At 37.7% G+C, this 72,089-nt stretch overlaps 1 long non-coding RNA gene across 1 annotated transcript; it reads right to left on the bottom strand.

The window, feature by feature from the left end:
* Positions 1-26,633: 26,633 nt before the first annotated feature.
* LOC132480674 (uncharacterized) lies at positions 26,634-64,053 on the bottom strand. Its single transcript, XR_009530670.1, has 3 exons — positions 63,890-64,053; positions 35,528-35,652; positions 26,634-26,906 (listed from the first exon to the last, which is right to left on the bottom strand). It is a non-coding gene; the product is annotated as an uncharacterized LOC132480674 (long non-coding RNA).
* Positions 64,054-72,089: the final 8,036 nt, after the last annotated feature.

Raw genomic sequence — 72,089 nt, 5'->3', positions numbered from 1 at the left:
TTCATTCTTTCTTTATTAAGCATTATTCTGTTTTGCTCCATCATCTTGTAATTATAATATAGTAACTATGTAATTTTCTACTAAGTGGATATAATTTCCTAAACTGTTTTCCTACTGTTAACAATTAAAGGTGTTTCTAATTTTTTGTTATTGCAAATGACATGACAATGAGCATCTTTATATAATAATTTTCTGGATTATAAATTATTTATTGGCATAAGCTTCCAGAATTAGAATTAATGTATAAAAAGCTATTAACATTTTTATCTTGCTAGACATTGCCAAATTACTGTCAAAAGATGGAACCAAATTATATTGCAAAAATCTTTGCCAACAGAAGACATTATATATAATTTTTGATTTTGCTAAATTAATAAGTTGGAAACCTATGGTCCATTTCTTTGAATTCTTTGATAACAGAGTGCTGCTGGAGGCTGGGAGGGCAGCCATGTCCGTGAAGGCTCCCCAGAGTTGGAGCGGGGAAGTGGAAAAAGGTAAAAAAAAATACTAATTGTATTTTCCCTCCATTGTTATCTCTCACTCTTTTCTGCCTCTGTGTAACTTATATCCAGGTAGCTGGAGAAAAATCATGTGGTAGGGCAAATTGGTATTCCAATAAATTAATAATCACCAGCTTCAAATGGATTTTCAAGACTGGAAATATTGCTCTGACTTACAGTAAGTTCTTTCTAATTCTCCTTAAGGACTATTTTCTGAGAAGCTTTACCTGCCTTCCTCAAACTTTCCTCCATCCTCTCTACTTCCTTCACTCTGAGCTGGTGAGGTGCTTCATAACTCATTAAGAACACAGAAGTCAGTAAATAGTCCACTGCCAAATCCATTAATTCATTAGCATTTGCATTGATCTTTGTATTCCCTTTTACTACAGGAGTTAAAGTTAAAAGGCCATGTGCACTACAGATAGCATTTCATTTTCTCTCATCTTCTCAAGTACTTCACAGCACTGCATTTTCTACAACCCATCTACTCCTTATGAATGATTCTTGCCAAAATTCAACCTCATTCTAGACTAGTAACTCCAACTTAAAATGTTAAAAACTATACATGTAACATGAAAGCCTTCCTCCTCCCCTAATCCCTGCATATCTTCTTTAGCCAATTCATGTCTGAACTTTTCAAAGTTGTTATCTTCATATATTGTTTCCATTTCCTCACGTCCCATTTACTCTATAATTTACATCCATCTGACTTCTCTCACAGTAATCTCTTTGCCCATTGTCCTGAAATTTTACTTATGAAGGTCACCAGTGATCCCCATGTCAGTATAGCCAATGAATAGTTTTTGTCCTATTTCTAGGCTCTTTCCTTCTTTAAAAAAGAAAAAGAATAAGAAAAACAAAAACCGTTTTTTTTTTCTTCTATGCTTTTATACTCTCATCATCTTCTGTCTTGGTATATTTTACTGGCTTTCTGTGTTTAATCTGATTTCTAATATTATATTAGTTTCCTTTATCTTCAGTGGAATAAACCAGTATATGAAGGATTATTCTCAACAGTTATTTCTCATAATAACAGTACTAGTAGCAGCAGTCAATACTCTATAATGCTTATCATGTGCCAGACCCTATTCTAAGACACTGTTTAAATACATATATATATACACACACACATATATATATATGAGGTTTTCCTCCTCATAGGCCTATGAAATAAGCCTATTATTATACCCATGTTACAAATGAGAAAACTGAGGCAATGAGAGGCCAAGGTCACATGATCAGTACTTGGTGAAGCCCCGCCTGAGTTAATGCTGGACAAGTTAAATAATGTCTCACAGATTGGCCTTAAAAGTGAGCAACATTTAATTAACGACTTGTGAAGTATCAGAAAAAAATGGAACATTTTAAATTGAATGGGAACTACTAAGTCATGTATCAGTAACTAAGAATAACTCTTATTGAATGAAATTATTTTTCATTATTCTTTTGAAAGAAAAATATTCTTGTGTTAGTGTTTCACAGTTTTTTTTTTCATTCACATATTTATTCATTTATTAGACACAGATTTCCTACACACCTTCTATGTGCCAGTGTCTGCTGCAAGCCTTGGAAGATTCAGTGGTGAGCAAAAAATTACAAAGTCCTTGCTCTTAAGCAAATGTCCAGTGGTGGAGGAAGACAGAGTAAACATGTAAATAAAATTTTGTACAGTGACAGAAATATGACTGGACAATGGGATGGAGAGGCAGTGAGGAGGCAGGTCTCTTTGGTCAAGATAGTAGTGGTGGCGTTTGAACCGAGACCTTAGTGATCAGAGGGAAATTGGTCTGGGTAGAAGGATTAGCCAATCTAAAGCTGGGAGAGCAAGAAGTAGAGCTTGTTGCATCTGAGGGACTGAAAAAGACAACTGTGCCTCAAACCCCATGAAGGTCAGGGAAAGATGTAGTAAGTGACTAGAGCACATGGTCCCTGTGAGCCTGGCTAAGTAGTTGAAAATTTAATCTCTTTACAATAGATAGCCTTTAGAAGTTAGAAGCAGTGCAATAATAGCATCTGATTTGTGCTTTTTAAAAGCCTACTTTGACTGTGGAGTGTCCTACAAAAGCAAAATACCTGTGTCTCTATGAAGTGCAGATAATAAACTTTAAAAAGCCCAATGAGCTCATAAGCAGTTGGTTTACTAACTGTAATCATTTATCTTAACTAGACTTCATTAATATAAGCTTGATGACCTTGGGGTCATGGGACATATTAGATTAGGGAAACCCAACTATTTTCAAATAGTGTGATTTGAAACATTCTCGAAATTGTTGGGGTTCAGGAAGATTATTTTATTGCTGGGGCTGGATGGGAAGTTTAGAATAAGAAAAGAAAGTATGATGGCTGGCTTCCATCTATTCTCCCTTTCTGTGGGAGAAATGATGGTGGGGTGACTACTTTGCTGTTGACCCAATGCTTAAATTTCAGAGCTAGTTCAATCCAGTAAATATTTGCTGAACAACTATTATATGTTAGGCACCTAGCTGAAACTGGGAATATAAAGAGAATAATTAATAATAAAAGCAGATATTACTAACAAGAGACAGGCACTGTGCTAATGCTTAACATGCACCATCTTAAGTTACATTAATTTACACACTAACCATATGGGGTAGATGCATTTATTATACCATTTTCTGGGTGAGAAATCTAATCCCTTTAAGGGGATTAAGTTACTTCTCCAAGGTTACACAGCTAGTTAGGGGCATAGACAGTATTTGAACTCAGGTCTGGTATCAGCACCAATTCTTTTAGCCATTATGCTCTAAAGGACCTTACTTGAGAAGTTCAGGATTATACATATATGGGTACAACCAACCCTAAGACCATCTGGCAAAACTGGCTGCTTGAGAAGTCCTGGATTTACGTAAGATGCTCTTGGAATGGAGAAGATCGTGAAGGAGGGTCCCCAAAACACACTCTCTATACTAAGGGGCAACAGAAGAGAAAAAGAATTAGCCTACAGCAGTATGATATTGAGGACCAAGAAACGGTGTTTCTCTCTTTTGTGAATAGTTATTAAATTATTTCTACTTCAAAATATCAGAAAGAAATCACAGTACTATGGACAGTTTGCAGAGCCACCCTATCTTAGCGTGAATCCTGGCAGGTGTAGAGTTCATAGTATGACCCTGGCACCTAAGTGTAGTTAAGTAAGCTTTCATTTTTCTTTAGCCTTAAAGCAAAGTAGCTTTCTGATAGGTATAATTTAGGAAAGTCTTCAAAGAAAATATTTAAAGTCCACTATCTCAGAGAAAAGCAATTTTGCAAAAGATCTATCAGCAAAAGCAAGGCCAAATACACCAATTATTTAGTGAGACTTGTATTGTTATATCATTGCTCATGTTGTTTCTTTATGCATTTACCTGGAAGAAGGCTTTTTGTGTGTGTGTGTGTGGTACGCGTGCCTCTCACTGTTGTGGCCTCTCCCGTTGCGGAGCACAGGCTCCGGACGCGCAGGCTCAGCGGCCATGGCTCACGGGCCTAGCCGCTCCGCGGCATGTGGGATCTTCCCGGACCGGGGCACGAACCCGTATCCCCTTCATCGGCAGGTGGACTCCCAACCACTGCGCCACCAGGGAAGCCCTGGAAGAAGGCTTTTAATGTTCAACAATTCTCAAACAGATAAAGACCCACACTGATGTGTCAGAAAGAGCTTTGCCCTGGAATTAGATCGGTTTAGGTTTGGCTACTTACTAGAATTAGGTAACATTCTTAATCTTTCTGAGCCTGCTTCCTATCTGCAAATAGGGATAACACTATCTATTACAGAAGGATGTGGTTAAATTAAATGACACATGTAAATGAAATATATCCTTCCAGACTGAGAACATACCTAGTAAAAGTTAAGTGATCTGCAAATATTCTGCTTTCTTGAAATGGATGAAACCTGTTATCATGTTCTTAACCAATGGTCTAAATATCAAGACAATATTTAGTTAAAAGTTATATTTGCTCTTTCACCGTCCATCTGCATTTTAACATATTCTAACATATTCTCCTTGATCAATTGTGTCAATATTAGTAACATTTGTCATTTAAGCTATTATTGTTCATATGTTTAAAATATTTCAGTGTGATAAAAGTCATTACTCAAAGGGATGCCTAGCTGGCTTTGTCAAAGATTTATTTTAAGTAAAAATAAAAGACACATTTTTCATTTTCACCAAGTTTTATTGAACAGTGTATTCATTAACTGTATGAACTTTCTGGCCAACCCAATACAGTAGCCAAGACATGGAAACAACCTCAGTGATTTTTGTGGATGAATGGATGAAGAAAATGGGGTGCATACAACCTACTATTATTCAGCCATGATAAAGAAGAAAATCTGGCTATTTGTGACCACATGGGTGGATTTGGGGGGCATTATGCTAAATGAAATGTCAGGCAGAGAAAGATAAATACTTTAGGATCTCATATGTGAAATCTAAAATACTGAACTCATGATAGAAAGAATGGAATGATGGTTGCCAGAGCTGGGGGTTGGAGGTGAGGAAAATGAGAGAAGATGATCAAAAGATAAAAACTTCTAGTTATAAGTGAGTAATGGTGATGTCATGTACAGCTTGGTCACTACAGTTAACAATACCATATTTTATGTTTGAAAGTTGCTAAGAGAGTAGATCTTGAAAGTTCTCATCACAGAAATAAAATTTGTAATTATGTGAATTAAGGTTAACTAAACTTATTGTGGTAATCATTTCACACTATATATATATGTATATATATATATATATATATATATATATATATATATCAATCATCACATTGTACACCTTGGACAGATACAATATTATATATCAATTAAATCTCAATAAAACTGGAAAAATTTCATTTATATTTTAGCATAAATATATCAAATTGGGTTTCTTGACAAGATTAATAATAACTATAGATAAAAGGAAATAAGATATTGTTGTTGCTGTTGTTTGCTTTTCCAGAGTGCAAAACACTAAAAAGGGGGGAGGTGAGTATGGGCTTGCAAATGCTGCTCCATGGGCCCTAATGCTGTGATACAGACATTTAGTCCAGATCTGAAAGAGAACTTGAGTCATTTCAACAAATCTGCAAAACAGTCGTGTTCAAACGTGAAGAGATGAATAGATATCAGTAAATTCTTTTTCACACTGCAAGAAATCTGCCTTCAGCTTTCAGCAAAACCTCAGTTTTGGGGTTATGAGGGTAACAGTTCTTAAGCAAGCAGTACAATGCTTCCACCAGTGCTTTCTCCCTACGATGAATAAGTTTTCAGTCTCCCCACCAGTGTTCATCCCTTCTCCCCTTAATGTCTTGGCCAAAATTCAACCATCAGCCCAGAAAACTCTTTCCCAGTTTCATTGCCTGTACATGACCACGTTATTTCAATCACCTTGGCACACTTATATTACCTACTTCCTAAGTTAGGTATTATATATATGAGATTTTATATAAAAGAATGCCTGTAAAGTAATTAATGCTCAACTCCTAGCACAATATGAATATTCCGTAACTGCTGACTAGCATTATTATTATATCATTTACATTAAAACTAATCTGTACTTTCTTTCATCCACCCATGTTCTTTGTCCCCAACTGGGGTAAAGGAAATAAATGAACATTTATTGATTGTCTACAGTGAGAGTATAGAATGCAGTGTAGGCTATAGAATTAGTGGTGTTTGTAAGGTCGGATCTTAACAAAGGGCATCGCGAAACAGAGGAAAGCTTCAAATGAGCTTTATTAGGGGGTGCTCCCGGGCGAAGTTCAGCGGTCCGAGAGAAAGGGGCCAGAGAAGTCGCACCCGGGCGAGGGTTGGGCAAGATTTCATAGGGGAAGAAGGGAAAGCGGTGTGGTGAATCTGGGAGGGCGCAGGGTATTCCTTATTTGGTGGTCTCTTCGGGTATCGTGGCAATATCTGGTGTCAGTTACATCAGTCATGGGACCGCCAGTCCCGCCCCTCGAAAGGCAGGAAGGCTGGGCCAGGTGGAAAGCCCCCTGGTCAGTTCCTGGAACTGGGTGGTCCGGAATGTCTCCAGGTCAGTTTCTGGAACTGGGTGGTCCGGAGAGTTTCGGTCTGATGCAACCTGTGAATCTGATTGCCTTCCCCTGCCTCGGGCCAGTTGGCCTTACAGTGTTCAAGATTGAAACTAACCTGGATTTGAATTCCAGACTTCTCACTTAACTTAGACTTTACTACGCCTCAGTTCCCTTACTAATAATTAGAGATAATAGACATTTCAGGGACCACAGTAAGGATTAAAAATATTATAATGTTTGGATCCAGAAAGGGCATTCATTACCTCATTTAATGTAAACTCTTAGATAATCTGATTGAGTTTTGAGTATCTGATAACGGCTCTGCATCCTTTTGCTAAAAATAATTAGATAGGTAGATAACTATTCATAGCATTTTGCATAGAATTCCAGGGCTTTGCTAATATGAAAATCAATCAAAGGCTTTAGTTGGCACAAAGAACTCAGAGAAATTGTTATGGGGCAAGAATTAGAATTCTTCTTGAAATACAGACTATCATCCTGGAGAAGAAAGAACAACATTTTAATGTGGTCAAATGTGGGTCAAAACTATGCACTTCCATAATGGTGTTTCTACCAGGTCTTGATTTTACTGAGATTGAAATTTCTGACATTACTGTCCCCATCACAGACTTGAAAACCTGGCAGACAATCAACTGCAACCTACAGTTAAAGGTCGCTCATCTAAAAAAATGGGTATGTTACTACCATTCTGACAAGAGCGTTATGAAGATTAAGAAAAAGCACAAATAAACTCTCCTAACACCTGACAGCCAAGTAATACATCTTTCAGCTCTTTCAATTCTTTTTCCTTCTTACCTTACTTATTTCCTTCCCTGCTCTGAGTTCTCACTGTGTTTCATGTCCCACAATGCTGAAGTCATTGTAATGCTTTTACTCAGAAATCTCATTTAACATTTAGCATAGTAAATAAGAAAGCCTAAGAAGTGACTGAGGTAAACTGCCATTATTGCATCATTCTGATAACCTGATTTGTCCAGAAATGTAACTATGTGATTCTCCTTTACTTCTAGTTGCTCACCATTCATGGGCACAAATTGAGTGTATATCAGATATATTAAATTCCTGGAAAATTATCTGTGGTGTGATTTGGGGTTCTATTTGTGTACTACAGCTTTCTTAAAACCAAACTATTATCATTTCTACCCCTCTTCTGTCTGAAAATCCTCAAAACATAATTTCTAACTAATAGTTATACTAATTGGCATTATAATCATTCTTTTTTGTTTTTTCTCTGATTATAAGTATCTTCTGACTCCTAAGTCAATCAAATGGGTTCTCTACATATGAGGAAGTTCAAAGGGGAAAATAGGATGAGTAGGGTAAGAAGACATTCACACATAGAATTAGTGGAAGACTTACCAGTAACAAAACTAGTGAAATTAGAGCTAATTAATTAGCAGTCAGGAAAATTTCATCATGTGTTGTCATTAATTGGTCAACTAGGGTAATTAGGCTTACAAACAATAGAAAGCAAAGAGTGGAAAATCTATTGTTTCTGCCAGCTTCTCCTGCTTGTTATCAGCACAATTTTCTCCTAGTTTATGAAACAATAGCAGTTTGATATTAGGATTTAAATGCCATCAATATAAGATATGGAGATATGTGAAGCCTACTACACTTTCTTCGTAAACTAGTACTATAGCATCATAAATGATGCTACAGTAGAATGATTCAGTTGAAAGATAAAATTCATGCAGAGTACACTATTTGTTTAAACTTCAAAAAAATCAAAAAGGATTGCTATATCTTGGCACACTCTTCTTTGTAGAATGTTAGAGCCAGCCTTTTATTGATTAAGAGCTACTGTTCTGTAGAGAACACTTTTTTCTTATTCATAATCATCAGGCAAATCAAGGATCTGACTTCCTTAGAATCAGTGTTTTTTTCCTCACTTCTTAACAGAGAACAGAACAGCTGATAAGAAAACTAAAATACCTCTTTTTTATTGATGTATAGATGATTTATGATATTATATTAGTTTCAGGTGTACAACATAGTGAGTCAATATTTTTATAGATTATACTACATTTAATTATTATAAAATGATGGCTATATTTCCCTGTGCTGAACAATAAAATCCCTCTTTTATTAAAAAAATAGCAAATGATGGAATGTTAGAAAATTAATTTATTTCCCATGAATAATGATCAATAACTATGGGACACTGGCCCATGTAAGTTAAGAAGCTTCTTTTTCCATGTGATTCTGAATACAAAATATATCCATATTCCGGAATCGTTTTCAAAGTGAATTTTTTTTTGTACCTTAATAATCATAATGGGTAGTAAGATCAATTTGTTTTAACACTTATGTAGATAAGTGTTAAATATAAAATGATAAAACGTAGGGTCTTTTCACTTTTTAATTTTAAATCTGTATATGAGACAGAGAAAACTAACTGCTTTCTATCACACTGTAGTTTTTGCTCAACTCCTACGACCAAAATTCTTGAAAGAGAGAATTACCTGTTTGTGTACTTTCAGAACAAACCCCTTGCATACCAGGGCCATAAAAAAATCAATAGCCTTGAGAGACCTTTCAAGGAAATCATTGTTATTGATTCATCCCTCAAATAGGACCCAATTTAGCAACAAAATGATGCTGAAGTTTATCGTTTTTTCTCAGTGAATTAATAACTCTGGAAGATTTAAACGTCTTTTCGTAGATGACAGAGGTGGCTTCTATACACATACACGATGGACACATACACACAAATAACATCCTGATATCCATTTTACATCTGTAATTCCACTCTGAATTCTCCCTGCCATTAACCGACTCAAATGCCACATTATTCAACTCCTTTCCCTTGCTGGTTGGATTGGGTTCAGGAAACAGGGAGCAATTTTAATGTCCTCTTTAGTAAACCTACACCCTAGTTATGAACTAAGAAGAAATAGTTTTGGTTTCTATTTTCTGATATCTTGAGCCTTTCATATGATTGCATCTCTCCAACTATGTAGCTTGCAGAATTAGTATTATGACTAGAGATGCAGAAAAGTTTTGATGCCTAAAAATGTCTTCTCATCTACTAACTGATGTTTGGCACTCAACTCTCATCCCTTTATCTCGGAATCTCATCCCTTTAGCTTAAATCTTTTTTTTCCCATTAAAATTCAAATACTGGTTGTGCTTTAAGATCGTAGTCATTTTTACCTCAGCCTGAATGATCCAAAAGCAAGTTTTGATGATGTGCAAGAGGGAAGAGAACTTGAGGGCATAAGTGTTCTACAGAGGGTATTAGGGAATAGAGAAGACAGAGCAATAAATAGACTCACAGGGGAAACTCAGAAAGTGGAGCTTGATGAAACAAGCAAACACCACGGTTTTGCTAAGGTCTATTCTAATTAGTTGTTATTCGTGTGTAAAAATTTGCCTAAAAAGCATAACCTATGAGTGACTTGTGCCCCTGCATATTACAGATGTATAATATAATTCAAACAGTGCAAGGAACACACAGATTACCACATGGCCTCAGCCATGCTCCATTTTGTAGTCTACCCACTTTGAGCATCAGAAAATGGATTGTAGAAATATGGCTCATCTTATTTTAAACTTCTCATTCCCCAAATTTGAAATAGTATTTATTTAAAAACTAGGCTCTTTATAAAGATCGCAAAAACACTATAAAGTATTCATTGAAAAGAACCTAACATTTACTACTGTAGTACATTATGTACAATTTATTGACTATTTCTACTGAATATACATTTATGTATTACATAATCTAACATTTATATTAAGTATAACTATAATATGATTCTTGTGTCAACCTTGACAAAGCTGGTGAAATCCTTTGCTACAAAAATATGTCTCTGCCTTATATTTTTGTTTCAGTGTTAGTTTCCACATTTGCCAGCAAGATACTTTTCATCCTCCTAAACTAATAGGCCACTTAGTTGAATACTGGATAAAATACAAATTGCAGAGAATTCTCCATTTCTGTTTATAATTTTAAAAATTTCAACTAAAAGTGCAAAGCTTTTATCAATTGCTGTAGCTTGCTCTCTTCCTAAACCTACTTGCTTCTTCCATCAATATTTAAGTTTCTGGTTTTAAATAACTGTGACTCTCCTTTAATGTGTTCTCTGTTAAAGGCTTTCTCTCCCTTTAGAATTGTTAGTAGGAGAAGTGGTATTTTTGTGGGAAGAAAACTGCATCTTCTCTACTACTCAGCTGTCAGGACTATAGAGCTACATCCTCAGTTGTATAATCAAGAACCTGGCCTGGCATCAACTATTGGGATTAAAAACCACTTTTTCAATTCCTTGCAATTAAAATATTTACATCAACTTCTCCTTGTTTTGACAATAGCATATAGAACCCAGTGTGGGTGTGGCTCATGATTCTGCTTCTCTGACTCATGATCTTAGACTTCTTGCTTCCAACTTCCTAATGAATGTGCCCTTTAGCAATTGCTGGGGGCCAGGTTTGTTTACTGCTACTCCTTTCCAACAGTTCAATGCCACGAGGCATCTCTTGAATGTACTTCTTTGCTACAAAGTATTTCTCTCCCCTGCCCTCACCCCACTCTCAGATTCTGTTGCTTATTTAAGATTTGCATCTGTAAAGAGTTTGTTTCCTTGGTGGACTGGCTGTCTTCCAAGATTGTGTTGTTAATCTTGTCTGACATTTTAAAGATGACCTTTTGGTGTTGTTATAAAACTTCTCAAGAAAAGGAAAACAGAAGTGCTCATCTAACCCTCTTCTAAAGACTGCAAATAAGCCAGTTGTTTTAAAACATTATGGCAGCAATCAGAGAAGAAAAGGAAATAAAAGGAATCCAAATGGGAAAAGAAGAAGTAAAGCTGTCACTGTTTGCAGATGACATGATACTATACATAGAGAATCCTAAAGATGCTACCGAAAAACTACTAGAGCTAATCAATGAATTTGGTAAAGTAGCAGGTTACAAAATTAATGTACAGAAATCTCTGGCATTCCTGTACACTAATGATGAAAAATCTGAAAATGAAATCAAGAAAACACTCCCATTTACCATTGCAACAAAAAGAATAAAATATCTAGGAATAAACCTACCTAAGGAGACAAAAGACCTGTATGCAGAAAATTATAAGACACTGATGAAAGAAATTAAAGATGATACAAACAGATGGAGAGATATACCATGCTCCTGGATTGGAAGAATCAATATTGTGAAAATGACTCTACTACCCAAAGCAATCTACAGATTCAATGCAATCCCTATCAAACTACCACTGGCATTTTTCACAGAACTAGAACAAAAAATTTCAAAATTTGTTTGGAAAAACAAAAGACCCCGAATAGCCAAAGCAATCTTGAGAACGAAAAAAGGAGCTGGAGGAATCAGGCTCCCTGACTTCAGACTATACTACAAAGCTACAGTAATTAAGACAGTGTGGTACTGGCATAAAAACAGAAAGATAGATCAGTGGATCAGGATAGAAAGCCCAGAGATAAACCCACGCACATATGGCCAACTTATATTTGATAAAGGAGGCAGGAATGTACAGTGGAGAAAGGACAGCCTCTTCAATAAGTGGTGCTGGGAAAACTGGACAGGGACATGTAAAAGTATGAGATTAGATCATTCCCTAACACCATACACAAAAATAAGCTCAAAATGGATTAAAGACTTAAATGTAAGGCCAGAAACTATCAAACTCTTAGAGGAAAACATAGGTAGAACACTCTATGACATAAATCACAGCAAGATCCTTTTGGACCCACCTCCTAGAGAAATGGAAATAAAAACAAAGATAAACACATGGGACCTAATGAAACTTCAAAGCTTTTGCACAGCAAAGGAAACCATAAACAAGACCAAAAGACAACCCTCAGAATGGGAGAAAATATTTGCAAATGAAGCAACTGACAAAGGATTAATCTCCAAAATTTATAAACAGCTCATGCAGCTCAATAGCAAAAAAACAAACAACCCAATCCAAAAATGGGCAGAAGACTTAAATAGGCATTTCTCCAAAGAAGATATACAGACTGCCAACAAACACATGAAAGGATGCTCAACATCTTTACTCATTAGAGAAATGCAAATCAAAACTACAATGAGATATCATCTCACACCAGTCAGAATGGCCATCATCAAGAAATCTAAAAACAATAAATGCTGGAGAGGGTGTGGAGAAAAGGGAACACTCTTGCACTGCTGGTGGGAATGTGAATTGGTACAGCCACTATGGAGAACAGTATGGAGGTTCCTTAAAAAACTAAAAATAGAACTACCATATGATCCAGCAATCCCACTACTAGGCATATACCCTGAGAAAACCATAATTCAAAAAGAGACATGTACCAAAATGTTCATTGCAGCTCTATTCACAATAGCCCGGAGCTGGAAACAACCTAAGTGTCCATCATCGGATGAATGGATAAAGAAGATGTGGCACATATATACAATGGAATATTACTCAGCCATAAAAAGAAACGAAACTGAGCTATTTGTAATGAGGTGGATAGACCTAGAGTCTGTCATACAGAGTGAAGTAAGTCAGAAAGAGAAAGACAAATACCGTATGCTAACACATATATATGGAATATAAGAAAAAAAAATGTCATGAAGAACCTAGGGGTAAAACGGGAATAAAGACACAGACCTACTTGAGAATGGACTTGAGGATATGGGGAGGGGGAAGGGTAAGCTGTGACAAAGCGAAAGAGAGGCATGGACATATATACACTACCAAACGTAGGCTAGATAGATAGTGGGAAGCAGCCGCAGAGCACAGGGAGATCAGCTCGGTGCTTTGTGACTGCCTGGAGGGGAGGGATGGGGAGGGTGGGAGGGAGGGAGATGCATGAGGGAGGGGATGTGGGAACAGATGTATATGTATGACTGATTCACTTTGTTATAAAGCAGAAACTAATAAAAAAAAATGGGAAAAAAAAACACATTATGACTGGTGATATAAATGGCTGCAGCATATTATATCTACACCTGCATGTTTTTAACTTCCAGAAACTAAAAATCAGCTCTGCAACATGCAATCAGCCGTGAAGAAAGAAAGAAACAAACAAAAACCCAGCATTGAAAATTTTCTGCCTGATACGTGAATGTATTGGCGAACAAGCCTGCTACTTCTACTATTTACATAAAGACAGTAGTCAAATAACCAATGCACTAAAACAAACAATTCTTCTGTGAGAAAAAAGAATGATGCTACTTAGAGTTGATGGACATGAACTTTAGGAATTTTAGAGCTGAAAATAATCTTGGAGGCCTCCTTTTATAGATGAGGAATATGAGGTCTATGGTGGTTAAGTGAATTGTCCAAGCCAGTGATGGGACTAGGGTCAAAGTTGAGGTCTCCTGCCAGGATGTTGAGCTTACTCTTTGAACTTGCTGGGTGTTTACATATTGCATCAACAGAGCCCATATGTACTGGATTTTCTTCCATTTACTAATAGAAGCAAGTTAGTGCCTTTACAGGTATTGTAGTATAAAATCAGCCCATTCAGTCAAACTAGTCAAAAATTAGTCAATCTAGGAGTCCCAAAGAGACAATGTTTTGCAGGCTTTTTCTTTTCTTTTCCACTGGAAATGGGAATTAGATAGATAATGCATGTTTGTGTGTATGTATGTATACATATATATATACTTATATCTTGTTCAAATTTAAAAGAATACAATTTTTTATAGTCTAATGTATGACATAAAAATAGAACATCATTAATCAAATACATTTGCAGTATTTATTTTTATAAGTAACTTCCTTTCTTTATATATCTATACAGTTTTAAAGATAATGGGACGACACAGAAATATTATTCATTTTCAAGCTAACACTGATAAATAATGTTTTGTAAGTGCCCTAAATTATGTAAAGACTAAAAGTTCCATTGTTCTATCTATTCTATGGAAAGTGGTTGATGTTTAGCTATGAAATAATGTATCAATCTCAGGAAACAATTCTTAGGTTAAAAAACTCATTTTCCCTGTGATGTCTTTTCACAAAGATTTAATTCAAAGAATTTGCCTTTGTAAGATCTCCATCACTTTTCACCATTGTTCCCATGCATGTTCCTGTTAAGAGTGCCTGATTCTGTTGCTAAGCAACCTTGCAGTCTTGTTGGGTCATGATGATGAACTAATGATTATTTAAAATGTGTCTGTTTGGATAGGGTCTTTTAAAGAATATCGTGATACTTTTGTGTAAGAGGCTGGGTAAGAGGGTTCTTCATTTCAACTTACAGTTCTACAGGAATATAAGTGATAGAATGATGTTTTTCAGAAGAGTTGGAAGAATGCCAAGAGTACACTAAAAAGCACTAGGTCTTACTTCCTCCCGGTATGCTTTTTTTCTAGAAAAGGGTAAAAGTCAGATGACAAGTCAAGAAATTTACCAAAGGATTTCAAAGAAATATGAGGAACATCAATATTCCTTTTATTGACTAGATTAAATTATTATGTTTTTCCTTATCATCCCAAATTCTTAAGAAAAATTGTCAAGCCATATTATGTTGAAAAATAAGTCCCATGTAAGCGAGACATGGCTATTTGAATTTTATCAGGCTTCCAGATAAAACTAAATTGTTGATTAAATCCTCTCCATCCTGCTTGCTCTTGTCCCAGACATCCCTCTCCAGGAATATCCTCCTTTAAATACCTTATTTAACCATATGGGACTGATGCCAGTAGCCTTAATATTTTCTGTACGGTATACTGGGATATATAAGAGGACTACCATCATATCTCTAGCATGTAGTGAGAGTTAGTAAATAGCATTCCCAGTGTGTATCTGGAAAAACAAAAAGGTTGTTCCTTTAAACAATCTTTTTTGGTGATAAAGCAAAGAATCAAAGGTATTTCATTACTAAAGAATCAGAGAATGTCTTAACTCTAAGAGAAGAGCACTTCTAATGTCATCTCAATATCCATCCAATCCAGAAGCAGAGCTGATGGTGCTACCAAGAGACAGAGTCTCCTTGTGGTGACACCACCTTCAAAAGTTTTGGGAGGTACCCCCAAACATCACCAGTTTTCTTTACAACCTTGCTTGTCTCTAGTATTTAAAGATACATCTGATACTTATTGATTCTATTTATATTTTGAGGGTGATCCCTTCTTAGGGATATCATCTCATATGCAAAGTTAAAAGTATTGATCATTTTTCTCTCCTAAACTTAAACTATTATAATTTATGTTTAAGGCAGCCAAATTTAATAGCTTTATGACTTGGGGCCATAAAGGTGAGTGTTTAAATATTGGTTCACTGTTCTGTAGGTGGTATATGGCCACTCCAGGTATCAGTTTTCTTACTTATAAAATAGGGTTTGCAGTGCTTTCTTCACAGATAAAGGATTAATATTGATATGCTAACATAGTGTCTACCATATAGTGTACATTAAATGTGAGTCCTCTTTCCTATCTCCACTGGGTGTGGCCAACTTCTAGTTTTCTAGGATTTACTAGAAAATTTCATACCTTCTAGGAATATATGGCTTCTGATCATATTCCCTTACCATCTTCATTTTACTAAACTAAAGGCTCTTAATTTTTTTGTAATTCCCACATTCTTATTTCCTATCTCAGCTACTTTTCTGTTAATTTTTTAGAATTCAGTTTATTTCAGCAGGCATTAATTGAGGTAAGGGGAATTACAGTAGGTCCTGTGGTTACAAATGTAAACAGGATCCCTGTTCTCAGGTACCTTACAGTCTAGTGTCAAGAGTAGTAAACAGACAAAAAATTGCAATTTGACCTGATAAATTCTGTGATATTGGTAAGCCTGTGACAACACAAGTGAATTATCTAAATCAGATTAGGGAGGATGGGAGGAGCTTGCCGTACTTGTAGGCTTTTCTCTAGAGTTGGCAAACATCTGTACCTGTGTTCAAGGTTTAGATTGAACAAGACAGCCTTCACATTCCTTTCAACTTACTAAAACTTTAGACAGGTTTCTTCCTGACTTATAGGCCCTTGACCTCCCCTTATTTAGAACATTTACTCTAAAAAACATGCAAATTCTTTTTTCACCCCTTTGACACGTAAATCTTCTTCTAGTAATCTTGCCAGATTTACAACCCAGGAATGTCTTTCTCAAGGACATGGGAGCCATTTTTCGAAATGTAATCATCAAGAAAGATAGCACCACATTCTCTGTGGGAGGGCAAGAGTCTAACTTCATTAAGTGCTGATTAGCAAACACAGATGGCCTAATCACATTAACCAGTCTCCTCCTAATGTCCTCCAGTACCAGTCCACTAGCTCACTCCAGAATTGATAAACTGTCCCACCTTTTGTTTCAGCAGAGTTTAGTCTAATCTCTCTCTCCAATTGCAAGTTTTCAATAAACTTTCCCTTGCCTGTTTAAGTCTGTCCTTAGACAGGATGCATCCAAGTTTTGTACAAGGGGAAAAAACGGATTTTTGCCCAATAATCTACTCACTGATGCCTGGCACTTGGTCAACTTTTGTAATTGCTGATTAAAATAAGTCCATCATGTCAATGTCTAGGGGGAAATGTTTTCAATGGCTCTAAACACTTTGAGCAGTGATAAATAAAATCTCTGAGTTCACCATCTTCTAACTGGAACTAGAATTATTTTTCCAAAAATATATTTCTTTACACTTATGCACAAAATGAGCCTCTGCCTCAAAGAGACTCTGAGTAGGCTCAAGTATCCACTCGTCCTAATAGCTTTATACTCATTCTTTTGGTATTTCAATTATCTCAAGTGTTCAGAATCATGAATAAAGTTGGGAGCAATTCATGATGATGTTAATCAACTACAAATTACTCAACAAGGGCTCCCCTTATTATACTCTCCATGAAGCTCTCTAGAGGATCAGCTCAGGTACTGGCCTCATGCACAGTCTAGATTGAGAGAGGATTTCAAATAATTGATGGTTTTAGCCAAAATTTTGAATTCTAAAAATGGATGGAAATTTGGAAATTCTAAATCAATCATAGCAAATTACAAATTGTCATCAAGAAAGACTGCATAATAAAAATTTCTAAAGGTTACTGTAGAACTTAAGCTTAAATTCAAATTTAATTCTAAGGTAAATAAAAATATGTATTCCATTTTCTTTTTTTTCATTATAAAATTTATAAAACCAGAATTTTCCTTCTAATGTGCGCATTTGGTGTACTTGCTTTTTATTTCCAAAAAACGTTTCACTAACTTAAGGACATATGCAACATATGGCACCTTAGAATTAAGGAAATATGGGAGAATGATTTTGATTACCTCCTCATGCTACATGAAAATTCATTACTTCAAACTTTCTTGAACAGTTTTTTAAACGATGCCAGTTGTCTAACTCATACAAACACCCATATACATATGTACATCTTTCTTGTTGGGGAACAGACTAATATTAGTGTAAATAAGTGGTCATTAAAGTTAATGTGTTCATTTTATATAGTCATAATTTAAGATATAGTAGAAATTGGTTTGAACATGATATATACCTTTTTAAAATATATTAGAGACTTATAGAACCACCTCACAGTGACTATATTTGTCCATTATGAGGTTTAGAATATACTTTACTACTTAAATGAGTTGAGTATGATATTTTATCATTATACCTTTGCTTTTATCATATATTGTGGATGTAGAGTCTTTGGTCAGAAACATACCCTCTATATTATAAAAACATCATTATTGAAAAATGCAGTATTCTTTTAATATATAATTTAACATGAAACTAGGACAGATTTTCAGCAAAAGAAGGGAGCTGCATATATTTGGCTTTTACTGGCAGGCCTGTTTCTGCCCAGTAATTACCCAGTCTTTACATACATGTTACAGTTCAGTGCTTTTAAGGAAATCCAGCTTTCTTTGCTCTCTGATCTTTTCTTCTCACAAAATACTTAGCAAACACATAGCTATTAGCTCCATAGGAAGTGGTTGTATACATCAGGTATTTTTCACAAGCCCACTTAACCAAGGTACCAAGTAATCTGACTAGAATCCAAACCAAATCAGTTGAAGAGCTAAGTGTGCAAAAAATCCTGTAACACACTAGATTCCAATGAGCCACAGTTTTATTAACACTGCATCACTTAGCAAACTCAGATGGGGTCTTTGGGTCTTTATGTTGAGTTTCTTTAATTGGCAAATGCTTAAGAGCACACTTTATTTATTGATTGATTTATTTATTAAAGAATCATCTTTTTTAAAATTTATTTATTTTTGGCTGTGTTGGGTTTTCGTTGCTGCACGCGGACTTTCTCTAGTTGCAGGGAGTGGGGGCTACTCTTCGTTGCGGTGCGCGGGCTTCTCATTGCGATGCCTTCTCTTGTTGCGGAGCACGGGCTCTAGGCACGTGGGCTTCAGTAGTTGTGGCACACGGGCTCAGTAGTTGTGGTGCATAGGCTTAGTTGCTCCGTGGCATGTGGGATCCTCCCGGACCAGGGCTTGAACCTGTGTCCCCCGCATTGGCAGGCGGATTCTTAACCACTGCGCCACCAGGGAAGTCCCTAAGAGCCCACTTTAAATGCAGTTACACAATGACATCATGATAAGAAATGCTATAGGGGGGCCTCCCTGGTGGCGCAGTGGTTGAGAGTCCGCCTGCCGATGCAGGGGATATGGGTTCGTGCCCCGGTCCGGGAGGATCCCATATGCCGCGGAGCGGCTGGGCCCGTGAGCCATGGCCGCTGAGCCTGCACATCCGGAGCCTGTGCTCTGCAACGGGAGAGGCCACAACAGTGAGAGGCCCGTGTACCGCAAAAAAAAAAAAAAAAAAGAAAGAAAGAAAGAAATGCTATAGGAATATAGGCATAGAAAAAAAAAATTATCATCACTCACATATGCCCTGAGCATTTTCTGCTGGAGAATCTGAACTCCATAATGAGGGTACTAATATATTACATGCTTCTGATAGTAAGTTCTTATCACTTGAGAAATATCATTAAACGTTATATCTCTGCAGCTTAATCCTTCTTAACCTGAAATATACCTTTAGAAATAATATTTTAACAGTTTGAGAAAATTCAGCTATTACATAGCTATTTACCTAAATATTTACGTGAGATAATTATGAAAGCATTCTATTAATAATTTTTTGAAGACATTGTAATAACAATTTAGTCTTAGAATTTTAGAAAAAAAAATAAACCAATAAAGGTACTTCTTCTGGTTCAAAGTGTATAAATGAAAATTCTGAAGCTGAGTAAATTGGGCAAAGTATGTTGCTGTTTCATAAGTTAATGAAAGTAAATTTATTTATTAAATTTTTATTTATTTATATTTTCATGGGTTTATAACACATAAGGTTCATGTGTATATTTTGACATTTATATAAACTACAGTATGCTCACCACCAAAAGGTTAGTTGTCAACTGTCATCATATTGTTGACCCCCTTTACCCATCTTGCCCACCCTCCACCCCCTTCTCCTCTGCTAACCACTACTCTGTTCTCTGTATCTATTTGTTTCAGTTTGGTTTCTTCATTCATTTTGTTTTGCTTGTTTTTATATGCCACATATGAGTTAAATCATATGGTATTGGTCTTTCTCCATCTGGTTTATTTCACTTAACATAATACCCACAAGGTCCATCCATGTTGTCCCAAATGCCAAGATTTCATCTTTTTATGGTTATTATTCCACTGTAAGTGTGTGTGTATCTTCTTTATCCATTCATCCATCAGTGGACACTTAGGTTGTCTCCACATCTTGTCTATTCTAAATAATGCTGTGATGAACACAGGGGTGCATATATCTTTTCAGATTAGTCTTTTTGTATTCCTTGGATAAACACCCACAAGTGGAATAGCTACATCATATGATAGTTCTATTCTTAATTTTTTGAGGAATCTCCATGTGATTTACCATAGTGGCTGCACTAATTTACATTCCCACCAAAAGTGCACAAGGGTTCCCTTTTCTTCACTTCCTCTCCAGCACTTATTTCTTGTCTTTTTGATAATAGCCATTCTAATGGGTGTGAAGTGATATCTCCCTGTGGTTTGGATTTACATTTCCCTGATAATTAGTGATGTTGAACATTTTTCACATGCTTGTTGGCCATCTATATACCTTCTTTGGAAAAATATTCAGTTTCTCTGCTCATTTTTTAATTGGATTGTTAGCTTTTTTGTTATTGAGTTGCATGAATTCTTTATCTATTTTGGATATTAGATACATGATTTGCAAATATCTTCTCCCATTTGGTAGGTTTTCATTTTGTTGATGTTTCCTTTGTTGTACAGAAGCTTTTTAGTTTGATAATAGTCCCATTTGTTTAGTTACGCTTTTGTCTCCTTGCCTGAGGAGGCATATGCAGGAAGATATTGCTAAAACCAAAGTCAAAGTGAATACTGTCTATGTTTTCTTCTAGGAGTTTTATTGTTTCAGATCTTACACTGGAGTCTCGAATCCATTTTGAGTTGATATCTATGTATGGTATAAGATAGTGGTCTAGTCTCATTCTTTTGCATGTGGCTATCCAGAAAAACTAAATTTAGATGCTCTCCATCCTTTCATCAAATTTTAAACCCATTCAGATTAATCTGCAAAACTTCATCAAGAGGTTTGAAGGTAGAGAACTTTTTACTGTCTAGCTGATTTTTAAGAGTGATTAGGGCAGTTATATATCAAATTACTGCAAAAAACGTTCTGGCTAGTCCATGTCAGTCACTTTCCTAAATTTCAAGGTTATTGATTGCTCAACTTATATTATGACTTTAAATTTGAAAGCCTCAAATTAGCAACAAGTTTTCATAGGATTCAAAGCAGTAGGGGTTTTACAGAATGATTCTGTTAGATTAATCTTTTCCTCATTTGAAACATAGATGATTAAGATACATATTCATTTATTCAGAAAAGTCATACATTTTTTCAATGGAAAAAGTCTTCCCTTCTGTGCTCCCTAGGGCTATTTGTGTGCAAAATTTAACAAATATTGGTTCAACTCTTTTTTTTTTTTCTGATTCAAAACTTCAGCATGAGTGATGATTAGTTGGATGGCTAACGAGACAGTAATCTCCTCAAACATCTTTTAACCCACTTGTACATTCTACATGAAGCAGCAGCTCAGTAAATGTTGAATGAACGAGTGGACAGATCCCACTTACCCAGAAGACTGAATTCTTCTTTAAGAATCTGAGGTTTAATTTTGTGGTCAAATGTTTAGAAATGGAAATAGAACTCAAAGTTCCACTTGACTTATAACGTGACTTCTGTCCTCAGCAGATGGTTAAAAAGGTTAGTTCTACCAGTGGCTTCAGAAAACATACAAAAGGTGTTAGCAGAAACATGATATTTACGGTATATATTTGATTGTTTCAAGAACTGAGTGAACAGGTATTTCTTGTAAGGGCAATCAGGTGCCAGTTTCAGTGATAAGGCCTGAACCGCAGGGGTTTCACACTCTGCCCTGCTGCTTGTTAATTCTGGCTTCACTCATTATGCTTCCTGATGCTGCCACACAGCTCCTTATTTTGAGGTAATAGGTGACTTGACTATAGCTTTTTTGTTTGTTTTTCTAACGTTACACAGAAAGCTAGAGTCAAAAATTTGTGTGTAGTTTGAGAATGATACTTTGGATATATTGCTATTTATGATAAGCCCAGACTTACATGTTTACCTCGAACTGGAAAAAAATTGCTAACTAGAATTTCCCCCATAAAAGTAATTACTGACAATGTCTTCCTCCTTAACCACATGGACCTATATCAAGGCTGCTTATCTGTGCAAGATACCAAAGTTGTTACCACAGGACTATGCTATCAGAAGCAGATTTTCTGCCAGTGGGCTGGGCCAGCTTTTGCAAACTACAGGAAACCTGGGTTCATAAAATAACCTAAGGGACACTCCTGATCTAAACTCAAACAGAATGGGGTTAATACATAAATCCTTGCAGGAAGTTTGGACACTGAAATGATCTGTCACTGAGAATGGCGATTCAGCTTAACAAATGAGGCAATGAGACTGATGGAATACGCCCTTTCCAAGGAAGAAGTTACAACGATTTCCGTTGATACTATCAGTATTTCCACAGTCCTGTTTCCAGGAGGTTATATATAGTATCACAGAAGAATCCTGAGAACAGATAATCAAGCCTTTATAAAGAATCAGAGAAATATATGAAATGTCTCTTAACAAGGAGAATTGAACTTTTTTTACTTATAATAACCATTATTATCATTATAGAATTATTATATTGATCTTAATATTTTATTATTAAATAATTATTATCTGCAGGGAAGGCAGATTGGCATCACATAAGTGTTACATCACTGAAAACTAATCAATACACACACACAAAAATGTGCTAAGGCTACACTAGGGAGTCTCACTTCTGATCTCAAGGTTATGCCAGTTTATCCCAATTTCTCAACAAAGCTCTTTATCAAACTTATTGTATCTTATCCCTCACTATAGCGGAACTGTTTCAAAAGGGATCTTGTTAGTCATTTTCCTTAAAAAAAAAAAAAAATAGAAATCCAAGTCATGCCTTTTCTATGAAATCTTTGGAGGTTGCTCTGACAACGTTATTTGTAGCTCAGCCCACAATTCATATTCTTCAGCTTTTACCCAAAGTCACCTGGTTCTGCTTGCTAGGTATCATCTTCTAAGACTCCAAGACATATTGCCAAAGTTTTCTCCAGAGACTGGGATTGGAAAAATGACGGCATTATTAAATGCTGAACTTTACAAAAATCATTTCTATTTTGAGCACCCTAACATAGTTATCTTCATTTTGCATAATCCTTTTTTTAAAAAACAAAGATGTACATTTTTACATGGTTGCAATTACAGCAAACACAGGGTTTTGTGTTATTCCTTCACTATTTCCAATAACGAAAGCATTTTTCATATATTACATTTGGGAGATTATTTTAATGTTAAAGAATACATGATATTTAATGGATACAATCTATTTAACTTAATCAGATTCCTATTACTAGCTATTTGTCTTCATTTTTTCCTTATTACAGATAGATTCACAAATAACATTATTATGAATATTTTTTTCCTCTACAGAATTGCTTCTTTGAATGAGACAGCGGTTATGGTTTGGCTGGCTTGTATCGACAGTATTTATAAAAGTGTAAATCTGAATGTGTTTAGGTGAGGCAAGTACAGTAACCTGTATTCCCATGGCCTTCCCCCAGGCCAACACTGCACATTTAGATTACTTCCTTGACCCTGAAAGCATTTGAATTTTTGACTCCTGGATTACTGGGTCAAAGGCGTAAGTATCTTTATGACTTTCAATAACAATGATCATTTAACTCTTCTAAACCAGTTATACATGTATTTCAATGTCACCAACTTTCATTTATTTGAGTACTTTCCAAACGTTAGGTGCTGTATAGGCACTGGGGACACAGTAAGCAAGTAAGACAATGAACAGGGAGTTACAATGCAGTGTGAATTAATAGAACTTAGAATCAGGTATTAAGGGAACCCATAAGAGGGACAGAAACAAGTCTTCTCCAAATCGGGTCATTACATGGGGAAGTGGTGGCAAGTAGAAGAACGGAGGAAGGAAAGAACTCCAGGCAAAGAGAGCACAACATGCAATGGCCTGGAAAACAAAAGCAAGCATATTTTAAGTATTATGAGAATGGAGAGGGCGAGGTTAGTGTTGAAAGACATGAATATATATGAAAAGGCATATATATATATGATTTTATAATGTAGTCATCATCATTTAATAATTTTTTGTCAAATTTATTAACTATATAAGCATGTTATACATGTAAAGTAGATTTAATAAGCATCGCATCTAAGAAAATCCAATTCCTGACATAATCAGCAGAATGATAAGTGACACAGAGATTAGAAAACTCCCCAGCACTTGAGAGAAGAGAGGTTTGTGCAGTTTGATGGCAGCACAGGCCCATGTGTAGGAGAAGGGGGAGGTGATGGAGCAGCAGGGATAGGTTAGAACAGTTGGAGTGCCTGGAGGGCCAGGCCAAGGAGTTCACTTTGTATTAACTCAATGGTCAATGAAATTACGTAGCAATTTTAGAGGAAACAAAATTATAATTAAAACTGTAGAGGAAACACTAATTCCTTTCACTAAAGCAAAATGCAGAACATCCTGGTGTCAGCACTGGAAAACAATCTCCAGGTAATTGAAGCAGGAAAACCACATCCATTTAGGGGTTCTCTCATTTTCATTATGACTGCTACCACCATAGCAGCCTCTAGGCTTCCATCCTAACACTTTTGTCCAGGTATGGAGCAATCAAAAACATCTTGCTTTGTTTCACTTTAGTACAAATGATATAGAAAAGACATCAAAAGAACTTATTAAGTGATAAGAGAGAATAACTGGGAAACAGAGTGTGTATGAAATATATAAACAGTCTAGTTTACAAAGAACTACTTTATTCTTTATAGAACATTGTTAGCCCATAGTCCATGTTACTCTACATTGGACACAAAGTATCTGTTAACCCTATGAAATAATATGTAAGACATTATGTGCATTTATATAGTCTTTGTATAAAGGATGTGACGGAAGAGGACCTCTACCAATAGATAGAAAAGAAATTCTTGCAATTGTCTGTTATGCAAGCCAAAAGCGGATGGGGTAATTTGCCAGAAATAATACTATAAGGGATATAAGTAATTTGGTCCAAGTACACCACTCTCTGGGTTGCATTATTCAAGAGTAAATTTTAGAATGTCTGAAAGCAGAGGTCTTACCTAGTGTTCGAGACATATGAGGTCTCTGAGAATTTCTCTGAAATCACACTGAACATCTTGTGTACATGTATGTGTGTGTGTATATCTCCTGGGAAGTCTTTAAAAGGCTCATAAGCTCTTTTATGGCACTTCTTCATTTCACTTCTGTGCTGGGCCTCCCCATTTATGAAAGCAGAAGTTTCAGCCTCTGAGACTTTGGGCACAAGTCAGCAGGTGGTGACAGCTTTCTCTTCCAACACTGCATCTTTTAAGCATTCTTAAGAAAGCAAGCAGCCATCAGTTATGAGCATCATTCAGGTGACGTTCTGTATGTATGAACTGCATTTGAGATTAAAAGACGGGGAAGAGATGGGAAGTGAGTAGACATGAGACTATTATAGGGCTCAGGAGAAAAGTGGCAGAATCTAATTATGATGGGATGAGTGGGAATACAGAAATGAGGATGGGCAGAGGATGCACATCTTGGTATTTGGTATATACCACAGGGTTTTTTTCACCAAGTTGTCATTCTGTGTTTGGAAAACAAAATTGGGGGAAAAATGAAATCAAAGAGTAAGTCAGTGCTTGGCATATAATAGGAATGTAATAAATTTTGGAAAGACTCACACTACCATGGTGAAACTTTTAGTATTAAACATATATTTAGTATTAAACATATATTCATTTGTAGAACAGACAGTAGTTGGACTTTTATATTACTAATGCTTACAATACTTCAACTTCTGGTCATCTTATACAAGTTCATTAGACCACTGATCATTGTTGCAATAGAGTTCTGAAAGTTTAATTTTGACATGTGAATGAGAAATGAGGTCATGGCATAGATGAAGACAGGCAATGAAACTATAAAATTGGTAAGCTTGGTCTATGAGAACCTATATGAGCAAAGAATCTGAAAAAGAATAGATATATGTATATGTATAACTGAATCACTTTGCTGCACACCTAAAACTAACACACTGTAAATCAACTATACTTCAATAAAATTAATTTTAATTAATTAATTAAAATTAAAAAATGGGAAGCTTGGTGAAGTGTAGTTGACCTTGTTCAGGAAAGTAGAAGTGGGCACTGGTTCTGGAGGATACAGGAGTGGTTTGAATAGAGAGAGGGCAAACTTTACTTCCTGACAGTAAGTTAAAATTAGGGGAATACAGAGATTATAGAATAATAATCAAAAAGTGGCATAAATGTAAGAAACAGGCTGGCTCTTCTTATACTAGAGAAAGAGAAAGCTAAATTTGTGGTGGAGATGGTAGGGGAATCATTTGAAACAATCCAGATTTCAATTGAAGTGAAGAGGTCAGAAAATATTAAGGATAAATAAAGCTTAGTTTATTCATTAGGAACATGGAAATTAGGAACATGGAAGTTAGAGTTAGTAAAAACCAGTCTCAAAACAATAATTCTCTAATTTGATAATTCTGAACTAATCAGAAAAAAATATGAACTATAGTGCACATTAAGTCAATGTTGAGGAAAATGATGTATTTATTTGAGTACAATTCAGTTGTTATTTTACAATGCTTTAACAAAAGTACACATTAAATACATAGAGGGGCTTCCCTGGTGGCGCAGTGGTTGAGAGTCCGCCTGCCGATGCAGGGGACACAGGTTCGTGCCCCGGTCCGGGAAGATCCCACATGCCGCGGAGCGGCTGGGCCTGTGAGCCATGGCCACTGAGCCTGCGCGTCCGGAGCCTGTGCTCCGCAACGGGAGAGGCCACAACAGTGGGAGGCCCGTGTACTGCAAAAGGGGAAAAAAAAATTAAATAAATAAATACATACATACATACATATAATTTTATATATACTATACGATAAGTATACTTTTTAGCATAGAAAATTACAAAATTATCTAATCACTTAAAAGAAAATAGCATTTATCCTTCTCACAAAGTTCTGAAATTAAAGAAAAAAATTATGAAGATATAAACTATTCACTGAAGTTTCTGAAATAATCAGAAAGCTTGAATCAAAGAGAGATTACATTTAAGGAGGATGTGTTATTGTTTAATTCAATGGTTAAAGAAATAGAAAAATTAAATGGGAACACTTCTCTGTTAAACCTTCCCCTCTGGCGGCTGGTATAAATAAGGGAGCTAGTATGGACCCTCCATTTCCCTTGATCAGGTGTTAACTTCTTCCTGTTTAGAGGGTTTAACTTCATGGTTAAGAGCATGGCCTCTGGGCTCAAATCTTTTGTGCCTGAACCCTAGACATGTCACTTGTTAAGTGTGCAACTTTTGGCAAGTTTCTTAATTTCTCTAAGCCTCAATATTTAACTGTGTAATGTGGATAATGTTTGTGAGGGTTAAATGCCACTGACAAACGGTAATTGGTATACATTTGAGCACTCAATAAATTTGTCTATCAGGAGGACTTTGGACATAGAGGGAGACGGTAGATAGATTCAGAAGGGAAATGTGAGAATTCGTTTAGAATGAACAGTTTCGAGGAAGATAACAACTGAAAGGGGGGTCCTCCTTCCCATTCAGCTGCTAGAAAAAGAGGTGTGTTTAACAGGACAGAGAAAACAGGTTGAAAACTGGTGGCCCTGTGGGCATTGGAGTAGGGGAAGCATGTTAGAAGTGTTTCACACACAGACCGAAGAAGCTAAATACTACACATCCAACAGAGCTGCGGATATCTATTTAAGTATGTCTGTGGGTCTATCTGTACAATGTTTCTCTTGAAAAGTCAGCAAGCGCTGTGAAGACAGAGCTCCAATCCTCTCTGACACTTGTTTAGGGGAGGGGCAGCAGCAGAGAAATCTCAGAGTGGAAGACAATCTACAAATACCTGCAGGGACATACATGACTACTTTCCACTTTCCTCCTGGCATCAGAGCTCTCAAAGTAGTTTATCCCCTTTCATTGCCTTATTCATTCCCTTCATGCATCTTCCACAATCAGGCTTCTGTTTCACATTTTTTACTTCATTTTCCTCTGTAATGTTGTCATTGCAAAAATGAAGTGAACTTGCCTCAATCCTCTTCCTTTTTGTCCTCAATAAACTATGAACTGGTAAATATGTATCTTCTCTTTCTCTTATCTAGAAATCCACGCTTTAGGGTGTGAAATCCTACAAAGTGTAAGACAAATAAACCTTCGCATTCATTATATACATTTATTATATTCAGTTGTTATTCATAATATATTTGTTATATTCATATATATATATATATATATATATAATGAATGTGAATATCAACTTTATCCCCTTAAATTTAAGTCCTCCAGGTAATAAATATTTTTGTCTTTTATGAGCTACATAGGTCTGTAACACATAGTCTTTTTTTTTTTCCTTTTTTCTTTTTCTTTTCTTACAACCTTTTCAAAATGTAATAACCATTCTTAGCTCAAGAATAGATTTCACCTGTAGGCCATAGTTTGCTTACTGATGCTTTAAAATAAATAACTCTGAATTTGAGAAAAATACAATATAACTCAATAATCAGTTATTGATGTTGGCTATGGTCCACTTTAATGCAAGTGAGTGACAACAAGTACTATGGTGAGAATATGCTTATCAGTTCCCAACACATCTGAGGAGTGAAGGTAAGTTGTGTGAAAGGAAAACAGAAATGGAGTCATTACTGGTGGGGAGAGCTCTCTCACATGGAGCCTCTGAGGAAGCCACTGAGGAAGTGTGACTTAGGCACATCTCAGCCAAGATGAAATCTGAACTTTGACTACCTATTGCTTTGACACAGGCATCCAGAGCATCTGCCCACGTTCCAGAAACTCAAGATACTTATCGGACACTTAACCTAAAATAACTTGTGATGGAGAATCCCTTAAGGACAAATATTTCCTTTCCTGCGTCAGAGTCAATCATAATTCCTGACAGACAGCTTTAACAACCTTGTACCTTTTATCTTTATAAATCCCTGGCTCTTTCTCTTCCACAGAGTATCTTTGGGTTTTACCTGAATCTGTGTCTCCAGGACTGCAATTATTAAGACCTCAAATAAAACTTTGTTCTCTGCAGCCTCGATACTGATTATTGTTCGACAGTTGGGCCCCATAGTCTATGAATAAGTGAGACAAGGTCTTATCTCTTGGTTCATGCCTCTGATCTCCTTTTTCTTGTTCAATTTAAATGTTATTTCCTAAGAATGACTGCCTCCTTATATTGAGATAAAGTTCTAATTTTCACCTTAGATCTAGTCATGTGACAAAGGAATTATTTTATTCCTTTGTCACATGACAAAGGAATGAGAAAATATACTCATTTTCTCAATCTCTTATGGATTGCTTTCACTTTGATACAGCAAAAATGTTACTGTTGAGAAAATTGTTTCTTTTGCCTGTTAATTTGATCCCCTCAACCTTTTCTTGTACATTTTCTATGCTACACTTAATCAATTTAAATTACTGACAGTTGATTTCCAGGCCTACCAATATACCACTTCTGCCTTTCAATACTCACTCATCTTGTTTCTTTGCACTTCTCTTTTCTGTCATTTTTGCTCCAAATTGCTCATATTTAAAAAGTCCTCTTGCAATATCATGCATAATTCACAGATGTGAGGAGGAACAGCCTTCTGCCAAGGCATACACTCAATTCACAATGCCCAGTGGTTTCTCAGTTGTGTGTAGGATTTTTCTGCTGGGATGGGTCTTTTATCATCTTCAAACATGCATGACTCAGCCACACATACTAGCTTCACAGAGTCTTCCCAGCTATAAAGTTTAGAACAAGCTTCGACTCCCAAGTATCTGCTATGGTCTGAATGTTTTATACATTGAATTCCTATGTTGTAATTCCTATGTTGAAACCCTAATGCCCAATGTGATAGTATTAGTAGGTGGACCTTTGGGAAGTGCTTGAGTCATAACAGTGGAACCATCATGAATGAAATTAATGCCTTATAAGAGGCTCCAGAGAGATCCCCTGCCTTTTCTACCATGTGAGGACACAGGGAGTTGGTGTCAGCTTATGAACCAGGAAGAAGGTCCTCACCAGAAGGCAAACATGCTAGCAACTCAGTCTTGGACTTCCCAGCCTCCAAAACTGTGAGCAATAATTGCTGTTGTTATAATCTACCCAGTTGGTGGTATTTTGTTATAGCAACACGATTGGAGTAAGATAGCATCTTTCTACCCGAGAGGAATAATTCCTAGACTAATTACCTAGTAAAATTTGTGCATTATCTCAACATACACCAAGTGATGCTGGATGAGGTAAAATCCAGAAACAAGGTTGCTGAAGAGTGTTGTCATGATCTACTCTCACATACTATCACATACCTCAGAGATACTACATATTTACTCGTGTTAGGAGCTTCACATGGCAGTGGTTTTCTTCATGGCAATGTGAACACCAGCATCACTGCTACTTGCTACTCCTAAAGGAGCTTGAATGCCTCACTCCTCTTCCTTGTTTGAGAGCTATTCCAGTTTTCACTTGGCTGATCTTCAAGCTACTTATCATAAGTGTCTATTCTCTTGATTTTCAGGAACACTCATTACTATTATATCCCTCAGGGCAAGTTTAGAAGTTTAAAGCAATGAAGAGTAGCTTCTTATGATAAGAAGAAAGAATAAGATGGACTGTTGTTGATTTATTGATCATTTATGAGTAGCTGTCATATGCCAGGCATTGGGGCTTGTGCTTTTGATGTCAGAAGAAGTCCCTGCTTTCAAGTGGTCTCTGGTAAAGCTGGGAGGAGTTTCAACTGGACTGAATAGTATAACATAATGAGTAGATAAGTGCCAGGAGAGGGTGCCAGGGTGGGAAGGAAGACACAGAGAAAGAACAAGTTTATCATGAAATATTTTTGAAGAACAGGATACCTGATTTGTGTTTTGAAGGAAATGTAGAAGTGTGAAAGACAACAAAAAAGTTTCAGAAATGAACATCCTAGGCAGAGGCTACAGCAAGATTTAAAACGCAAGAGGGCACAAACCACAGAGCTGATCTCCCTGTGCTATGTGGCTGCTTCCCACTAGCTATCTATTTCACATTTGGTAGTGAGTGTATATATGTCCTGTGACCACCTAGAGGGGTGGGATAGGGAGGGTGGGAGGGAGATGCAAGAGGGACGAGATATGGGGATATATGTATAGCTGATTCACTTTGTTATAAAGCAGAAACTAACGCACCATTGTAAAGCAATTATACTCCAATAAAAATGTTTAAAAAAATAAAATAAAATTTTAAAAAAGACACGAGGGCATAAAGAGCAATGGTGGCTCTAAAGAACTGCCAATAGGTACGTATGACTGGAGTGTAAGATCATTTGAGCAAGTAATGTAAAGGATACCAAAATGTGCAGTGGATAATCTAAGGTAAGGATATATCACCTTTCTTTTTTTCACTCTAGAAATATTTACTGAGTGACTCTTATGTGCCAATGATTGTTGTAGGTTCTGCAGTGAAAAAACCATGACTCTACCTGCACGGAATTTGCATTCTACCTAGGGAAGAGACAGAAAATAAACCAATACCAAAATATTGATATATTGTTTGGCAGATGGGAACAAACATACGGAGAAAAATATATCAGAGATGGAATAGAACATGTGTAGGTTAATGTGTGCACCTGCATGGGGATGCACAACAGCTGTTTTTTATAGGATGATCAAGGTCTCCCTGATGTGGTGACATTTGACCAGAGACTTGAAGGTAGTCATATCCTATCTATTATCATAACCTCTATTATCATATTCTATTTATATGTGTATGGATTACTTTTGTAGAACATTTCCAGAAGATGAAATCGTAAGCGCAAGGGCCTTTGGATGGGAGAACGTTGAGTGTTGAAAGTATAAGCTAAGAGGCTGGTGTTCCTGGTGTGGAAAGAGTGAGAAGAGCAGTGGATAAACTGGAGAGCTGGTGGTGGCGAAGGGGGTGCAGAAAAGATAGGGCTTTTTAGAGTCTCTTTAAGTACTTGTTCCCTTGTGGCTCCCCACCTCTTAGACAGAATCAAGGAAATGTCTAGCCCCAGGCAGTGGAGAATAGGCATTTGGTAGTTTTTGCTAAAGAGTTAAGCTTAAAAGCCTAAAATCTTTATCGACAGAGAGAAATTTTTCTAAATTTCTTCTTTACTACATCATAGTAGTAGATGGATAAATCCAAATAACTTTCCACAAAGGGAAAGCACCATCAGGATTTGCATATTTTTTGTCTTGTTTTTTAACAAGAGGGAAGGGAAATTACCGTTACTATTTTGAATCTGAGAAAGACTGGGGTAAAGAGAGGTTAAATGGCTCATTCACTGCAAACCTGGGCTTAAGAGTAGGACAGTCAAGAGTGTTCTACATGATGCCCTCAGCCAACCACTTACTCAGAGGAGGGCCAATTACTTTTTTAAAAAATTAAATTAAATTAATTAATTAATTTATACAGCAAATTCTTATTAGTTATCTATTTTATACATATTAGTATATACATGTCAATGCCAATCTCCCAATTCATCCCACCACCACCACCCTTGCCCCGCTTTCCCCCCATGGTGTCCATACATTTCTTCTCTACATCTATGTCTCTATTTCTGCCTTGCAAACCGGTTCATCTGTACCATTTTTCTAGGTTCTACATATATGTGTTAATATACAATATTTGTTTTTCTCTTTCTGACTTATTCACTCTGTATGACAGTCTCTAGGTCCATCCACGTCTCTACAAATGACCCAAGTTCATTCCATTTTATGTATGTACTACGTCTTTTTTATCCATCCGTCAATGGGCATTTAGGTTGCTTCCATGACCTGGCTATTGTAAATAGTGCTGCAATGAACATTGGGGTGCATGTGTCTTTTTGAGTTATGGTTTTCTCTGGGTATGTGCCAGTAGTGGGATTGCTGGGTCATATGGTAATTCTATTTTTAGTTTTCTAAGGAACCTCCATACTGTTCTCCATAGTGGTTGTATCAATTTACATTCCCACCAACAGTGAAAGAGGGTTCTCTTTTCTCCACACCCTCTCCAGCATTTGTTGCTTGTAGATTTTCTGATGATGCCCATTCTAATCGGTGTGACTTTCAATACGCTTCCCTGGGGCAGTAGTGATTACCTTCCCAATAGCTTGGGCAGCTTGGTGAAGAAGATCAGAAGCTGACTTCAGCTTTTCATAGCTCTAGATCTTTCTACTTCCTAAATTCCCATTCCTTTTACTTGAGCAGTGGTTCATCAAATATGTAACAGCAGCAGAAGTGTCTCCTAGAAACTTGTTAGAAATGCAAATTCCCAGCTGAGGCTCCGGAAATCATTGTTTTGACAAGCCTTCTGATTCTCGCTAAAGCTTGAGACCCATTGCTCTCCTTCTGATCTGAGAGAGAGGGAGAGGGGGAAAGAGAGAGAAAGCCCAGGAAAGAATGCTGGAAAGTAAATTCAGATAGCTTTTTATATGGGGTTTTTACTGTGGTAACTTACAAATGGTTGGAAAAAACCCACAAATTGAAACATGTAGCTACTTTAAGCACTCTTTAGCAGAAATCAATCTTATTCCCGATCTGTTACTTAATAGGTCATTTCCTCATAGGGATGACTAACAGCAATTCAACAGACAATGCTTTTTATATTTAAATAACACTTTCTGTTCCAAGATGTCAAAATGTTTGACAAGTGGTCAAAATGCAGCTCACTAATATTCTCAACCCCATGGTAGTAAATAACCCACATCTACCATCACTGCTGTTTACTGGTGATTTCTTGTCCAGGCAAGTTGAAGCGCCTTCCCTATCTCTGTAGAAAGTCAATGACTAAAGGAGAAAACGTGCTTCATCTTGGTTTCCATAGGAAACCAAATTGATAAATTACTCACTGACTTCTATTATTGCATCTCAAGGGTAGTTAACAATGCTCATCAAGGAAAAATCCCAAAGAACACTCTTGCCCTATCTCTGATTAAACCTGATTTTGGAAAATCATCTGGCTCAATCTACATTTAATTACAATATGAATGCTACTTAATTCCCTATTACTTCTGATTACACAGGATCAATGCCACTTGAAGAGTAAGGAGCAAAGGTTCACTACATTGGGGTCTCCTTGACAGCCAAGCCTGTGCCTTAGTCATTTTGACTCCCTACTGACCAGCCTGGTATCTGGAACAGTATATGCGATCAGTAATTATTTCTTGAATGTATGATGTATGAATGAGTCAAGATATTTTTAGAGCTGGAGTCATGGGTCAAGAGGAGAAAACGTGGTTTAAAAAAAAACTACTACAGGGTTTCCCTGGTGGTGCAGTGGTTGAGAGTCCGCCTGTCGATACAGGGGACGCAGGTTCGTGCCCCAGTATGGGAGGATCCCACGTGCCCCGGAGCGGCTGGGCCCGTGAGCCATGGCCGCTGGGCCTGCGCATCCGGAGCCTGTGCTCCGCAACGGGAGGGGCCACAACAGTGAGAGGCTCACGTACAGCAAAAAAAAAAAAAAAAAAAAAAAAAAAAACCTAATACATTCTCAGAAGCCGGTGCTGCAATGAATGCTAATAACAACTTGACAATGTCCTCTGCCATTGCAAATAATGTGATACCAACATCTACTAATCAATCAAAATAAGACTTTCAGAATTCAAGTTTGGGTAGGATTTTGAGCTGGGGATTCCTCTCACTCACCTTATGATAAAACTTGGAACTGTAGTTTCAACAGATAATATGCCAGTTTTCCACTTAAAATTGGAAAATTTAATGTAATTTCGGAGCCATGAAATAAAAGTGATGGGCAAATATTAGAATTTCCATCAATGAAAAAGCTTAATTTCTAAAATGCTGAAGGTTAGTTTATCAAAAGACTGAAATTGCCTCATATCATAAGTCAAAGCACCCTCTCTTTACTAAATAAGGAGCTATAAAGTTGCACAATTACTGTCAATAATTTTTTTACTTGGTTTGAAAAAAAGTTGCTTGTTTTAAATAAAACAAAGTTCAACTGAAGTGACTATAATATCAACAGTCTTGTAAAACTCCTTGTGTTAGATTTCTTCTATCCCCAAGATGCCAACTATGCATATTAAACTGACTCTTGTTTTTTGCGTATGATTTCTGTACATCTTTCCTATTTCAATTTTCATGTTAAGTACCCTTTCTTAGAGTGTGGATTGTAACCACTTTGTTTAACACTCTATCACCAGTACCTAGAACAGTGCCTGCCACATAAGAAACACTTAATAAAATTTCTAAATTATCTTGATTAAAATCCATACTCATCCTAGCTTTAAGCACATGAAGACAGAAATAGGTTCCAACTGCATACGAACACGTGAATAATCCAGAGTAAATGTTAACTATAAGTACAAATTATCTGTTGATTAAAATACAGAACATGTCTGAGATTTGGAATTACTTCCTAATAACCCTGAGTCAGAGCTGTGGTAAAGGCTTACTGGGGGCATGTTACCATTTTCTGAGTACATACTGAGAAAAGGAAGAAGTTGATGAGACAGCATGCAAGATTTTCCAGGCTCAAAATGGAACTTGACTCATCTTCATGGAAACATCCAGCCACAGAAGAGCTCACTCTTCTGCTGGATTAAGCTCACCCTGGTGAATGGGATGGAACAGAAACAAGAGACTGAGGTCTAGGTTTTGAGGATCTTCACTCCACTTACCTGCTTTCACAGGACCAGGCAACGGGCAAGAAGAAATGTGGAACTGTTGCTGTGTACCTCTAAACAAATACAGTCACCCTATGTAATAGAATGTGTCATAAATCTGACCAATCAGAATAATTCCTCCTTTCTTGGTGGAGTAGCTCTGATAGAAATGGACAGAGCTGGGCTCGGGGTGGGAAGGGGGTGGTTTCCTTCTGTTACAAGCTCTAAACTTTCTTCAATTTTCCTATGATTTAAGCCTAACTAAAATTTATGGACTTTTGAAAAAGAGTAGGTACTAAAATTAAATAAGCTGAGAGTGTTGAGGGTGAAAAAAATGATAACAAATTTAAGAAAAGGTAGAATTATTACTATGAGAATTACCAGAACTGTGTTTGTTCCAAATGTGAGCCTGCTATAGCATTTTAATTATGAATAGAATTAAACAGAAATTCACTTGCTGTCTCCCATCTGATAATATTAACAGAGACTTCCCTTAAAGAAATTTAAAATTATTTATTCTATGTAAATCTCTACAAGTCCTTAATTTCAACCTTATTATAAGAAATAACACACAGTATCAACAAGCTGGCAGAATTTTGACAATTCTCCTGCCTCCCTCCATTCCGCCTTCTTTTCCTCTTTCCCTCCCTCCCTTTCCCTCCTCTTCCCTCACTCCCTTTCTTTCCACAAAGCAAGTAAATGGGTATATAGCAAATAGTAGGGATCACACGCTTTCATTACAGGGGTTGGGAAAGTGGACTCTCACAAAAACAGACTTGATTTTAAGTACTGTATCTGTGCTTTACTAGCTGTGTGACCATGAATAATTTAATCATTCTGTGCCTCAGTTTGTCAGGCTGTAAAATAGGTGCAAAGAGTACCTACCTCTTAGGATTGTTGTGAGGGGGGATTCCAATTGGTTTTAAAACAGTATTTAGCACAGAGGAAGCATAATAATTATTATTTTTCACTTCTCTGAATATATAAAACATTTAGTATTGGGATTCATAGTCTCAAAATCTAACACTCACTGATGTGAATATCTGATTAGCTAAATGGAGAAAAACATTGTTATAGTAATTATTTCTTTAGTTTCTCATTTTGTTTTTTTAACTGAAAACCAGAATCACAATTTCTTGGTATTATCTGTTATCAATGAACAGTGTAAGACTATAATATTATTTTTGACAAGGCACTGAATATTTGCACTGAAGAAAACTAAGAAATAGTAGTAAATAAAAATTTTCTTTTACTAATCCCAAGTGAAAGATGAAATTAATGATGATATATATGTGAAAACTCTGGAGAAGTCATACAGAAAGAACCTCAAGTACTTGAGGCACACTTGAAATTCAAATGACACTAAATAACTAATTCTTAAATCAAGAACCCTTCACTAAAATTAAAAACACAAATGCTTTCTTTTTCTTGATTTCTTGTAGGAAGTGAAAGAGTACTCGGTAGGTGCCAGACTATTTTAAAAAGCAGGTTATAGAGATGATATTTCAGGAGCGTAAAAATACTAAGGCGGATCTCATAAATGATTGGTATATTATTTAATTCAGGTTAGCATCAGAATTGTCAATGTTTGTTTATTAAGCAATGCAATCCTTTAGGTAGGAAGCATGGTTCTTTGGAGAAGTTGATAGACACAAGATACACAAACTGGAATATGGTGAAAAAACAGACAGTATAGGTTTTTAAAAATTTAACCTAGGAATTATTTAACATGGCCATTTCTTTGGGTTGAAGAAAGAAATTCATATAGATTTTCCTGGTTCAGGCTCCAGTGAGGTCTATAGGCAAATTTGTAACTAGAGCAAGATTCAGACCTATTTCCATTTTTGTGCTTACCTCTTAAATATGTCCAGTTCCTAGAGCATAGAGGAAAGCACTAGATTGGCCATGGCATGAAACAGGTTAGAATTCTGGCCCTGCCACTTAATAACTGTGTATGGCTTAAATGGGCAATTTGCTAAACTTCATGAATTTCAGTTCCCACTCTCCAACCCCCACCCTGGGCAAAATGAGTATAATCCTTTTTCTACCAACTCTAGAGAGTTAGGATGGTCTGAGGAGAAAATGTATATAAAAATGCTTTGAAAATTATTTAATGCTTTAAAAATATTATTTATCATTATTATTTCAAGATGAGGGAAAACTCCCCCTCCTCTAATATATTCAGTTTTTTATGGCCAGCTAGATCTTCCAGAAAGCTACATAAAAACTGAACATTTTAACAACACTCGGCAATGTTTAGATGTTAAAAAAAAATTATCCAAACTGGCACATTTCTTCTTAAGCAGTTCTAAAAGTAATACATACATAGTGCAATGAATTTGGAAATACAGAATGAGAACGGGAGGAAGTAAAGGTCACCCTGACTCTCTTATTTCTTGAGTTAACCACTGATAAATAATTTTTTAAATTTTCTTTGGGTCTTTTTTCTCTATGTGTGTGATATTCAAAACCAAGTTGTGAATATGCTGTATTTATTATTTAACATTCTTCTCTTCTCACTTGACATTTTACAAAAAACAATTTTAATTTGTTAGTTTCTGTATTGTTTCCGATTCTAAGCATCATAAAATACTTAATAGTGAAGGTTACCTATGAGCTATTATGTAAAAAAAGTTCAGCATATATAACCTAAATAAATATATTAGAAATTCATATGCTTTAAAGCAGTGATCCCCAACTGTTTTGGAGCTAGGGACCGGTTTCGAGGAAGACAATTTTTCCACCAACAGGGTGGGCGGGGGAGGATAGTTGGTTCAGGCTATAATGCAAGCGATGGCGAGCCATGGGGAGCAGCAGATGAAACTTCGCTTGCCCGCCCGCCGCCCACCTCTTGCTGTGCGGCCCAGTTCCTAACACAGCCAAGGGGTTGGGGACCCCAGCTTTAAAGGATATCCCTATGTTTTTATGTGTTTGACCATTTCAAAAGTTTCATAGACAATTCCAATATTTATATTTAATTAAAGACCATGAAACTTTTTTTAGTATTTTTAAATAAAAGATAGTTAAAGATTACTTCATTTAAAAGCTGATAACAAACCTCTAGAACACTTCCTTCTACTTAAGTGAGGTGTTCGATAAAATAAGCACTATAGAAATATAGATTATACTTGAGTTTAAATAAAAATCTGAATAAATACTATAGAATTGTTGTCTCCCCTTTATTCTATTAATAATTGCTAATAGGAATATTATGGAGAATGATTGAAGCTTAATAGTCATATGTCAATTACCAAGATCACATTTTTGTGGTACAATGAATTTGCAAAGGTAGACTATCAAATATATTTTATCGTCAAAGGTGGTCTGCCAACCGGCAAGTCATTTCATAAGTTATGCTCTAAAATATATCATTTATTGATATCCAAGAGACACCTCGATATGTCATTAATAGTGCAGAAACTCGAAGCCAGGGATATTTTTGTCTTTATAATTAATTTGAGACAGCAGCTAATAAAAACCAGAATAATAACCTTCAAATTAATTTTGACCCTAAGCTATAGCAATTTCAACAGAAGTTAGTATATTTACATACCAAATTAAAATTCCTAAACTAGTATTACAATAGATGCAGTGTTTTTATGAAATACTACCTGTATAATATTTCATTAAAATAATAAAATGAGAACAATATAGAAATGTCATAAATATTTGTGTCCTAGAAAGGATTTAGAGGGAATTTCTGGTAGTATAAATTAATACATGATTAATCATATTATTTTTATTTATAAAGCATCCAAACATACATATCTGTAATCTTATATGTCTTTACCATCAAGAGAAATATATTCCAGAATTAATTTAAAAAACACTGCTTTTGGGCTTCCCTGGTGGCGCAGTGGTTGAGAGTCTGCCTGCCGATGCAGGGGACACGGGTTCGTGCCCCAGTCCGGGAAGATCCCACATGCCGCGGAGTGGCTGGGCCTGTGAGCCATGGCCGCTGAGCCTGTGCATCCGGATCCTGTGCTCCGCAACGGGAGAGGCCACAACAGTGAGAGGCTCACATACCGCAAAAACAAAACAAAACAAAACAAAAACACTGCTTTTACTGTGCTTATGTTTTCTAGTTGAGAAGTCTGGACTTTAAGCATTTTTATATTATAGAACTCATCAGAAAGCAGGAGGAAACCAACAATACAACTGATGGCATTTGTTAATATAAACCTTTGTGTAAAAATGTTATGAAACTAACAATGGAAAAAGAATAGAATTATTAAGCAACAAATGGCTATTTTAAAAAATCTAGTTAATAGTATACTACCTGGGTTATTCTCTTACTTGAAAAAATTACAGTATATTAGGTTGTCCTAATTTGGAACTATGTAACTGCCACTCTCATGTTTCTAGTTTTACTAGAAGAGTGCATTTTTTTGGTATAAGCGTAAGAAAAAAAAAAAAACTGGAAAGTTCCATAGTGCGGTTTCCTTCCTCCCTTTCCCCAATAGAAAAAATAAGAAATACTGTACCTAACCAACAGATCTGATGATTCCAAAAGGGACAAGTCTCTATTCTGAAACACTATTCAAGTCAGAACATTCCAAATTAGGATTTTGTGAGACACCAGAAAATTATGGCATGAAAAATAGAAGAATATTTCTAATGCACTATAAAATGTATTCCTCAAAGCAAAAGAGCTAATGGAAGGCCAGAGCACTTAATGGATAAAATATAATCAAATGAAACAGAAGCATGTTCCAAGCTGAAAGGCAACAATATCACTATTCTCACATAATTGGATAGTAGTCATAACCCAGTACGATCAGGTTTAAAAACATTTAAATATATATAAATACACATATGTATAAATAACATATATAGCACCTGAAGTAAATACATATTCATATTCATATATTAAAGAATCACTGTGAAATTTTAAAAATATTTTTTAACTATTGAAAAATAAACAGCCAGTGAAAAAATAAGTTTTCTTTGCAAAACTTGACTCTGGAAACAAAGATTCTTCAAATGCTTCTCCAAGAACTTGTCTGTTTATTTTAAATATAATCAAATAAAAAAATAAAAATAAAAAATAAATAAATATAATCAAATATTTGAAATAGAAGGCAAATGTTCATGAAAACAGACATATATACATGCATATATATGCATATATATTTTTATACACATAATTGGCTAAATATAATTAACATATATAATACACATAAAATACAGATCTTCCTTAACTTACTATGGCATTGCATCCTGATAAACCCATCATCAATTGAAAATATCATAAATTGTAAATGCTTATACTACACCCAATCTACCAACCGTCATAGTTTAGCCTAGTCTACCTTAAATGTGCTCAGAACACTCACATTAGCCTAAAGTTGGGCAAAATCATCTAACACAAAGCCTATTTTATAATAATCTGTTGAATATCTCATTTGTTTTATTGAATACTGTACTGAAGGTGAAAACCAGACCGGTTGTAAGTGTGTCAGTTGTGATTGAGTCGCTGAGTGGGAGGAGTGGCTTGCTGCTGCTGCCCAGCATCACAAGAGAGCATCATGCTGCATATCAGTAGTCTGGGAAAAGTATAGTTTCTACTCTAAATTCAAAGTATACTTTGAAAAAATTCAAACTATAGTTTCTACTAAACGAGTATCACTTTCGCACCATGGTAAAGTTGAAAAATCACTAAGTAGAATCATTGTAATTCGGTGAATGTCTGTATATAAATTTTTGTATAATATATGTGTATACGTGTATGCACATGTATATTCCAAACAGGAATTTAGACTGTTTGCTACATCTCATCTTAGAAGCAGACTATGCCCAAAATCTATGCCTCAAGCCTTTGGTGAATAGCTAATGAATTCAGTATTCAAATAGGGATTAAAAATATTGATTTGGAAATTCAGGACAAACTTACTACTAAAAATGTTTCACACTTTTTACTTAAAAGAACATAGTTAGGTACACATGATTAGACTCTACCAACTGAAATAAATTATTGTCGATTTGGCTAGAGTTGTTGATCACCACAAAATTCTCTCTTGTGGACAACCATGGCTTACATATTAAATGGAAGGCTTTAGGCAGTTTTTGTACTTGTTTCCTTAGACCTAAATGGTCCACATAATGATAAAAAGTCAAATAAGAAAAAAATGTAAAATTATGTGCTTTTTAAAGCCCAACAAAGTTGTTATCATACTAAAGCTCGCCTGTGTACTAACAGTGCAGTTTTTATAGGCAGGTGTTTCTGGTACTAAAGTTTTCACGTTAATTGAGGCTCTATTTTTGATTTCAGTTTAAAGGTGTTGCTAGTGATTGAATCTACTCAGTAGTGCACTTTTATGAATAAGACTCTGAATATTAAAATTCTTACATGTACTCTCTAAATTCATTGAGATTCAGTCAAATAGAAAGATATCATATACCAAGAAGATTCCTTTGTATATGATGTACAATGGAGTAACAGATTAATTTTCCTTTTTGGACAACTTAATGATATTGATTAACATTAAAAAACTTCAACAGTTACATATTAAAAAAAAAGATTGGGGTACAAGGCAGATAATTAGTAGTATTACCTTTAACGGCTTTTGTTAGAGGAAGTGAATGTTAACAACTCTTTATAAATTAAAGTTGCCCTCTCCCAGGAACTTCAATACTGTATCAGAAAAAAATAAAATAAAATTGTCAACTATTGCTTTTAAGAAAGGGAACAATTCCCATTTTCTATAACATTACTTCTGAAATCAACACCCTTATTCAACAACCTTGATATCATTTCTGATAATGAGTCAGTGAAAAGAGCGATTAGACAAATGGTACAATTCAGAAAGAAAATAAGATGCAGAAAGAAATTCAGAAAGAAAATAAGATGCCAACTGAGTTTTCCCAGGTCATCCAATCAACTCCTTGCAGAGTTAAAAATAGAAGCTAAGACTAATTCCCACAGCTACTGCCAGATCAGAGCCTGACAACTTTGCATTGTGGTAGCTTCAACCTCTCCTGCTACTGGGATTACCTGCATTGAGACAATTTCCTATGAGGTTCAGTCATTTCAAGGTTTGCTTTAAAATGGAGAGGGGTAGGAAAAGGTTCATAATTTTAGGGAAAATCTCATAAATTGTAAATGTGGTAATGAGATCTCATTGTAAACTGCTCACGAGAACTTGAAAGCTAAAAACTGGAAATATTTACTAACCCTTACTATGTCTCAAACACTGCAATAAGTTCCCTTTTATGTTATCTTCTTTAATCTTCGCAACAACCCTGTGATTTTCCTGTTTTAAATATCCAGAAACAATTCACAGTGGTTAAGTAACTTACCCTAAATCAGAGATAGAAAACAATAGAGGTAGGATTCAAACTAGGTGAGGTTCAAAGTTCAAATTCACTTCCTGAAAAACATGATTAGAACATAAATGGTAGCCAAAACTCCCCAAAATAAATTAAAAGATTAAAAGAAACAGAGAAAGGAGGGGAGGAGGGCCTAGTGATCTGCATACCTTAAAAATAATGTTTAGAACTTTTTGATTCATCTTAAAAATGACCAAAAGCTAGCTCCCTGAGAGCTCTAAGAATAAAATTATTAACAAACTAAACAAAAAACATTGATTTTTATACTCACTTTGAGATCAACCCAATTGCTTTCCTTTCATAACACTGTACTTTCATTTTATTTCATTTTCTATTATATTTATTAAGGGATATTTTAAAGACAAGTATTTTGCCTAACAGGTTAATGATTTTTTTTCTTCTAAACAATAACCAAGATGCCAATCCTCCTCCCCTTATTCAATGGACTAATTTGTGTCAGATCATTTTAGTGTCATATTTAATTTTTGTGGTGAAATAGTGATTTCACAAACCCTGTGAAGATGTTACACATCCACTATAACATGCATGCAGGTGGAAAAAATTTTCAACTGATGTAGATTTTGCTTTCTCTATGATTGTATTCTTCACAATCAATGAGATAGAAAAAGACATAGAGATAAGAGAATTGTTGACTAATATTTTCTTATTAAAATCTGTATCTTGGGCTTCCCTGGTGGCGCAGTGGTTAAGAATCTACCTGCCAATGCAGGAGACACGGGTTCGAACCCTGGTCTGGGAAGATCCCACATGCCGCAAAGCAACTAAGCCCATGCGCCACAACTACTGACCCTGTGCTCTAGAGCCCGCAAGCCACAACTACTGAGCCCGTGCGTCGCAACTACTGAAGCTGGTGTGCCCTAGAGCCCGTGCTCTGCAACAAGAGTAGCCACTGCAATGTGAAGCCCGCGTTCCACAACAAAGAGCAGCCCCCACTCCCCGCAACTAGACAAAGCCCATGAAGAGCAACGAAGAACCAACACCACCGGAAATAAATAAATAAATAAATAACTTAAAAAAAAATAAAATCTGTATCTTGCATTTTCAATTTTCTAAAAGTTCAAATCCATTGTGGTTGAAAAAAGAAGAGTAATGTCATATGTTTTCTTGTCCTGGGAAAATGGACTGTGCTTGGTTGAGTGTGTTTATTTATTTATTTTTTTACTGCCAAAATTTCTTTTTTATTATTTTTATATCTACTAGTACTTATTTGAATTCTACTCACTGTTTTTTTTAATCTTTGTTGGAATACAATTGCTTTACAATGGTGTGTCAGTTTCTGCTTTATAACAAAATGAATCAGTTATACATATGTTCCCATATCTCTTCCCTCTTGCATCTCCCTCCCTCCCACCCTCGTTTTCCCACCCCTCTAGGTGGTCACAAAGCACTGAGCTGATCTCCCTGTGCTATGCGGCTGCTTCCCACTAGCTATCTACTTTAAGTTTGGTAGTGTATATATGTCCATGCCACTCTCTCACTTTGTCACAGCTTACCCTTCTCCCTCTCCATATCCTCAAGGCCATTCTCTAGTAGGTCTGTGTCTTTATTCCCATCTTACCCCTAAGTTCTTCATGACATTTTTTTTTCTTAGATTCCATATATATGTGTTAGCATACTGTATTTGTCTTTCTCATTCTGACTTACTGGTTGAGTGTCTTGAACTGCTCAAACTTTAAGGTCCATCACCTCTAAATTGCACCTTACCAAAACCTCAGACAAGAAACAGGAGAAAGGGTAGTGCCATCCATAATTCATTCCCACCACACCTACAAAAATAATCACAAGTAACTTGTGTAGAATACCAATTCTTTTGTATTAAGAAGGCAGTTTTCAAAATTAACTGGTATTGGTTCATTTGGTTGTTTAATAAATATCTTGAAAACGCTTATAATAAAGCCAAATACCAAACTGACCATTTAAGTTGCAGAAATTTTTACGTTCTTGATATTTTACTATTTTTTCCCCTTTTTTTATTAGTTTCTGATTTATAACAAAGTGAATCAGCCATACGTATACATCTGTTCCCACATCCCTTCATTCATGCATCTCCCTCCCTCCCACCCTCCCCAATATTTTACTATTTTAAAGTCACAGTTTACATTTGAGTGCTTACCATAATATATAATACCAATGAGCTCCCTAGAAATCTAAACATTTATAAAATACACCAAATGCTACTGTCTCATGCCTTGCTTTGCAATCCTGGATTGCTTTCTCCTATGGAGATGATGCAAGAAATATAATCTAGATATCTCTTCTACAGGATCACCAGCCATGTCGCAACTAACTTTTATCAGTGGAGACTCTCGGTACATACATATTTATTTATTATAAAACTCTTCGGTACTGATCATTAGGTAATTCTGGTAAATGTGGGCACGTAATAATAGTTAAGAATGTCAGCCCCATTTCATTTCAGCTTGATCCACTGCAGGAAGGCACAAATTAGATGAAAGCAATTTCCCCAAGAACAACTCACTTCCTTGAGATGAGACATAAACTTGGGTGAACAATGATTTGTCACAATTTATTTTTGAGGGTAGTGGTTTAAAAAAAGTGCTAATGTAATCTTTTCAGAATGAATCCTTTTAAAAATGCATTAATTCTCCAGTGAATATAGCTTATAATTAAAAAGCTAAACATATAATTTTACATTTCTAAATTTTTACATATGACCATATATAATAAATATTGAAATCTTAAAATCTTCATTATATTTAAAATTTGATGGCCTTTAAATCTGAATTTGGATTTGGTGAGTCTGACGGATTATTCTTAGTGACTCTATTGGGTACCACCAATTCAGATTCAACATTATTTCTGCAAGTCTCAGAAGCATTAAGTTTTGTGAATGGATAGAGGGTATTAGCATCCTGGTTGTTTTTCACTACATTAAGATTACCAGAGAACCTGAGTGTGAAAGATCATGGAGAGGAGTGTAAGAAATGGCACTAAAGGTATCACTGACTTCTCTATATATACTCAGATTCTGCAGTATACAACAGAAGGAACAAAGCAGGTTGTGTTGCTGCTACTGTTGCAATGACCAAGCATCCTCAGTCTCATAGCAATTGCAGTCCATTGTTTAAGATGTGAGTTTGTTGTTGCTTATTCAGGCAAAAGTCAGAATGCTTATTTGTTTTATGTCTGTTTTTTAATGAGGGTTTGATTAGACAGCAATCAAGACAAAATTAAATAGGAGAAATGTTTATTAATAGGTCCCTCCATCCCTATCAACCAAAGAAAAGGCATATCTTAAAATATTGTTGTGAAATGTCGAGGGTGTGTCTGTCTGTGTTCTTGCAACCCTTCACCTTTAAGTAGCTTTTCAAAAATATGTTATAAACATGTTGCTTCATCCTTGCCCTTTTAGCCTGTTAATGTCTAATTTAAGTAACGCAGGATGCAATCCCCAGCAAGTTATCTGTTTCTCCTTTCTTGGACCATGTAAATCAAAACAGTCTTCTTCTAAGGAGGGTAGTGAAAAGTTTTGCCAATTGTGTTCATACTTCAGCTATTCCAACATTCTTTAGTTTAGCTTAAATGAGACATTCTCATCTTTGGGCTTTAATTATTCTGTTTAAAAATAAATTTTAAAAGATACTCTAAAGAGAAACTAAGAAAAAAAAACAACAAGATAAAAGATTTACCATATTGCAGGTACATAAATATGAACTAAAAATAGTTTTAGATTAAAAATTAATCTTTTTTTTATTTTAAAAATTAATCTAATTAAAATTTCAGATTAGGCTGGATAGAAATGATCCATTGCTGAAGCTTAAAAAAAAACTAGCTATAAATGTTACTAGTTTTCTACACTGTTGTTACAAGACTTGACTGACATCCGTGATGTACTCTGTAATATTTTTGAAATGATGAAATGTGTGATCCAGAGACTTGAAATATTTCAATACTTGTGTATAGGAATTTTCTTCCATGAACTAGAAATGAAAAAAGTGAGAATGTTTCCTTGCTCAAATCACATTAAGTGGATTCCCTTATATTACTTGCATTCATTTTTAAGATAGTCATAAATGGTTACATAAAATACAGGAATATTATCTGTTGAAGAAGTTGATGGTTTTTATAGTCAATGTATGTATTCAAATGATAAATGTTTCTGCATAATCTCTGACCTAACAATACCATTCCATGCCACTCCAAGAATTCTTCCATCAAAAGTAAAAGCTCCAGCACATAAAGACATGAACCTCTATGTCCATTACCACATTTCTTGAAATCATAAAACTGTTTGGAACTTAATAAATGTTTATCAATGGGTTTTGACTGAATGAAATTATGGCTCACTCATAGTACACATTACTGGGCATCTACTGAAGGTAATATGGTAGTGATATATGCTAGATATCATTAATATAATAGAAACACAATGTACTAAAAGTGTTTTGCAACTAAAAATCACTATACATTGTATGGCTTTAAAAAGGAATGAAATGCTGCTACATGCTATAACATGGATACACTTTTTGAAAACACTATGTTAAGTGAAAGAAGCCAGACACAAAAGTACAACTATTGTATGATTCCACTTATATGAGGTAGTTAGAATAGGCAAATTATAAACCCAGAAAACAGAATAGAGTTAACCAGAGGCTAAGGGGAGGGGAGAAATAAGGGGTTATTGTTTAGTGAGTACAGTTTCTGTTGGGGATAATAAGAAAGGTCTTAAAATGGATAATGGTAATGGTTGCTCAACATTGTGAATGTACTTAATACCAATAAATGATACACTTAAAAATGGTTAAAATGGTAAATTTTACATTATGGGACATTTTACCAAAATAAAAAATAAAAATATACTATAAAATAAAGTAAAAATTTACCTCATACTAGGCATACTAGGAAGTTTGCATAAAATTGCACTTATTTTGGGAGCTTATATGGTTATTATCATATTTGGGGACATGTAAAGAAAGCAACAGCTTAAGTAGTCCTCTTGAGTTCTTTCTCTCCATCTTTCCAACCCGGTTTCTTCCAGATTAATGGTTTTGTCATGCCTCTCTTTGAATACTAGCCTCAGTAGGAATGCTAGCTAGTACTGGTTTCCTTAAGTATCAGCGAAAAATTTTAATGTATTTTTTTTCTTTTTTTTTTTTTTTTTTTTTTTTTTTGCGGTACGCAGGCCTCTCACTGTTGTGGCCTCTCCCGTTGCGGAGCACAGGCTCCGGACGCGCAGGCTCAGCAGCCATGGCTCACGGGCCCAGCCGCTCCGCGGCATGTGGGATCCTCCCGGACCGGGGCACGAATCCGCGGCCCCTGCACTGGCAGGCGGACTCTCAACCACTGCGCCACCAGGGAAGCCCAATTTTAATGTATTTTTATGCTGGTAATTGTTTCAGAACCTGGGAGGGATGTCATTGTTTTCTTAACTTGGCAAAAGCAAATATATTACTGTAGACAGCATTACTAGAAAGAAATAGTAACTTTGAAGTAGACATATGTCCATCCTAAGAAAACTGAATATATTTCAAAGCAGACCACACCACTCAACTGCTGGCAATGTTCTTCCACATACTTGGCAGTATACTACTCTAAGTCTGAGAACTGTTTCTTTTTTGTAAAAAATGATTTTGATTGGAAAACCCTGAATAAATCCTTTGGAATGTGTAACGTTTAGAGCTCCTTCTGGGATTCCTTTTCCATGAATCAAGGTTCTTTGATTCACTATCCTCCTTGGCACTTGCTTCCTAGTCATCTCAGCAGCCTTTGTGCCAGTGCTAAGGAAGAGCTCCCATTTTAGGTCCTAAAGCAGGGAGAACAATAAAAGGAGAACCTCATTTCAAGTACCAGAAATGTCTGGGCTATAAAGGACACACATATTGTCAAAGTAAGCCCAGAGTGGGGTGACATCACCAAGGTCATTCCTGGCTCTGCGTCCCCCCCCCCAGGAGGAACAACTAACAATTATTTGGAAACAGGACACTATTTGAGAGAATCCTAGAACATGGAGGTGAGGCTGAAGCATTCCCGTGCACCACAGAGACCAAGACAGACTGCATTAGAAGGGTGAGAGAAGGAGCTACACGTTGACCACACTGCCCCTCCCCCGGCCAGTGGAGCACCATGGGTGAGGTCTCCCCTGAACCTCTGGTTCCTCCAGTAGGAGAAGAGAACTGGGGGACAGCAAGCACCACCACTAGCATTGGGGTTGCTTTGTGGGAGCCACTGCTCTAATCTGCTCCACTGGGATTGCAGGGGAATCTGCAGGGTTTGACCACTAAAAGTTGGACTGCGATGAAGGGGGAAGGGGCATGCAACAGCCAGCGCATGGATTGTGACAGATGGAATTCATATCTGCAGTGCCCAAGTAGTGATCACAACTGGCATCTTTGCTTATCTACAGAGCCAGGTTGGCGGGGCACTACAACCTGGGAACTCAGGGTACAGATCCACCTGATACGCATCTGGCCCTTGAACCTGGTTTGCCCATACCCAGGGAAAGAGCAGAGTCACAGCCCACCCACTGTGCACAGTGTCTTCTGGCCATCTGACCAAAAGGGCTGGCAATAAATCCTGGAAGCTATTTGGCCCAGTCGTGCTCCAGCCAAGAGGCAGGCAGCCAGAGCTCATCACTGGCTCTGGTACAAAGCAGAGCCAGTATTAGGTGTGGAGGGATCCGGTACCATGCACAGGCAGGGAGATTAACTCATATCCAAGGCTGAGAGGAGCTCCCAGCTCCTCCCAACTGGGGAGCCTGTTTGAGAAATTAAGAGTAGCCTGGAGTGGCCCCTCCTCATCCCAGCCAGGCAAAGGAACTGGGACTAGCCCCATCCCATCTGCTGTGGAGAGTGTCTTCCTGGCCCATCTGACGAGAAGGATTGGTGACAACTCCTAGAAACTGTGTGGCCCAGCAGTGCTCAAGCCTAGAGAAGGGTAGGCAGAGCTGATAGTCTGCAAAGCAAAGCCAGTGGCCTTGTTCAGCCACAGAACGTGGAGTGTGGATCAGCTTGAGTTAAGACAACAAAGAGCTTTACTGGCTTTAGAGCTGCTTCTCCTGCTGCACCCCGGCAGGAAATCTAATTCATAGCCCTACTCATCACTGAATACAGCCTTCAGCATGTCCAACTGGGGAGCCTAACCAGAGAACATGGGAAGCTGTACAGCCCATTAAACAGCCCTAGATACAGTGGCACTTGAACAGACAGCACAGCCTGTGGCCTCCACCATCTGCAGGGCAAAACCAGTGCCCTCACCTGACCAGGGAATTAAGTGCACACTCTGGCCTGATTTGGGTTCCCAAACAATGAACTATACAGGCTCTGGGTCCTGTCCAGAGCTAGGTCCTATACAAGCTCTGATTCTCTGCCAGGAAACTAATTCATAGCCCCATCTACTACTACTACTGAATATAATACCCAGTAAACTCTGGAGGAAGAGCCCAATTACTCAGATATGCAGATACCAATGTAAGGAATCAAGGATCACAAAAATTAGGCAAATATGACACCACCAAAGGAAACTAATAAAACTCCAATAACTGACCTTAAAAAAATAAAGATCTGGGCTTCCCTGATGGCGCAGTGGTTGACAGTCTGCCTGCCGATGCAGAGGACGCGGGTTCGTGCCCTGGTCCGGGAGGATCCCACATGCCACAGAGCGGGCTGGTCCCGTGAGCCATGGCCGCTGAGCCTGCACATCCAGAGCCTGTGCTCCGCAACAGGAGAGGCCACAACAGTGAGAGGCCCACACACCGCAAAAAAAAAAAAAAAAAAAGAATATCTATGAACTGTCAAAGAATTCAGAATAATCCTCCTAAGGAAGTTTAGTGAACTACAAGAAAGCACAGACAGCTAAGTGAAATTAGGAAAACAATGCATGAACAAGACAAGAAGTTTGACAAGGAAATAGCAACATCAAAAAAACAGGAACACTAGATTTTAAAAATACAATAACTGAACTGAAGAATTCAATAGAAAGTTTCAAAGGTAGATTCAACCATGCAGAAGAAAGAATCAGCTGGAGGATAGGACTGGAGGATAGGACTTTAGAAATTACCCAGTGGAAGGAACAAAAAGAGTGAAGAAAGACTATGGAAATTATGGGACACAATAAAGTAAACAATGTTCATGTTATGGGAATTCCAGAAGAAGAAAAGAGAGAGAGAAAGGGAAAAAAAGTATATTTAAAGCAATAATGAATGAAACCTTCCCAAACCTAGGATGAGAAATGGACATCCAGATCCATGAAGCCCAAACAAGCCCAAATAGGTTGAACTCAAATAGGGCTACTCTGAGACACACTGCAATTAAATCATCAAAAGTCAAAAACAAAGAAAGAATTTTAAGACCAGCAAGAGAAAAGAGAGAAGTTACATACAAGGGAACCCTGGGATAATTGGATATTCACATGTAAAAGAATGAAATTGGACCAATATCTTATACCACTCACAAGACTAACTTGAATTGGATTAAAGACTCAAATATAAGACCTGAAACTATGCAACTGCCAGAAGAAAACATAGGAATAAAGCTCATTACATGGGTTTGGTAATGACTTTTTGGATATGACACTGAAAACACAAACGACAAAATAAAAAATAAACAAATGGAACTACATCAAACTAAAAAGCTTCTGCACAGCAAACAAAAACAAAAACAAAAACAAATCAACAAAGTGATTGAAAAGACAACATATAGAATGGGAAAAAAATATTTGTAAACCATATATCTGATAAGGGTTAATATCCAAAATAAATTAAAAATTCATACAAATCAATAGCAAAAAAAATTTACCCAATTAAAACATGAGCAAAGGAACTGAACAGACATTCCTCCAAAGAAGACACACGAAAAGCCAACAGGTACATGAAAAGATGCTCAATAGCACTAGTCATTAGGGAAATGCACATTAAAACCACACTGAGATATTACCTCACACCTGTTAGAACAGTCATCCTCAAAAAGTCAAGAGATAACAAATGCTCGTGAGGATGTGGAGAAAAGGGAACCCTTGTGCCGTTGGTGGGATTGTGCATTGGTAAAGCCAGTATGGAAAACAGTAGGGAGGATCCTCAAAAATTAAGACTAGAACTACATATATCTAGCAACTCCACTTCTGGGAATATATCCAAAGAAAATGAAAACACTAACTCAAAAAGATATCTGCACCCCCATGTTCATAGCAGCATTATTTATAATAGGCAAGACATGGAAACAACATAAGTGCCCACTGATGGACAAATGGGTAAAGAGGTTGTTTTATATATTTATAGATATATACATATTATATGTATATATACACACACACACTGAAATATTATTCATCTATAAGAAAACAAAGAAATGCTACCATTTGAGACAATAGAAATGGACCTTGAAGGCTTTATGCTAAGTTAAATAAGTCAGAGAAAGAAAGGCAAACACTATATGATCTCACTTATATGTGGGACCTAAAAAAAAAAGAAAACAATCATAGAAAAAGAGATCAGACCTGTGGTTACAGGAGACAGAGGGTCAGGAGAGGGGAAATTGGAGGAAGATGGCCAAAGGTACAAGCTTCCAATTGTAAGATAAATACATACTATGGACATAATGTACAACATGATGACTATAGCTAACACTGACGTGTGATATATAGAAAAATCATTAAGAATAAATTCTAAGCATTCTCTTCACAGAAAAGTATTATTTGATCTCATTTATATAAATGTGTGTGTTTGTGTGAGAGAGAAGGACAGAATACAAAAATGCAAAAAGAAAAGTTGTAAAGTACGAAGCTGCTTAGGTTTATATCTCAATCTATAACAGATAACAATTTGTTTAATTTTAATAGGTACAAAAATAAATATTAAGCATAGAATAGGCAAAAAGAAAAACTGAGCCCAGCGTAGATGTCCTTAAAGCATTTGCAAAGGAGGGGTTTATTAGGTCCGCAAACACCTGCAATTACAGGCACATTTCTATGTGTGTGTGTTGTGTATGTACTTGGGGAGTGGATGCATAGCTTTTATTGAATTATTAAAGGAGATGTTAAGACCCAAAAGTTTAAAAAGCACTGGAAAGCCTGATCACAAAACCATTTTAAACTACTCTGATTATGTTTTTATAGTTTTCCTTCACTCGTTAACACTTCAAAGAACAGCACATTAATGTGGAAAGAATCTCTGCCATTTAGGTAAGATCTCTGAGTCTCAGTGTAAAATTAGCATATAGTAGAAGGATGAAATTATACACCATAGATGAAAGTACCTAGCAGAGCGCTTTAAGACTAGTACTTATTTATGCAAGACATCTTCCCCTGCTTACTTGTTTTCAGTAGAATGAAAGCATACTGAAAGCTGGTACAATGTCTTCTTTAAAGTTTGCTTTTGTAATGCTTACTATGCTTTTTGATACGGATGAGCCAATATCCACTTAAGGGCATGTAAGCTCACAATAACTTTTGTTGAATATAACTGTTTGAATGTACTTTCACTTTATTATTATATAGGGATTTTAAACTAAAATTTACTTGCACACATTATTTAGAGCCTAACTTGGATATTAGAGTAGGTGGATATACACCCCTGGAAAATAATAGCTAATTTCTTCACTAAAATCAAATTGCTGAACATCTACTTTGCATATACATAGCTAGGCACTGTATAGCGAGTTGCAGGTAGTAAAAAGTTGTTAGTCAAAGACTCTGCTCTCTAGGGTTATTTTAGAACAGCAAATCATGTTCAAACTAAAGGATAGACCAAAATAGAAAGTGCCATAGGAATTTAGACAAGGGAGAAACACATCTGAAATGAGAAGAAAGGTGGGTACGGGGAAGGGTTCATGGAAGAGGCAGTGTATGCTGTGAGCAAGGTTTCAACGTGTAGCAGGGTGAGTGAAAGGAACAAATGAAGACATATAGTCGTGATATCATGAGGCACAAACTAGAAATAAACAGCACTTGTTCTAGGCTGGTCATGAGGTAATTTAAGGGGATTAGTGAGAAACTAGATAAAGAGATATCTCTTTATATATTACTTATTAATAATACTTTTGGCTCCCCACGGATACACCAGAAATACAGCTACACGTGGAACAACTCCTACAGAACACCTACTGAACGCTGGCAGAAGACCCCAGACCTCCCAAAAGGCAAGAAACTCCCCACATACCTGGGTAGGGCAAAGCGGAGAGATCCCCACACAGAGGATCGGTGCCGAGCGGCACTCACCAGCCCGAGAGGCTTGTCTGCTTGCCCGCCGGGGCGCGCAGCGCTGGAAGCTGAGGCTCGGGCTTCGGTCAGAGCGCAGGGAGAGGACTGGGGCTGGCGGCGAGAACTCAGCCTGAAGGGGGCTAATGTGCCACAGCTAGCCGGGAGGGAGTCCGGGAAAACTCTGGAGCTGCCGAAGAGGCAAGAGACTTTTTCTTCCCTCTTGGTTTCCTGGGGCGCGAGGAGAGGGGATTAAGAGCGCTGCTTAAAGGGGCTCCACAGACGGGCGCGAGTCGCGACTGAAAGCGCGGAGCCCAGTGACGGGCGTGGGACGCTGGGGCTGCTGCTGCCGCCGCCAAGAAGCCTGTGTGCGAGCGCAGGTCACTGCCCACACCGCCCTTCTGGGAGCCTGTGCAGCCCGCCACTGCCGGGGTCCCGGGATCCAGGGGCGGCTTCCCTGGGAGAACGCACGGCGCTCCTCGGGCTGGTGCAACGTCACGCCGACCTCTGCCGCTGCAGGCTCGCCCCGCACTCCGTGCCCCTCCCTCCCGCCCGGCCTGAGTGAGCCAGAGTCCCCGAAGAGGCTGCTCCTTTAACCCTGTCCTGTCTGAGCGAAGAACAGACGCCCTCCGGCGACCTACACGCAGAGGCGGGGCCAAATCCAAAGCTGAGACCCAGGAGCTGTGAGAACAAAGAAGAGAAAGGGAAACCTCTCCCAGCAGCCTCAGAAGCAGCGGATTAAAGCTCCACAATCAACTTCATGTACCCTGCATCTGTGGAATACATGAATAGACAACACATCATCCCAAATTGAGGAGCCCGGAGTCAGTGCTGTGCCTCTGAGGTGGGAGAGCCAACTTCAGGACACTGGGCCACAAGAGACCTCCCAGCTCCACATAATATCAAACGGCGAAAATCTTCCAGAGATCTCCATCTCAACACCAGCACCCAGCTTCACTCAACGACCAGCAAGCTACAGTGCTGGACACCCTATGCCAAACAACTAGCAAGACAGGAACACAACGCCACCCATTAGCAGAGAGGTGGCCTAAAATCATAAAAAGTCCACAGACACCCCAAAACACACCACCAGACGTGGACCTGCCCACCAGAAAGACAAGATCCAGCCTCATCCACCAGAACACAGGCACTAGTCCCCTCCACCAGGAAGCCTACACAACCCACTAAACCAACCTTAGCCACTGGGGACAGACACCAAAAACAACGAGAACTACGAACCTGCAGCCTGCAAAAAGGAGACCCCAAACACAGTAACATAAGCAAAATGAGAAGACAGAAAAACACACAGCAGGAGAAGGAGCAAGATAAAAACCTACCAGATCTAACAAATGAAGAGGTAATAGGCAGTCTACCTGGAAAAGAATTCAGAATAATGATGGTAAAGATGATCCAAGATTCTATTTCCCAGATCCAAAATCTTGGAAATAGAATAGACAAAATGCAAGAAACAGTTAACAAGGACCTAGAAGAACTAAAGATGAATCAAGCATTGATTAAAAACACAATACATGAAATAAAAAATACTCTAGATGGGATCAATAGCAGAATAACTAAGGGAGAAGAACGGATAAGTGAGGTGGAAGATAAAATAGTGGAAATAACTGCTGCAGAGCAAAATAAAGAAAAAAGAATGAAAAGAACAGAGGACAGTCTCAGAGACCTCTGGGACAACATTAAACGTACCAACATTCGAATTATAGGGGTTCCAGAAGAAGAAGAGAAAAAGAAAGGGACTGAGAAAATATTTGAAGAGATTATAGTTGAAAACTTCCCTAATATGGGAAAGGAAATAGTTAATCAAGTCCAGGAGGCACAGAGACTCCCATACAGAATAAATCCAAGGAGAAATACGCCAAGACACATATTAATCAAACTGTCAAAAATTAAACACAAAGAAATCATATTAAAAGCAGCAAGGGAAAAACAACAAATAACACACAAGGGAATCCCCATCAAGATAACAGCTGATTTCTCAGCAGAAACTCTACAAGCCAGAAGGGAGTGGCAGGACATAATTAAAGTGATGAAGGAGAAAAACCTGCAACCAAGATTACTCTACCCAGCAAGGATCTCATTCAGATTTGATGGAGAAATTAAAACGTTTACAGACAAGCAAAAGCTGAGAGAGTTCAGCACCACCAAACCAGCTTTACAACAAATGCTAAAGGAACTTCTCTAGGCAAGAAACACAACAGAAGGAAAAGACCTACAATAACGAACCCAAAACAATTAAGAAAATGGGAATAGGAACATACATATCGATAATTACCTTAAATGTAAATGGACTAAATGCTCCCACCAAAAGATACAGATTGGCTGAATGGATACTAAAACAAGACCCATATATATGCTGTCTACAAGAGACCCACTTCAGACCTAGAGACACATACAGACTGAAAGTAAGGGGATGGAAAAAGATATTCCATGCAAATGGAAACCAAAAGAAAGCTGGGGTAGCAATTCTCATATCAGACAAAATAGACTTTAAAATAAAGACTACTAGAAGAGACAAAGAAGGACACTACATAATGATCAAGGGATCGATCCAAGAAGAAGATATAACAATTGTAAATATTTATGCACCAAACATAGGAGCACCTCAATACATAAGGCAAATACTAACAGCCATAAAAGGAGAAATCGACAGTAACACGCTCATACTAGGGGACTTTAACACCCCACTTTCACCAATGGACAGATCATCCAAAATGAAAATAAATAAGGAAACACAAGCTTTAAATGATACATTAAACAAGATGGACTTAATTGATATTTGTAGGACATTCCATCCAAAAACAACAGAATACACATTTTTCTCAAGTGCTCATGGAACATTCTCCAGGATAGATCATATCTTGGGTCACAAATCAAGCCTTGGTAAATTTAAGAAAATTGAAATTGTATCAAGTATCTTTTCCGACCACAATGCTATGAGACTAGATATCAATTACAGGAAAAGAGCTGTAAAAAATACAAACACATGGAGGCTAAACAATACACTACTTAATAACGAAGTGATCACTGAAGAAATCAAAGAGGAAATTAAAAAATACCTAGAAACAAATGACAATGGAGACACGACGACCCAAAACCTATGGGATGCAGCAAAAGCAGTTCTAAGAGGGAAGTTTATAGCAATACAATCCCACCTTAAGAAACAGGAAACATTTCGAGTAAACAACCTGACCCTGCACCTAAAGCAATTAGAGAAAGAAGAACAAAAACCCCCCAAAGCTAGCAGAAGGAAAGAAATCATAAAGATCAGATCAGAAATAAATGAAAAAGAAATGAAGGAAACGATAGCAAAGATCAACCAAACTAAAAGCTGGTTCTTTGAGAAGATAAACAAAATTGACAAACCATTAGCCAGACTCATCAAGAAAAGAAGGGAGAAGACTCAAATCAATAGAATTAGAAATGAAAAAGGAGAAGTAACAACTGACACTGCAGAAATACAAAAGATCATGAGAGATGACTATAAGCAACTCTATGCCAATAAAATGGACAACCTGGAAGAAATGGACAAATTCTTAGAAATGCACAACCTGCCAAGACTGAAACAGGAAGAAATAGAAAATATGAATAGACCAATCACAAGCACTGAAATTGAAACTGTGATAAAAAATCTTCCAACAAACAAAAGCCCAGGACCAGATGGCTTCACAGGCGAATTCTATCAAGCATTTAGAGAAGAGCTAACACCTATCCTTCTCAAACTCTTCCAAAATATAGCAGAGGGAGGAACACTCCCAAACTCATTCTACGAGGCCACCATCACCTTGATACCAAAACCAGACAAGGATGTCACAAAGAAAGAAAACTACAGGCCAATATCACTGATGAACATAGATGCAAAAATCCTCAACAAAATACTAGCAAACAGAATCCAACAGCACATTAAAAGGATCATACACCATGATCAAGTGGGGTTTATTCCAGGAATGCAAGGATTCTTCAATATACGCAAATCAATCAACGTGATACAGCATATTAACAAATTGAAGGAGAAAAACCATATGATCATCTCAATAGATACAGAGAAAGCTTTCGACAAAATTCAACACCCATTTATGATAAAAACCCTGCAGAAAGTAGGCATAGAGGGAACTTTCCTCAACATAATAAAGGCCATATATGACAAACCCACAGCCAGCATCGTCCTCAATGGTGAAAAACTGAAACCATTTCCACTAAGATCAGGAACAAGACAAGGTTGCCCACTCTCACCACTCTTATTCAACATAGTTTTGGAAGTTGTAGCCACAGCTATCAGAGAAGAAAAGGAAATAAAAGGAATCCAAATGGGAAAAGAAGAAGTAAAGCTGTCACTGTTTGCAGATGACATGATACTATACATAGAGAATCCTAAAGATGCTACCAGAAAACTACTAGAGCTAATCAATGAATTTGGTAGAGTTGCAGGATACAAAATTAATGCACAGAAATCTCTGGCATTCCTATATACTAATGATGAAAAATCTGAAAGTGAAATCAAGGAAACACTCCCATTTACCATTGCAACAAAAAGAATAAAATATCTAGGAATAAACCTACCTAAGGAGACAAAAGACCTGTATGCAGAAAATTATAAGACACTGATGAAAGAAATTAAAGATGATACAAATAGATGGAGAGATGTACCATGTTCTTGGATTGGAAGAATCAATATTGTGAAAATGAGTCTACTACCCAAAGCAATCTATAGATTCAATGCAATCCCTATCTAACTACCACTGGCATTTTTCACAGAACTACAACAAAAAATTTCACAATTTGTATGGAAACACAAAAGACCCTGAATAGCCAAAGCAATCTTGAGAACGAAAAATGGAGCTGGAGGAATCAGGCTCCCTGACTTCAGACTATACTACAAAGCTACAGTAATCAAGACAGTATGGTACTGGCACAAAAACAGAAAGATAGATCAATGGAACAGGATAGAAAGCCCAGAGATAAACCCACGGACATATGGTCACCTTATCTTTGATAAAGGAGGCAGGAATGTACAGTGGAGAAAGGACAGTCTCTTCAATAAGTGGTGCTGGGAAAACTGGATGGGGACATGTAAAAGTATGAGATTAGATCACTCCCTAACACCATACACAAAAATAAGCTCAAAATGGATTAAAGACCTAAATGTAAGGCCAGACACTATCAAACTCCTAGAGGAAAACATAGGCAGAACACTCTATGACATAAATCACAGCAAGATCCTTTTTGACCCACCTCCTAGAGAAATGGAAATAAAGACAAAAATAAACACATGGGACCTAATGAAACTTCAAAGCTTTTGCACAGCAAAGGAAACCATAAACAAGACCAAAAGACAACCCTCAGAATGGGAGAAAATATTTGCAAATGAAGCAACTGACAAAGGATTAATCTCCAAAATGTATAAGCAGCTCATGCAGCTCAATAACAAAAAAACAAACAACCCAATCCAAAAATGGGCAGAAGACCTAAATAGACATTTCTCCACAGAAGATATACAGACTGCCAACAAACACATGAAAGGATGCTCAACATCTTTACTCATTAGAGAAATGCAAATCAAAACTACAATGAGATATCATCTCACACCAGTCAGAATGGCCATCATCAAAAAATCTAGAAACAATAAATGCTGGAGAGGGTGTGGAAAAAAGGGAACACTCTTGCACTGCTGGTGGGAATGTGAATTGGTACAGCCGCTATGGAGAACGGTATGGAGGTTCCTTAAAAAACTACAAATAGAACTACCATATGACCCAGCAATCCCACTACTGGGCATATACCCTGAGAAAACCATAATTCAAAAAGAGACATGTACCAAAATGTTCATAGCAGCCCTATTTACAATAGCCCGGAGATGGAAACAACCTAAGTGTCCATCATCGGATGAATGGATAAAGATGTGGCACATATATACAATGGAATATTACTCAGCCATAAAAAGAAATGAAATTGAGCTATTTGTAATGAGGTGGATAGACCTAGAGTCTGTCATACAGAGTGAAGTAAGTCAGAAAGAGAAAGACAAATACTGTATGCTAACACATATATATGGAATTTAAGAAAAAAAATGTCATGAAGAGCATAGGGGTAAGACAGGAATAAAGACACAGACCTACTAGAGAATGGACTTGAGGATATGGGGAGGGGGATGGGTAAGCTGTGACAAAGTGAAAGAGCGGCATGGACATATATACACTACCAAACGTAAGGTAGATAGCTAGTGGGAAGCAGCCGCATAGCACAGGGAGATCAGCTCGGTGCTTCGTGACCTCCTGGAGGGGTGGGATAGGGAGGGTGGGAGGGAGACGCAAAAGGGAGGGGATATGGAAACATATGTGTATGTATAACTGATTAAATTTGTTATAAAGCAAAAAATTTAAAAAAAATAAAAAATAAAATAATACTTTTGAACACAAGTATTTAATTTAGAAAAAAGAACAATATAGGGATAGATTAGGAGGTACAAACTATTATTATAAAATGAGCTATAAGGATATATTGCATAGCACAGAAAATATAGCCAGTATTTTATAATAACTATAAATGGAGTACAACCTTTAAAAATTGTGAGTCACTATATTTTACACCTGTAACTTATATAATATTACACATCAACTATACTTCAATTAAAAATGCTATTTTAGTGAACAAAACACAAAGCAGTAAAATTTTAAAAAAAGAACTTAGAAGAGAACTCAAAAATAAAGACGTAAAGAACAGGTTGAAACAGCACAGAAATCTGGCAATTAAGAGGCCATTGATAACTTTCAAAATAGCACTTTTCCTACCCATTCTCAGTGGCGGCAAAGCCTTATTAATCCTACTATTTCTTTTTCTGTTTTTCAAAATCTCAGGATAAGTCTATTTCAATTGTAGCTAATGGCAGTAATGCAGCACCAGAAAATGCCTTTTGTAAGGAGAGGTAACTTTGAATCCTAAATCGGTACTCAAGTCTTAAATTACTGATAACACTGACCACCCACCAGACTAAATTTTTTTTTATGTGATTGGAAAGCAACAGATTGATTTCAATTCTATCTTGTCAAATCTACAAAAAAGTTCCTACAGTTCATTTAGCAACTAATAGGTACATCCTTCTATTTGGTATTACTCCTCCTTAACACCGGGCAATTAATTTTTCCTTTCTCTGGGAAACGTTTTTAACAAAGGAAATAGAGTCATAAATCAGTTTCGGTTAGGAAATCATACAACTATTTCTACCTAGGGCTTTGAATTTAGAAACTTTCTTCAGAAATTGTTTAAATATAACGAAGTCCAAATTCAGAAATACCTTAAATTTAATTATCTTAGTTGCACTAAAATAACAAATTCTATTTTCTATGTTGTTTCCTTTCTTCTCCAGAAGGTTTCTCCAACCCTAATCCATAACTTAGTGCATTCATCTCACCTATAAAATCACTGGCAGGTATGGTGCCGGCTTTGGCCGCTCCAGTCCCCTAATCCTGACCCATTTCTTGCCAAAGAATTCAGTTTCTTCAGAAACCAAGTAACAGACATTTCAATTTCTAACCATCATTAGCATATTTTCATGTACTAATAGTCAACATAAAAACACCTTTTAAAATTACAGAAATTTTTACTGTACTTAAGATCAATTGCACTAACCTGTATTTCATAAACCTTGGGCTACTTTCTTAAAAATGAATTATTATTTTAATATGTCTTTCACTTATTATTCAGAATAATTATTCATATAATTAAATATTTTACAATTAGGTAAGAAAGGTGGAAAATAGTTTTGCTATTCTTGTTCTTTGTTCTCTCTTCTACTTGGTGTGCCTGAGTCAAAATTTTAGAATATTGAAAATTTAATTTTTCAAGCCCAAACCACATTTAAAGATAATAATAACAACCAGCCAAAACAATTTCCGTCCAGAGGTTTGCATGGTCCAGGGAACAGTTCTTTGAGTGGGCCATTTGGAGTGGGATTTGCCCACCCCCTTCCACTCCTTCTGCCTCATATACTGAAGATAGAAAGACAAAGAAACCAACTCAAATCTTTCCAAAGTGTATTTATAAATAGAGAATTTGTAATCAGAAAAACAATAACGATATATAATAGAAGTAACATGATTTTTCAGAACCAGTATCTTGTTCTAAAGCAATATTTAAAAAAGAAGGTAAGAAGGTTAGCTATAAACCCTGGCCCTCTTTTTCATTGATCTCCTATTTTAATTTGTTAAAATAAAATCCATGGCCTTTTGAGTCAAACTGTCTCTTTAATTTCAGATTTAAAGATAACAAATCTCTTTTTAAATGGAATATTGGCACACAGACACCACACAGTCTGGCTTATTGCAACTGTTCTCTGTTAGTGAAGTGGCACATTTGCAATCCCCACCATAGCAATCTTCACCATTTCACAGAATATTGTTCAGTTGTACATCCCTAGGTGGGCAACAAGAATGGGCACTTGAGCTCAGCAGCAAAGCGTTTGTGGGGAAATCCTAGGTCAGAACCCCTAAAAGGGGAGACTAACTTGAGGATGCCCAAATAACCTGAGGTTTACCTTGGCCACCTCCCCTGGCTTTCTGACTGCCTGTGGGAAAAGCCTCTCTGGAAACTCTTTTGAGGTTATTGGGGGAATCCTAGGACAAACACACTGCTTGCTTTTGCAGGAGGACTTGCCCCATACCCTACCCAGCTAGGTGTCTCACAATCTAGCTGGACTAAAAAACCTTCAAGAAAAACGGGATAGACTGACATTTGCATTTCTACTTCCACCTATTCTTATGCACATGGAGCAAAATATGTAGGTATAGCCCTCTTTCTCACACCCCAACAGATTCTGTTGTCCTCGAAACCCATCTGGTAGCTGCAGTGACTACAATGAAGGGAGTTATCGGAAACCATGTTGGTACTGGGCTTAAAGGATTTTTCATGCCATGCATTTTGAGGAAGGACACAGATAATAGTCCAAACGTGGTATAAGGCAATGCCCTTTCTGGGTCCTTGAAAAATCAGTCACGGAACAGAGGTGGTGGACAGGAGCTGACAAGAGCTGGCTTGTTAATGGGCACAGCATACCCGGGGTGTGGGGGGGAAATCAATGAAATGAATGACAAGAGAAGATGGTAAATGAAGGGAGAAGTGGGGACAAGTGCTGCTCAACCCAAGCTGAACTCCAGGAGGTAAGTTTCTCCTCTAATTTGAGATTCTTTCTAAAGGTTCAGTTTTAAAGTGGGTGTTTGACGTTGAAATGTGCAGACCCATTATGATAACTGGAAAGGGAGAAGACTGAGGAAGGCAAGAGGAAAGGGATTACTTCTCCAGGCTGCTCACAAGAACCTGCTGCTCGCAAACCAGAAATTAACCAAGCGAAGGTTGAAGGTAGCAACGTAAAAGTGCAACTCAAATTATTTTACATTCTGAATCCTCTTCAATATCTAAGCGAGTGTGGCACAGCAATGGTTGATTATCTTAAGATTACAGAGGCTGACCGCCTTCTTTGTTTGCCCAGTAACACCGCTCCTCCAGTAACCTCAAGCACTTGGCTGATTAACATTTCAGTTTCAGTTGTTGCTCCTTTTCCCATTGCAGAAGGCGGCAGGGATATTCCCCTTCTTCCCTCTGTATTACAAACCCCATTACTAACCAAGCAGAAAGCACCGCGCAGTGTGGCCGAGGCTAATAATAGCCGGGCTGCTTACCTTCTCCGGAGGGATCGAATGAGCGCATGTCCCCGGTGCCGGCTGCCCCAGGGCCGCAGTGCCGCCGCGCCGGGTCAGTGCTCGTTCAGCTCGGCCGGCCCCCACCCGATATGCCAGCTGCAGCAGCTGCTCCCGCCGCCGAGCTCCGGCCGCAGGAAGTCATCCCCCGCGCCGGGCCGGATCGCCACATTCCGCGCCAGCCGCGGGGGGAGAGGGGCCTCTCCGGGCTGCGGGGACCGGCTCCTGGAAACTGCGCTCAACGATCGCTACCCTTCCCGGTTGTAGGGTTATTTTCTAGGAATGCTTTTATAAAAGAAGCGTCGCCGGCTGGTGGACCGAGAGAGAAGAGCCAGAGTGACTTTCCCTGCAGAGCGCCTTTCCTCTGAGCGCTCCCCTGTCACTCCCGCGGCATGGACAGCTCCATTCCGCTGTGTGGGTTTTCCACCCTCTTCATCTTCCTTATCTGTATTGTTCATTTCGCTGAATTTGAGAGTGGGATTAGCACTTAAGATATCATTCAAACACTCCGAAAATATTTTATTTTTTATTTTTTTTATATATATATATTTTTTATTTTACAAATTTAATCAGTTATACATATACATATGTTCCCATATCCCCTCCCTTTTGCGTCTCCCTCCCACCCTCCCTATCCCACCCCTCCAGGCGGTCACAAAGCACCGAGCTGATCTCCCTGTGCTATGCGGCTGCTTCCCACTAGCTATCTACCTTACATTTGGTAGTGTATATATGTCCATGCCGCTCTTTCACTTTGTCACAGCTTACCCTTCCCCCTCCCCATATCCTCAAGTCCATGCTCTAGTAGGTCTGTGTCTTTATTCCTGTCTTACCCCTATGTTCTTGATGACATTTTTTTTCTTAAATTCCATATATATGTGTCAGCATACAGTATTTGTCTTTCTCTTTCTGACTTACTTCACTCTGTATGACAGACTCTAGGTCCATCCACCTCATTACAAATAGCTCAATTTCATTTCTTTTTATGGCTGAGTAATATTCCATTGTATATATGTGCCACATCTTCTTTATCCATTCATCCGATGATGGACACTTAGGTTGTTTCCATCTCCGGGCTATTGTAAATAGGGCTGCTATGAACATTTTGGTACATGTCTCTTTTTGAATTATGGTTTTCTCAGGGTATATGCCCAGTAGTGGGATTGCTGGGTCATATGGTAGTTCTATTTGTAGTTTTTTAAGGAACCTCCATACCGTTCTCCATAGCGGCTGTACCAATTCACATTCCCACCAGCAGTGCAAGAGTGTTCCCTTTTTTCCACACCCTCTCCAGCATTTATTGTTTCTAGATTTTTTGATGATGGCCATTCTGACTGGTGTGAGATGATATCTCATTGTAGTTTTGATTTGCATTTCTCTAATGAGTAAAGATGTTGAGCATCCTTTCATGTGTTTGTTGGCAGTCTGTATATCTTCTGTGGAGAAATGTCTATTTAGGTCTTCTGCCCATTTTTGGATTGGGTTGTTTGTTTTTTTGTTATTGAGCTGCATGAGCTGCTTATACATTTTGGAGATTAATCCTTTGTCAGTTGCTTCATTTGCAAATATTTTCTCCCATTCTGAGGGTTGTCTTTTGGTCTTGTTTATGGTTTCCTTTGCTGTGCAAAAGCTTTGAAGTTTCATTAGGTCCCATGTGTTTATTTTTGTCTTTATTTCCATTTCTCTAGGAGGTGGGTCAAAAAGGATCTTGCTGTGATTTATGTCATAGAGTGTTCTGCCTATGTTTTCCTCTAGGAGTTTGATAGTGTCTGGCCTTACATTTAGGTCTTTAATCCATTTTGAGCTAATTTTTGTGTATGGTGTTAGGGAGTGATCTAATCTCATACTTTTACATGTCCCTGTCCAGTTTTCCCAGCACCACTTATTGAAGAGACTGTCCTTTCTCCACTGTACATTCCTGCCTCCTTTATCAAAGATAAGGTGACCATATGTCCGTGGGTTTATCTCTGGGCTTTCTATCCTGTTCCATTGATCTATCTTTCTGATTTTGTGCCAGTACCATACTGTCTTGATTACTGTAGCTTTGTAGTATAGTCTGAAGTCAGGGAGCCTGATTCCTCCAGCTCCATTTTTCGTTCTCAAGATTGCTTTGGCTATTCGGGGTCTTTTGTGTTTCCATACAAATTGTGAAATTTTTTGTTCTAGTTCTGTGAAAAATGCCATTGGTAGTTTGATAGGTATTGCATTGAATCTGTAGATTGCTTTGGGTAGTAGAGTCATTTTCACAATGTTGATTCTTCCAATCCAAGAACATGGTACATCTCTCCATCTATTTGTATCATCTTTAATTTCTTTCATCAGTGTCTTATAATTTTCTGCATACAGGTCTTTTGTCTCCTTAGGTAGGTTTATTCCTAGATATTTTATTCTTTTTGTTGCAATGGTAAATGGGAGTGTTTCCTTGATTTCACTTTCAGATTTTTCATCATTAGTATATAGGAATGCCAGAGATTTCTGTGCATTAATTTTGTATCCTGCAACTTTACCAAATTCATTGATTAGCTCTAGTAGTTTTCTGGTAGCATCTTTAGGATTCTCTATGTATAGTATCATGTCATCTGCAAACAGTGACAGCTTTACTTCTTCTTTTCCCATTTGGATTCCTTTTATTTCCTTTTCTTCTCTGATAGCTGTGGCTACAACTTCCAAAACTATGTTGAATAAGAGTGGTGAGAGTGGGCAACCTTGTCTTGTTCCTGATCTTAGTGGAAATGGTTTCAGTTTTTCACCATTGAGGACGATGCTGGCTGTGGGTTTGTCATATATGGCCTTTATTATGTTGAGGAAAGTTCCCTCTATGCCTACTTTCTGCAGGGTTTTTATCATAAATGGGTGTTGAATTTTGTCAAAAGCTTTCTCTGCATCTATTGAGATGATCATATGGTTTTTCTCCTTCAGTTTGTTAATATGATGTATCACATTGATTGATTTGCGTATATTGAAGAATCCTTGCATTCCTGGAATAAACCCCACTTGATCATGGTGTATGATCCTTTTAATGTGCTGTTGGATTCTGTTTGCTAGTATTTTGTTGAGGATTTTTGCATCTATGTTCATCAGTGATATTGGCCTGTAGTTTTCTTTCTTTGTGACATCCTTGTCTGGTTTTGGTATCAAGGTGATGGTGGCCTCGTAGAATGAGTTTGGGAGTGTTCCTCCCTCTGCTATATTTTGGAAGAGTTTGAGAAGGATAGGTGTTAGCTCTTCTCTAAATGCTTGATAGAATTCGCCTGTGAAGCCATCTGGTCCTGGGCTTTTGTTTGTTGGAAGATTTTTAATCACAGTTTCAATTTCAGTGCTTGTGATTGGTCTGTTCATATTTTCTATTTCTTCCTGATTCAGTCTTGGCAGGTTGTGCATTTCTAAGAATTTGTCCATTTCTTCCAGGTTGTCCATTTTATTGGCATAGAGTTGCTTATAGTAATCTCTCATGATCTTTTGTATTTCTGCAGTGTCAGTTGTTACTTCTCCTTTTTCATTTCTAATTCTATTGATTTGAGTCTTCTCCCTTTTTTTCTTGATGAGTCTGGCTAATGGTTTATCAATTTTGTTTATCTTCTCAAAGAACCAGCTTTTAGTTTTATTGATCTTTGCTATCGTTTCCTTCATTTCTTTTTCATTTATTTCTGATCTGATTTTTATGATTTCTTTCCTTCTGCTAACTTTGGGATGTTTTTGTTCTTCTTTCTCTAATTGCTTTAGGTGCAAGGTTAGGTTGTTTATTCGAGATATTTCCTGTTTCTTAAGGTGGGATTGTATTGCCATAAACTTCCCTCTTAGAACTGCTTTTGCTGCATCCCATAGGTTTTGGGTCGTCGTGTCTCCATTGTCATTTGTTTCTAGGTATTTTTTAATTTCCTCTTTGATTTCTTCAGTGATCACTTCGTTATTAAGTAGTGTATTGTTTAGCCTCCATGTGTTTGTATGTTTTACAGCTCTTTTCCTGTAATTGATATCTAGTCTCATAGCATTGTGGTCGGAAAAGATACTTGATACAATTTCAATTTTCTTAAATTTACCAAGGCTTGATTTGTGACCCAAGATATGATCTATCCTGGAGAATGTTCCATGAGCACTTGAGAAAAATGTGTATTCTGTTGTTTTTGGATGGAATGTCCTATAAATATCAATTAAGTCCATCTTGTTTAATGTATCATTTAAAGCTTGTGTTTCCTTATTTATTTTCATTTTGGATGACCTGTCCATTGGTGAAAGTGGGGTGTTAAAGTCCCCTACTATGATTGTGTTACTGTCGATTTCTCCTTTTATGGCTGTTAATATTTCCCTTATGTATTGAGGTGCTCCTATGTTTGGTACATAAATATTTACAATTGTTATATCTTCTTCTTGGATTGATCCCTTGATCATTATGTAGTGTCCTTCTTTGTCTCTTCTAGTAGTCTTTATTTTAAAGTCTATTTTGTCTGATATGAGAATTGCTACTCCAGCTTTCTTTTGGTTTCCATTTGCATGGAATATCTTTTTCCATCCCCTTACTTTCAGTCTGTATGTGTCTCTAGGTCTGAAGTGGGTCTCTTGTAGACAGCATATATACGGGTCTTGTTTTTGTATCCATTCAGCCAGTCTGTGTCTTTTGGTGGGAGCATTTAGTCCATTTACATTTAAGGTAATTATTGATATGTATGTTCCTATTCCCATTTTCTTAATTGTTTTGGGTTCGTTATTGTAGTTCTTTTCCTTCTGTTGTGTTTCTTGCCTAGAGAAGTTCCTTTAGCATTTGTTGTAAAGCTGGTTTGGTGGTGCTGAACTCTCTCAGCTTTTGCTTGTCTGTAAAGGTTTTAATTTCTCCATCAAATCTGAATGAGATCCTTGCTGGGTAGAGTAATCTTGGTTGCAGGTTTTTCTCCTTCATCACTTTAAGTATGTCCTGCCACTCCCTTCTGGCTTGTAGAGTTTCTGCTGAGAGATCAGCTGTTATCCTGATGGGGATTCCCTTGTGTGTTATTTGTTGTTTTTGCCTTGCTGCTTTTAATATGATTTCTTTGTGTTTAATTTTTGACAGTTTGATTAATATGTGTCTTGGTGTATTTCTCCTTGGATTTATTCTGTATGGGACTCTCTGTGCCTCCTGGACTTGATTAACTATTTCCTTTCCCATATTAGGGAAGTTTTCAACTATAATCTCTTCAAATATTTTCTCAGTCCCTTTCTTTTTCTCTTCTTCTTTGGAACCCCTATAATTCGAATGTTGGTGCGTTTAATGTTGTCCCAGAGGTCTCTGAGACTGTCCTCTGTTCTTTTCATTCTTTTTTCTTTATTTTGCTGTGCAGCAGTTATTTCCACTATTTTATCTTCCACCTCACTTATCCGTTCTTCTGCCTCAGTTATTCTGCTATTGATCCCATCTAGAGTATTTTTTATTTCATTTATTGTGTTTTTAATCGATGCTTGATTCGTCTTTAGTTCTTCTAGGTCCTTGTTAACTGTTTCTTGCATTTTGTCTATTCTATTTCCAAGATTTTGGATCATCTTTACCATCATTATTCTGAATTCTTTTTCAGATAGACTGCCTATTACCTCTTCATTTGTTAGGTCTGGTGGGTTTTTATCTTGCTCCTTCTCCTGCTGTGTGTTTTTCTGTCTTCTCATTTTGCTTATGTTACTGTGTTTGGGGTCTCCTCTTTGCAGGCTGCAGGTTCGTAGTTCCCGTTGTTTTTGGTGTCTGTCCCCAGTGGCTAAGGTTGGTTTAGTGGGCTGTGTAGGCTTCTTGGTGGAGGGGACTACTGCCTGTGTTCTGGTGGATGAGGCTGGATCTTGTCTTTCTGGTGGGCAGGTCCACGTCTGGTGGTGTGTTTTGGGGTGTTTGCGGACTTTTTATGATTTGAGGCAGCCTTTCTGCTAATGGGTGGCGTTGTGTTCCTGTCTTGCTAGTTGTTTGGCATAGGGTGTCCAGCACTGTAGCTTGCTGGTCGTTGAGTGAAGCTGGGTGCTGGTGTTGAGATGGAGATCTCTGGAAGATTTTCGCCGTTTGATATTATGTGGAGCTGGGAGGTCTCTTGTGGACCAGTGTCCTGAAGTTCGCTCTCCCACCTCAGAGGCACAGCACTGACTCCTGGCTCCTCAATTTGGGATGATGTGTTGTCTATTCATGTATTCCACAGATGCAGGGTACATGAAGTTGATTGTGGAGCTTTAATCCGCTGCTTCTGAGGCTGCTGGGAGAGGTTTCCCTTTCTCTTCTTTGTTCTCACAGCTCCTGGGTCTCAGCTTTGGATTTGGCCCCGCCTCTGCGTGTAGGTCGCCGGAGGGCGTCTGTTCTTCGCTCAGACAGGACAGGGTTAAAGGAGCAGCCTCTTCGGGGACTCTGGCTCACTCAGGCCGGGCGGGAGGGAGGGGCACGGAGTGCGGGGCGAGCCTGCAGCGGCAGAGGTCGGCGTGATGTTGCACCAGCCCGAGGCGCGCCGTGCGTTCTCCCAGGGAAGCCGCCCCTGGATCCCGGGACCCCGGCAGTGGCAGGCTGCACAGGCTCCCGGAAGGGCGGTGTGGACAGTGTCCTGCGCTCGCACACAGGCTTCTTGGCGGCGGCAGCAGCAGCCCCAGCGTCCCACGCCCGTCTCTGGGCTCCGCGCTTTCAGCCGCGACTCGCGCCCGTCTCTGGAGCTCCTTTACGCGGCGCTCTTATTCCCCTCTCCTCGCGCACCAGGAAACTAAGAGGGAAGAAAAAGTCTCCTGCCTCTTCGGCAGCTCCAGAGTTTTCCCGGACTCCCTCCCGGCTAGCTGTGGCACATTAGCCCCCTTCAGGCTGAGTTCTCGCCGCCAGTCCCAGTCCTCTCCTTGCGCTCTGACCGAAGCCCGAGCCTCAGCTCCAGCGCCGCCCGCCCTGGCGGGGGAGCAGACAAGCCTCTCGGGCTGGTGAGTGCCGCTCGGCACCGCTCCTCTGTGCGGGAATCTCTCTGCTTTGCCCTACCCAGGTATGTGGGGAGTTTCTTGCCTTTTGGGAGGTCTGGGGTCTTCTGCCAGCGTTCAGTAGGTGTTCTGTAGGAGTTGTTGCACGTGTAGCTGTATTTCTGGTGTATCTGTGGGGAGGAAGGTGATCTCCGCGTCTAACTCTTCCGCCATCTTACCCCGATCCCCGAAAATATTTTAAATTGGCGACTAGTTTTTCTAAGCCCCTTGTAGCAAGCTCCACTCCCCGCCCCACAGTTACTCGCACGTACACACCCAGCCAATCCACTCACAATTATGAAAGCTGGGACCTCTCGCCCTCTTGCCTACGTAATGGAACAGGAAACTCCCGAAGGAGTGGGGAAGTAGGACCGGCTAGCGAAAGCACTCGAGGAAAGAGAGAGGGGTTGCCCCAAGATTTTGTTGCTGTTTAGTGGTGTCCTTAGTGGACAGATGTTCCCCCTCTACCCCCTGGCCTCGCCCCAAGCGGAATGGCTGGTCTGGTGACAGCTGTAACATTTGGAAACAAAGAAGCTGAAGCCACATTAACAGGTGGCTGCATCTCTTTCTTTCCCGAAGGATTTATCAGAATTGGCTTTAAGAATAATATTAGCATATACGTATATAATAAGCCCTTTCCTTCTCTCTTTAAATTGGCACCGGCTATTAACAGGTTTCTCTCTGTCTCTCATCTTCCTCCCTCCCTCCTTCCCTCCCTCCCTCTCCTAAGCTGACCAGATCATCAGTTTCCGGACTTAAGGGGGGAAAAAAGGCCAAGGATGTGCTCTCTTTACAGCTGAACCAGGGTTTATTTTCCCAGTTGAGCCATTCCCAAGTAGAGAGGCTCTTTGACACTAGGGTTCTCTGTGAGTGAACTTCTCACATTCAGCTTGCTTTTGGAATTGCCCATCACTAGGTCCAGGCCAGTTTTATCCTTGGATTTGTCCAGCAAACTAAACAGTATAATTGCACAAGGCCAAGGCAGTACTTTTAATCTAGGAAGAGTTCCCAAGTCTCTGTTTAGCAGTTCCAAAATTAGCAGGTAGTGTAGCAAACAGTTTCAACAAGGCTCAGTAAGAATTCTTGACCCTAGAATGAAGGCTTTTTAAAAGCTGGAACAACCTAATTCATCTCTCTGAGTTTCACTTTCATAAAATTAGACCTCACCAAAGAGCAGGGGATTCTTAATATGTATCAAAGTGTATGTGGAATCTGGATGGGAATATTACATCTTTAATTTCACTAACCTCTAACT

Source organism: Mesoplodon densirostris, chromosome 19 (assembly GCF_025265405.1).
Source record: "Mesoplodon densirostris isolate mMesDen1 chromosome 19, mMesDen1 primary haplotype, whole genome shotgun sequence".
Classification (NCBI taxonomy): domain Eukaryota; kingdom Metazoa; phylum Chordata; class Mammalia; order Artiodactyla; family Ziphiidae; genus Mesoplodon; species Mesoplodon densirostris.
The sequence above is the reverse complement of the archived record's forward strand: the minus strand, read 5'-3'. Positions and strand labels throughout refer to the sequence as shown.